The sequence below is a fragment of the Solanum dulcamara genome, chromosome 2 (assembly GCF_947179165.1).
Source record: "Solanum dulcamara chromosome 2, daSolDulc1.2, whole genome shotgun sequence".
Lineage (NCBI taxonomy): Eukaryota > Viridiplantae > Streptophyta > Magnoliopsida > Solanales > Solanaceae > Solanum > Solanum dulcamara.
Window position 1 is genome coordinate 64,635,713 of NC_077238.1, and position 72,089 is coordinate 64,707,801.

The window sequence follows — 72,089 nt, forward strand, 5'->3', positions numbered from 1 at the left end:
TAGGGGATGGATACGTGTCACCCCTAGGGGTTTCTATGTGTCACCTTCTAAGGAGGGATATATATATATAGGTGTAATATGCTGAATTTTCCTTTATTCTTTCATTTTTAGACTTGGAAAAGTTGAGAGAAAACTTGGGAGAAAGAAAAGAAAGACACGCCCAAGAGAGAAAAAGGTAAGCCCTCCAATTTCACTCCGTGAATTAATCATCAAAGGTGTCCATCGGTTGAATAAAATTATTTAACACCTTAAATTAATTGGTTGGGGAAGAAATATAGGGCAGCGAGCAGCCACCAAAGCTCAGCTACGTCAAGGAGCTCCGAAGTCAATTTTTGGCAAGTTTCGGAAGCCCGTTTGCTAAGGTATGGTTTGATTCCCTTTTTACATATTTGAGTAAGGGTTTATACATTTTATGGGATATAAATATGTACGGAGAACATGAAAGTATGCAGGTTACTGCTGAAGCGTATAGGGGCTGTTTTGAAGCGGTTCTAGTCGGCCTAAAGTTTGGCTAGTGTCGTTGTTATTGTGGTATTGTATTTGGAAGTTGTTTGTATATGTTGCAGGTCTGAAAACGTGTTGAAATAGGGGTATAATTTCTACTGGTTGAACACACATTATGCTCCGTTCCATATGGTTATGATATTACGAAATAAAGGTTGAAAACCATATTTTGGAGTCGTTCTAGTCGAATCGAAATCGCGTAGTGTTGTTATGATTATGGTGTTGTATATGGAAATGGTTTAATTGTGTGTTGCGGGGATGGAACGTGGGTCAAAATAGGTGTGGGTGATGCTGATTACAGCCATATAACCCTTCGTTCTGTATGGTTAAAAATTTTATGAATTAACGATTGAAAACCTTATTTTGGTATCGTAATTTTGGGCGAATTGTTTGGAGTTTGTATTGTGTATTATGGAAGTGGTTTAATTATACATAGATGCTTATTTTTGATTTTGGTTGGCTTCACTAATTAAATATGTATTTGGAAGTTCGGATAGGGCAGGTTATAGGGGCGATGCTGCCCAATTTCCGTTAACTTCCTAACTAGTAGACACACTAGTCAAGAAGGATAAATGAGGGGAATGATTCCTATGGAGGATTAATTGTACATATGGAAGCTATAAAGTCAAGGGTTATTGACATTAGTCTTACTTTCGTGTTAAATTGGTTCAGAGAACGACGAGACAAGCACGGTTAAGAAGAATCCATAAAAGGTATGTAAAGCCTATCTCTTCTTTCTTTTGGCATGTCGTAGTCTTAAGTGGATTGTATATGTAATGTGGGAATAATTCCATTCATAGAACCCCAAGTATGGTTCGTAAATCTTATTCACTTCTCAATGTTCGAACTCCTGCGATAGTTGAGTTATGGCCTTGTAAGTCGTCGATATGATGAAAAGTAGTACACATGAAGCCTATCCCTTCCCTCTCTTGAAATAGTTTAATTAAGTGAAGCAATATATGATATAAGTTAGAGGTAATTCCCTTTGTAGGTTCTAGGCATAACTCATGACTTGTACTCACTTTTGAATGGTAAGGGTCTTAAAGTAGTTGGACTACGACCCTCAAGCCTTCTATATACTGAATAGTGATTGAATGTGAAAGTTCCTATACCTAGAGGTTCTTGGACATACTTTATGATGATATTTGAGGGATGTTTGATATGTTACCAAGTTTTACATGCACATATGTGCATTATTATACGATATATGGATCGAGCCGTCATACCTCAGCATTATTATACGATCTATGGATCGGGCCATCGTACCTCCACATTATTATATGATATACGGATTAGGCCATCGTACCTTGGCATTATTATATGATATATGAATCGGTTCCTTATACCTCGGCATTATTATATGATATACGGATCGAGCTATTGTACCTTGGCATTATTATATGAGGCATGGATCGAGCCATCATTCCTCAATATTATTATATAATATATGGATCAGTTCATTGTTCCTCGGCGTGTACTTTCTATATACATGGATCAGGCTATATGTTCCACAACACTAATGGTACATATATGCTTATGATGACATAATGAGGTAGTTGTTACACCGAGTCCCTGAACGGGCTGGTTACAGTATGTGATGATAGTATATATGACTTTATTTTATAAGATGTAGGTACGATAGATGGCTAAATGTTATACTTGCCCCCAGCATCCCTATTTCAACTATAATTTCATTATAATGTTTTATGCTTACATACTTAGTACATATGTCGTACTAACCCCCTCCTTTTAAGGGGATGTGGGGCTGCATTCATGCTTGTAAGTATAGACACAGGTTTTGGAAGTCTTCCAGCTTAGGATTCTGCTCAGCTAATTTGGAAGAAGCTCTATTGTATCGGAGCCTAGTTTTTGGTACTGATCCTTGGTGTATATATTTTCTTTCATTTATTCAAAGAGGCGGCGGGGGCCTTGTCCCACTATATGTTACCGTTGATACTCTTAGAGGTATGTAGACATATGTATGTGGGTTGTTTGTAAGTTTATTTCAGTTGTGCATATACAGCGTGTTGTAGATGTTATTATGTTATGACAGCCTTGTCGACTTGCGTGACCTTTCATGATGTGATACGAATGAAAGAGGCTAAACGTATATGAAAGTGTTATCACCCACTAGGGTTTGTATGTATAGTTCTTATATCTGATAGTTATGTATACAGGATCCAGGTCGGACCCCAGTCACGACCTACGGGGTTGGGTCGTGACACTAACGGCTCTAAAATTATGCAAATCTATTACAATCACTAGTCTAGGCCTAGACTAAGGCCAAATATGTTTTATATATTAAACATAAGTCATAAAAATGCACACCACAAGGTATGAATGATGAAAAATAACAACCGACATTCTTCAACAACCTGAAACACATAAAATATAGACTAAGGCATGGATTCTAGAAATTTAACATGATGAACTACCCAACATCCTCAAATCCACATAATTCAAAATAAAAATACTTAGTCATGCTCAATCTAAGGAAAGGGAAGTTGTAGCCTACCTGTAGACCTACCGCGCATGCTCCAAATTACCTTGTAGGAGCTTTTCCTTTCCGTATGGCCTCAGAATGTTGTCATGCTCTCAAAAATAGAATCACAATATTAATATAGTCATTTTGATATTAAAATTACAAAAATCAGAGATGGACCAATTTCGGAGTCCAAAATGGGAATGTGGTACATGCTCCGATAATTCTAAAATTGGCACAATAAAAAGGTTCAATTTTGTAACATCCCTCAAAAAATTTCCCTAGATTCAGACCCTTCTCATATTTGGGTAGGGTCGAACTCCAGTATTGTGGAGCATTTGCACGAGTAAGACGAGTCATTGAGAAATTTAGCAATGTTAGAGGTGATGTGGGGTCATGAAGGACCCCTAGGACCAAATCAAATCCAAAAGAGCCGTCGTGGCTAAGTTTGAGGAGGAGTTCGCATAAGGGGTTGACTTCTAACAACCCTATCTTTTGAGAGACGACGATCTAGGTGGCCCATGGCCCATCAAATTAAAGTTCGTCGAGTCCTCTTTCCAACGCCACTAAGAATGTAAATTTTGGGGTTAGGAGTCGAAAGATATGACGATCCTAAGATGAACTAGCACAACATAGATTTTCAGGCCTGGGTTGCAATTGCTGGAAAACTGGGCTTGGCGCCGCAGTGGCGCGACGCACCACTATCGCGCCAGAAATATGCCTCAGTAGTTTGGGCTTTGGCGCGGTGCGCCACTATAAGATGTGCAGGGTTTTTCAAGCCAATTTCCAGAACCCAGAAAATATTAGCCTTGGCGCCGTAAGGGAGCGACGCGCCACTATCGCACCAAAAATGTACCTCAGTAGTTTGGTCCTTGGCGCGGCGCGCCACTATAAGGTGTGTAGGTTTTAGGCGTAATCAGCCTGACACTGCAACGGTGCGACGCGCCACTATTGCGCCAGGTGCATTTTTGCCTATTTTCAGAACTTTTGAGGAGGGGTAATTTGGGAACTTACCCAAGTTATATATGTATTCCCCTTGGTCATTTGGGAACACATTTTTTAGCCCCACTCTCTCTCTAGAAAAAAGCCCTAGGAGTTCCTCTCTCTCTCTTCTTCTTCTTCTCCATTTCCAACAAGAAATGTTCCAAGAGATTTAAGATTTGAGTCCTCCATTGAAGACCCAACACCAAGGTTTTCTTCAAGTCTTCCCTAAGGCATGTAAGTCTGTCTAAAACATGGATTGAGTCCACCCATGTGCCCTACACTTGCTTTGAGGTTAGATGTTCATGAAAATAGAGTTTCTTAGTATGGTTTATGCTTGAATGAGTTTTGTCCCCTATTTAGTTGATGCTATCCATGTGGATATTGTTAAGCTAATAAACTCCTAAAACCCAAAGGTTAGTATGAGTTGATGGAGATGACTTGTTATTATGTTTTGTTGATCTCTTTAGCCATATGATTATGTTGCTTAAGTCAATTTCCTTAAATGTGTTATTCCATTTGAGTTATTGAGCTAAAGTCATAGAGTTGTGATGAGTCTTGAGGAGATATCATAGATGCTTATCCAAATGAGGCTTGATTGAGTTGAAATGAGAACTGAGTTGATGAGGTGGCAATGTACCATATGAAACTAGCCGTGAGGGCTTGTTTGAGATGACTGGAGGAGTTTTATGAGCATGGATTCATGGGAGGAGTATTGAGAACCGAGGCAGGTAAGAGTACAGTCCATACTCGAACCCCAGAAACTGCACCGCCAACGTAGGTAGGGATGGAACCGTTAAAGTCGGATGCTTCCTGTGGGATTGAACCGTTAAAGTCGGATGTTTCCCATTTTATTGTCCTGATTAGGGAGGCGTTCATACCCTGGCAAGGTATGGACGGACGTGGCAACAACGTCTGATTGTTGTACTATCACGGGCTCATAAGTGATGGTTGTTGAATAGGAGAAACTCTCATTTAGGTCTTGATAGTGCTCTGAATAAGTTGAGTTGAGTGGCTTATGAGTTGTCCTGTCTAAACTACCTCTCGTTAGACTTAGGGCACTTGAGTGAGTTGTCATGTATGTATGAGTTGAGTCCCTGAGTTGATATTGATGTTTGTTTGATGTGTTTCATCCGGCTATCTTACATACTCGTACATTCTATGTACTGATGCCATTTGGCCTGCATCGTTTCATGATGCAGAGACAGGTACTAGAGATCATCAACTGGCGCTCCATTGAAGATCTACATACAGTTCCAGCTAGTTGGTGAGTCCTCCTAGTTCCCGGAGGATATTGAGCCTTCTTGTACAGTTTTGTTGTCATTTCCTTTAGTTTGATTGATGGTAGCTATGGACTTGTCATTGGAATCTTTTAGACTTGGATAGAGGCTTCATAGACTGGAGTGTGGGGAGGTTGAATGGTTAATTCGAGGAGTCTCATTATATTTGTTGTTGAGTTGATGAATGTTTGGCCTTCGGTCCTCATATTGTGAATAGTATTTCATTAATTAAGTTTCCGCTAAGAGAATGTGATTAAATGAATGTGTGACTGGACTAGGTGGTTCACTCGGATGTCAGAAATGGCCTTCGTGTGCCGGTTACGTCTAGGGTACCCTCCCGGGGCATGACAAACATGGTATCAGAGCCCAAAGTTCAAGTGTCCTAGGGAGTCTACGAAGCCGTGTCTAGTAGATTCTTGCTTATGGGTGTGTTGTGCACCACACTTATAAGCAGGAGGCTATAGGACATTAGGAATTGTTTCACTTCTTTCATACTCTGACTTCGTGCGATAGAGTTAAACTCTATAAAACTCCTTTCTAATTCGTGCGTTTGTACATTACTGATAAGGCCTCCTAAACACACTGCTAGCCAGAGAAACGTTGACAACACTGAGATGCCCCACTCGGAGGTACGCCCAGCAAGGGCTAGAGGCCGACCTGCGAGGTATGCGGAGGCAACCCAAGTGCCTGCTACTCCGCCTGCACCCACGTCAGAGGCAGAATTCAAAGGAGCGATTGCAATGCTCACGTAATTAATGGCTGCCAGAAATGGTAACCAGAGTTCGCTGACTCTTAGCTCTAGTTCCCAAGAGCCGTCTACTGTCGCCAGAATTCAAGACTTTCTGAGAATGAATGCCCCGGCATTCACGGGTTCTAAGGTTGATGAAGATCCCTAACATTTTATTGATGAGATGTGGAAAATTCTAAAAGCCATGCATGCTACAAAAATTGAGGGGGTTGAATTGGTATCTTATCAACTCAAAGATGTGGCAAACATCTGGTATAACCAATGGGAGCAAGGTAGAGGTGAAGATGTTGAACCTGCCAGGTGGGATGAATTTGAGGGAGCTTTTCTTGACCACTTCTTTCCTCAAGAGTTGAGGGAAGCGAAAGTGGAGGAATTTGTAAATCTGAAACAGGAGGGTATGACAGTTAAGGAGTATGGCCTGAAGTTCATCCAGCTGTCCAGGTATGCTCCATAAATAATTCCAGATGTGAGGTCAAAGATGAGGAAGTTCATCTCCGGATTAGGGAGGCACGTGAAGAAGGAGTGCAAGGCAGCATTATTGATCTCGAATATGAATCTTTCTAGATTAATAGTGTATGCTCAATAGGTAGAGGAGGAGAAAAGAAAAGACAGAGAAGAGCACCTGAGCAAGAAGTGAGGGAAGCGAAAGTGGAGGAATTTGTGAATCTGAAACAGGAGGGTATGACAGTTAAGGAGTATGGCCTGAAGTTCATCCAGCTGTCCAGGTATGCTCCAGAAATAATTGTGAGGTCAAAGATGAGGAAGTTCATCTCCGGATTAAGGAGGCACGTGAAGAAGGAGTGCAAGGCAGCATTGTTGATCTCGAATATGAATCTTTCTAGATTAATAGTGTATGCTCAATAGGTAGAGGAGGAGAATAGAAAAGACAGAGAAGAGCACCTGAGCAAGAAGGCAAAATCAGCAGGCCATGAGAATGAACAGAGGCAAAACAAGGGCAGCAGGTCCTTCTTCCAGAAGAGGCCTCCCAATTATGCCTCATCTACCGCCAGCGCACCTATGCCGCAGAATAGGTATGATCGGTAGGGACAGAGTTGTCAGAATTTCAGATTCTAGGGTGCTCAATCCCAGGCCAGTGTAAGTCAACGTTCGAGGGGGAAGCCACCATGCGGCAAGTGTGGTAGGCTCCACTTGGGAGAATGTAGAGCGGGAAGGGTTGGTTGCTATAAATACGGCCAAATGGACCATTTTCAGAGAGAGTGTCCAACAGGGGGGAATAGAGTCCAACATTCTACCACCACACCGCCGGCTAGAGGCAATCAGAGGGGCACTACTTCAGGCGCCAGCGGAGGTAAAAGTTGTTTATATGCCATGGGTAGTCGCCAAGATCAAGAGAACTCTCCAAACGTCGTAACGGGTATGATTTGAGTCTCTTCTCTTGATTGTTATGTTTTGATGGATCCGGGTGCCATACTATCTTTTGTGACTCCTTATGTGGCTAGTAAATTCAATAAATTTCCTGAATGTCTTCTTGAGCCTTTCAGTGTAGATACTCCTATCGGTGATTCTGTCTTAGCTGAGAGAGTCTATAGAGATTGCACTGTGTCAATCCATCACAGGGATACCTTGGCCGACCTAGTTGAGTTGGACATGGTTGATTTTGAGGTGATCATTGGCATGGACTGGCTTTATATCTGTTACGCCTCTATTGATTGTAGAACTCAGGTTGTCAAGTTCAAATTCCCGAACGAAGCTGTCATAAAGTGGAGGGGTAGTCTTGTTATGCCTAAGGGTGAGTTTATTTCTTACCTTAGGGCCAGGAAGATAATCTCAAAAGAGTGTATCTATCACCTTGTTTGAGTGAAAGACAGCAATGTTGAGTCTCCATCCCTTGAGTCGGTTCCAATTGTCAATGAGTTTTCCGATGTTTTTTTCGAGGACCTTCCTGGATTCCCTCCTTATAGGGAGATCGACTTCGGGATTGATGTTCTTCCTGAGACCCAGCCTATCTCAATCCCTCCATACAGAATGGCTCCGGCCGAGCTGAAGGAGTGGAAAAAACAATTGAAAGACTTGTTAGATAAGGGGTTTATTAGGCCAAGTGTCTCACTATGGGGTGCTCCGGTCCTATTTGTGCGAAAGAAGGATGGGTCCCTTAGGATGTGTATTGACTATAAGCAGCTGAATAAGGTCACCATAAAGAACAAATACCCTCTCCCCAGAATAGATGACTTATTTTATCAACTTTAGGGTGCCACATGTTTCTCAAAGATAGACTTGAGATCCGGCTACCATCAGTTGAAGGTGAGGGAATGTGATATTCCAAAGACCGCTTTTCGGACCCGTTATGGCCACTTTGAATTTTTGGTCATGTCCTTCGGGTAGACAAATGCCTCCGCAGCTTTTATGGATCTCATGAACCGAGTGTTTAAACCATATCTTGATATGTTTGTGATTGTATTCATAGATGATATTCTGGTCTACTCCAAGAATGAAGAGGAGCACGCCTATCATCTTAGAGTCGTTTTACAAACTTTGAGAGACCAGGTATTGTATCCAAAGTTCTCTAAATGTGAATTTTGTCTTGCATTAGTGGCCTTCCTAGGCCACATTATATCTGGAGGTGGTATACATGTTGACGCTCAAAAGATTGAAGTTGTGAAGGATTGGCCCAGACCCATATCCCCGACGGAGATAAGAAGCTTCTTAGGTCTGGCCGGCTAATATCGAAGGTTTGTAGAGGGATTCTCATCCATATCATCACCATTGACTAGGTTGAGTCAAAAGAAGGCTAAGTTCCAATGGTCCGATGTTTGTGAGGAGAGTTTCCAGAAATTGAAGGCTAATTCAACCACTGCTCCTGTTTTAGCATTGCCCGATGGAACAAAGGGCTTTGTGGTCTACTGTGATACATTCAGAATTGGCTTGGGTTGTGTTTTGATGCAGAGGGGGAAGGTGATAGCCTATGCTTCGAGACAGCTTAAGATTCATAAGAGAAATTACCCAACTCATGACCTTGAGCTGGCAGCTGTGGTGTTTGCGCTTAAAATCTAGCGCCACTACTTGTATGGAGTGTATGTTGACGTATTCACTGATCACAAGAGCTTATAATATGTCTTCAGCCAGAAGGAACTCAACCTGAGGAAAAAGCGATGGCTCGAGCTACTCAAGGACTACGACATGAGCATCCTCTACCATCCAGGTAAAGCTAATGTTGTTGCTGATGCTCTTAGCAGGTTGTCCATGGGTAGCACTGCCCATGTGGAAAAGGGGAGAAGGGAATTGGCGAAGGAGGTACATCGATTAGCCCAATTGGGTATTCGACTCGAAGAGAACAATGAAGGTGGAGTAAACTTTCGAGATGGGGCTATATCCTCACTTGTAGCGGAGGTAAAGGAGAAACAAGATCAGGATCCCATCCTTCTCCGGTTGAAGGAAGTTTTTCACAAACAAGGGGTGATGGTTTTCACCAAAGGGGGAGAAGGTGTGTTGAGGTACCAAAGTAGATTGTGTGTACCTGATATCAATGATGTTCGAGAGAGGATTATGGCTGAAACGCATAGTTACAGGTACTCTATCCATCCCGGCTCCACAAAAATGTATCATGACTTGAGGGAAATCTATTGGTGGAGTGGGATGAAGAGAGACATTGCAAAATTCATTTCCAAGTGCCCGAAATGCCAATAGGTGAAGGTTGAGCATCAAAGGCCATGTGGTTTAGCCCAAAACATAGAAATTCCGAAGTGGAAGTGGGAGATGATCAACATGGACTTTATCACAGGCTTGCCGAAGTCCCGAAAGCAACACGATTCCATTTGGGTAATTGTAGATAGAATGACGAAATTAGCTCACTTCTTGGCGGTTAAGACTACTGACACCGCAGAGGATTATGCAAAGTTGTACATTCAAGAGATCGTCAGACTGCATGGGGTCCCGTTGTCTATCATCTTAGACAGAGGAGCTCAATTCACTTCCCAATTTTGGAAATCCTTTCAGCAGGGATTAGGTTCGAAGGTGAACTTGAGTACAACCTTCCATCCCCAGACAGATGGCCAAGCAAAGCGTACCATCCAGACATTGGAAGATATGTTGAGGGCATGTGTGCTTGACTTCAAGGGAAATTGGAATGATCACTTACCTCTCATAGAGTTTGCATACAACAATAGCTATCATGCAAGCATTCGAATGGCTCCTTATGAAGCTTTGTATGGGAGGAGGTGTAGATATCCTATTGGGTGGTTTGAAGTTGGTGAAGCCGAGTTGATTGGGCCTGACCTTGTTCATCAAGCCATGGACAAAGTGAGAATTATTCAAGATAGGCTAAAGATAGCCCAAAGCCACCAAAAATCTTACACCAACGTGAGGAGGAGAGACTTAGCGTTCGAGGTGGACGATTGAGTGTATTTGAAAGTGTCGCCCATGAAGGGTGTCATGAGGTTTGGAAAGAAGGGGAAACTTATTCCTCGATATATTGGTCCTTACCCAATTTTGAGGCGGATTGGGAGTGTTGCCTATGAGTCGGAGTTACCCTCAGAGCTAGCCTCTATTCATCCGGTATTCCACGTCTCGATGTTGAAGAAGTTCTTGGGTGATCCCTCGTTGGTGGTCCCTATTGATAGCATTGGAATTAAGGATAGTTTGTCTTATGAAGAGGTTCCGGTCCAAATTCTTGATCGCCAAATTCGCAAATTGAGGAACAAAGAGGTCTCCTCAGTCAAGGTCCTATGGAGAAATCAATTAGTTGAGAAGGCCACATGGGAAGTGGAGGAAGCCATGAAATCGAAATACCCACATCTATTCGTGCCTACTGAGGAGAATGTTGAAGGTAATGTCCATTTCCTTGACATTGAATTCATTTGTGCATTTTGAGTATTGTTTGATAATTGATGGAGAATTGGATTGATTAGATGACTGAGTTTTGATTGTGATTCGCACCCCGAGTCTATTCTTAATTCTCGTCATTCAAGGACGAATGATCCTAAAGGGAGATAATGTAACGTCCCTCAAAATGTTTCCCTAGATTCAGACCCTTCTCGTATTCAGGTAGGGTCGAACTCGAGTATTGTGGAGCATTTGCATGAGTAAGATGAGTCATTGAGAAATTTAGCAACGTTAGAGGTGACGTGGGGTCATGAAGGACCCCTAGGACCAAATCAAATCCAAAAGAGTCGTCGTGACTAAGTTTGAGGAGGAGTTCGCATAAGGGGTTGACTTCTAACAACCCTATCTTTTGAGAGACGACGATCTGGGTGGCCCACGGCCCATCAAATTAAAGTTCATCAAGTTCTCTTTCCAATGCCACCAAGAATGTAAATTTTGGGGTTCGTAGTCGAGAGATATGATGATCCTAAGATGAACTAGCACAACAGAGATTTTCAGGCCTGGGTTGCAATTGCTAGAAACCTGGGCTTGGCGCCGCAGTGGCGCGACGCTCCACTATCATGCCAGAACCATGCCTCAGTAGTTTGGGCTCTGGCGCGGCGCGCCACTATAAGATGTGCAGGGTTTTTCAAGCCAATTTCCAGAACCCAGAAAATATTGGACTTGGCGCCGTAAGGGCGCGACGCGCTACTATCGTGCCAAGAATGTGCCGCAGTAGTTTGGTCCTTGGCGCGGCGCGCCACTATAAGGTGTGCAAGTTTTAGGCGTAATCAGCCTGGTGTTGCAATGGCGCGACGCCCCACTATCGCGCCAGGTGCATTTTTGCCTATTTTCAGAAATTTTGAGGAGGGGTAATTTGGGAACTTACCCAAGTTATATATGTATTCCCCTTGGTTATTTGGGAACACATTTTTCAGCCCCTCTCTCTCTAGAAAAAAGCCCTAGGAGTTCCTCTCTCTCTCTTCTTCTTCTTCTCCATTTCCAACAAGAAAAGTTCTAAGAGCTTCAAGATTTGAGTCCTCCATTGAAGACCCAACACAAAAGTTTTCTTCAAGTCGTCCCTAAGGTATGTAAGGCTATCTAAAACATGGGTTGAGTCCACCCATGTGGCCTACTCTTGCTTTGAGGTTAGATGTTCATGAAAATAGAGTTTCTTGGTATGGTTTATGCTTGAATGAGTTTTGTACCCTATTTAGTTGATGCTATCCATGTGGATATTATTGAGCTAAGAAACTCCTAAAACCCAAAGGTTAGTATGAGTTGATGGAGATGACTTGTTATTATATTTTGTTGATCTCTTTAGCCATATGATTATGTTGCTTAAGTCAATTTCCTTAAATATGTTATTCCATTTGAGTTGTTGAGCTAAAGTCATAGAGTTGTGATGAGTCTTGAGGAGATGTCATAGATGCTTATCCAAATGAGGTTTGATTGAGTTGAAATGAGAATTGAGTTGATGAGGTGGCAATGTACCACATGAAACTAGCTGTGAGGGCTTGTTTGAGATGACTGGAGGAGTTTTATGAGCATGGAGTCATGGGAGGAGTATCGAGCACCGAGGCGGGTAAGAGTACAGTCCATACTCGAACCCCAGAAACTGCACCGCCAATGTAGGTAGGGATGGAACCATTAAAGTTGGATGCTTCCTGTGGGATTGAACCGTTAAAGTTGGATGTTTCCCATTTTATTATCCTGAAATGATAGGACTTGACTAATCGATGGTATCCATGATTAGGGAGGAGTTCATGCCCTGGCAAGGTATGGACGGACGTGGCAACGACGTCTGATTATTGTACTATCATGGGCTCATAAGTGATGGTTGTCGGATAAGAGAAACTCCCATTTAGGTCTTGATAGTGCTCCGAGTCAGTTGAGTTGAGTGGCTTATGAGTTGTCCTGTCTAAACTACCTCTCGTTAGACTTAGGGCACTTGAGTGAGTTGTCATGTATGTATGAGTTGAGTCACTGAGTTGATATTGATGTTTGTTTGATGTGTTTCATCAGGCCATTTTACATACTCGTACATTCTATGTACTGACGCCATTTGGCCTGCATTGTTTCATGATGCAGAGACAGGAACTAGAGATCATCAACCGGCGCTCCGCTGAAGATCCACATACAGTTCCAGCTAGTTGGTGAGTCCTCCTAGTTCCCGGAGGATATTGAGCCTTCTTGTACAGTTTTGTTGTCATTTCCTTTAGTTTGATTGATGGTAGCCATGGACTTGTCATTGGCACCTTTTAGACTTGGATAGAGGCTTCATAGACTGGAGTGTGAGGAGATTGAACGGTTAATGTGAGGAGTCTCATTATATTTGTTGTTGAGTTGATGAATGTTTGGCCTTCGGCCCTCATATTGTGAATAGTATTCTATTAATTGAGTTTCCGCTAAGAGAATATGATTGAATGAATGTGTGACTGTTCCAGGTGGTTCGCTCGGAGGTCAGAAATGGCCTTTGTGTGCCGGTTACGCCTAGGGTACCCTCTCGGGGCATAACAAATTTACCTCCTCAAACTTGTGTTCCATAATGGAGCACAATTTGGGGCTCGAAATAGATGAAACAAGGACATGTATGAATTGATAATTAAAGCTCAAAAATCAATAATGGTAGTATGTTGTAGCATGATTTTACCTCAAATGAAGCCTTCTTGCTAACTCGCGGAACACTCCTATGCGAACTCCCAACAATTACCAACACTTTAGTCGCTAAATCAACTAATTTTACCAAGAAACAAGAGAGAAATTCGAGTTTAGAGTTGGGGAAATTTATCTGAAAATAGGACTTAAATTAAATCCTTAGTTGTCGCAAAAGAAACCCCGAAGGAAACTTAAATGACCACCTGAAGGAGGCGAGCCTCGATAAATATAGGACCATATCGATTTAGAGACACCCACCAATGGGTGCTCCTCTTATTAACGACACCTTGGCCTTTTTAACGAGGGCCGATTTGCAACCAAGGGTGACTTTAGCGACGGTACTAGACACAGCTATATCAGCTGTGTTTTAGGAAATGGCGAAGACTTCTATGGGGTGCTTGGGATTCATTCTAAACACTGTGAGTGGAAACAAGATATGATACCAAACTAAATTTGATGTTCCACACATAGTAGGGCAGTCAAAATTCCCATATGAGGTAATATTAAATAAAAAGTGAGTCACACACCCAAGTGCCATTCTTAGCTAAATTCCATAATAGGGCTATGAAATTAGACCAAAAGCCTTGAGAAATGCATAAAGGGTCATTCTAGACCAAACTCCTATTCCATAACTCATCGCGCTAATGAAATTTTCATTCGAGCATATTTTTCATGAATATTGGTCAAAGTAAAACTTAGGCCAAATGTCAAAGGTAAAACGGCCTAATGGTCAAAACTAGCATCAAAAACCTTGAGATTAATATAGACCATGCTACTAACCTAATTTGCCAATTCCAAAGTTGTAGGAACTACTAGAGTTCCAATCTGAGTGAGTTTTCCTGATTTTTTAATCGGAATCAACTTTTCAAGTTCTAATAGCTCGAAAATAGGGAAACAGGTGTAAAATCCAAATGAATGATTGGTCAACCAAATATTTTGTGACAACAACTCATAAATCACTTGGACTCACTACAGAAATGCTTTAAACAATGAAATAAATACATTAACTCAAAAATAACCTAGAGGGTCATTATAGTTGACCTTTGTCAATCTTTAGTGTTCGGATGTCTGGATTGGATTTCTGAAAATTTTGTTGGATTCAAGAGGTGATTTTAGGCCCAGGTAGAACATTTGTTAATTTTTGGAGGTTCCAAAGGCATTTTGGCCTTTTTTTCGTGGAAGTTAGTTTATTTAGGCTTTCACATGTGTCAGGTCATCAACGAGACCTTGAACCTATGCTTTGATGGTTCCAATGAGTTTAGAACGTCAGACTTAGTAAGGTAACATATTTGGTTTTTGTGCATGGGGTTCCAATCGAATCTCGTAGGTCCATTCAAAGAATTTTGACTCTTTGGCATTGGCTAATGTCTGATCATCTCTTTTGCATTCCCGGAGCTTTAGCCGCATTTATGAAGCTTCTCATATCTTGGACTCTACATATGATAGCCATTGACCACAATTGCGAAGAGTATATGATTTGGACTTCAAATTCACAGGGAACTCACCGAGATCATGAAGGAAAGGAAAGGTTGGCCTCTGAGTTCGCGGAGCCTTGACCGCGATCCCGGAGAGTAAATGACATAGTAGTTCATTAATTCCCAAAATTAGGGTATCTTCCCTATTTCACCATTTTTGGACCTTAGGAGCTTTGGAGGGGTTATTTTAGAGAGATTTTTCAAGATAAAACTCATGGGTACATCATTTTAACCCTACCTGTCATGAACCGATTTCTCAGGTCATGAGGGCACCTAATATAACCCACCAGTATATAAGCCAACCCGTAAATTCGAAATGACAAGTAATGGGTTTGAGGTCAGAAACTAAACAAGAATGGAAAATGCTAAAATAAAAAGAATAGATAAGCGGAAGCAAACCAAAACATGATATATATATGATCAAAGATTCCTCCTACAACCTGGAGGTCACAAGTATAGAGCTACTATAAAATAAAAGATGAGTACAAGTAAAGTGGACCAAAAATATATATTGAAAAACTGGCTGGTCTCAAAAGGCAAAAGACGGGCAATTCATGCAGAAGGAGATGAAATAATCCCAAAACGTTAAGTGATCACCCTAGTCTCCGAAGTTGTCTGCAATAGGATCGATCTATCCATGACGGTAGATGGTGCTCGGTCCTACATCACAAAAGTAGATACATAGTGTAGTATGAGTACCAAGACAACAAGTACTCAATAGGCATCATAGGAAAAATAAGCAAGAAAGGTAAAAACACTATGAAAAAGAGGAATAAGCCTAAATAGGAACCATAATAAGAATTTAAGGCAAAAAAGGTACTATCTAAGAGAACTACAACTAACTATACCCAACTGGGCCCCATAAGACCATCTGAGACACTCGAGCCCAAGTTTAAGTAAAAATCTAGATGAACCCCCATAAGCCCATTGAGTACACAGAATAGATACAACTACCAAGGCTAGGAACTAAGAATTTGCGATGCCAAGAACAAGAGAAACATGTCATTTTTGAACCAAAATCTCTAAGAAGATAGTCCTTTATATTTCTAGAATTGGACCCAAGTGAATGATCTCAAATGAATGTTCTCATATATGATTGTCCAAACATCTCTTAAATAAATGATTGGGAATGATTGAGAAATTGATTGGCTGAAAGGATTGATTTGTTAGAATTGATAAACCGATAAGAGTCCATTTGAGACTCATTGATTTAGTTGATTAGATTGATTATCATATGATCTTTGAGTCTTGGAAGGAATATCGAGAACCAAATTGGGTAAGAGTAAGTAATAACTCAAACATAATAACTACGTCGCCAAGCATTGGAAAGGATTGAACCGTTAAGTCAAATATTTCCTAATTTATTGTCCTGACGTGATAGGACTTCATTGGTTTTGGATCTATGATTGGTTGATTCGTTCTTACCCTAGCAAGGTATTAAACGGACATGGCAACAACATCATCTTTGTGTATTGTCACTGGCTCATAAGTGGTGGTTGTCAGATAAGAGAAACTCCCATATAGGTCGTGATAATAATTTGATTAGATTAGATTGTATATGATTGGTCTTTGTTTAAATCTTATTCTTGTTTAGACTTAGGACACTTAATTGAGTTGTTCACCTTCCTGATTTAAGATCCTTGAACTTAGTTGATTCAAGCTTGATATATGTTCCATTCTTCTATATTACATACTCGTACATTCAATATACTAATGTCTATTTGGACATGCATCATTTCATGATGCAGTGATAAGTTTTAGATATCACCAACAAGCACACCGTTAAAGATCTATTTTCATTTCAATTGATTGGTGAGTCCTCCCCAACATCCGGAGGATACCATTTATTTCATTCTTTTATTTGAGTTGAGGTAGCCATGAACATGTCATTGACACCACCTAGACAGTTGATAGAGGCTTCATAGACTAGATTGTTAAAGTTGTTGATTGATATTGTCTTTGACTAGTTTCATTCTTACTAGTCTTATTGAATTGATTTAACTAGATTGTTGGCCTTTGGCCTTATCTAGAGTTATTTTCTGAATGATTTAAGTCTTCCGCTAATAGAATGTTGATTGAATGAATATGTGAACAGCCCAAGTGGTTCAATTAGGAACTAGCAATAGTCTATAAGTGTTGGCCACACCTCGGGTACCATCCCAAGGCATGACATGTGGAATAATGGATGTACAATAGATAGACTAGGTGGCAAGGCAAGTTTGTAGGCCACCTCTCCCACTCGATCTAGGATCTCAAAAGGACTAATAAACCTAGGGCTGAGCTTTCCCTTCTTCCCGAACTTCATGATACCCTTCAAGGGCAAGACCCTTAACTATACCTGATCACCAACCATGAGTACCAAAGGTTGAACCCGTCTATCATAATAGCTCTTCTAGAGAACTCGCTCTGTGGCATATCAGAGAAAATTAGTGTCTAGGGTATCTAGCGCCATAGAATCAAACCATCAAATGGGAGACTTACATCTCCAGCCATACAAGGACTCAAAAGGAGCCATCTCGATGTTGGAATAGTAATAGTTGTTGTAAGCAAACTTTGCCAAATATAAGTATTGATCTCAGTGATCACCAAAATCAATCACACATACTCGTAGCATATCCTCAAGCACCTGAATATCCCTCTGAGACTATCCCCCCATCTGAAGGTGGATTGCGATAATCATATCCGATCGACTACTCAACCCATGCTGCAGGGCCTCCTAGAATAGAGATGTGAACAATGAACCCCAGTCGAATATAATGGAAATAGGAACTCCATGATGTCTAACAATCTGACTAATATAAAGCTGAACCAACCTCTCCCCACCGAACTAAACCTTAATCGGAATGAAATGAGCAGCTTTGGCCAATCGGTCAACCACAACCCAAATAGAATCATATCTTCCCACAGTAGTGGGCAAACCTACGACAAAATCCATAGTGATCCTCTCCCACTTTTAAGTAGGAATGGGCATCCTATGAAAATCACCCTCGACCGTCTAGTGCTCACACTCAACCTGCTAGCCTGTCAAACACTTGGACAAAAACTCGGTGATGTCCTTCTTTATACCATACCATTAATAGTGTTGACTCAAGTCGTGATACATCTTTGTTGCCCAGGGTGAATAGAATATCGAGTGCAATGGGCCTCTTCAAGCATCAATCTGATCAAATCACCCACTTAGGCACACAAATGCGACTCCCAGACCTCAAAACACCCTCAGAATCAAGTACTACTTCCTTAGCTTCACCTCTCATCACCTTGTCTAGAATAAGGCATAATTTCTCATCCTCAAACTATCTCTCACTGATATGATCTATTAAAGAAGAGCGGGCCTATATGAAAGAAATCACTCATCCTTCGTCAAAAAGTCTTAATCTCAACAACCCATTGACAAATCTTTAAACATCTTTAGCCAAGGGTCACTCCTCAGCTCAAATAGCTGCAAGACTTCCCATGCTAGAAGTATTCCTACTCGATGTATTAGCTACCACGTTGTCCTTCCCTGGATGAAATAGAATAATCAAGTCATATCCTTCAGCAGCTCAATCCACCTTTTTTCCCTCAAATTCAAGTCTCACTGGCTAAAGATATATTGTAGACTCCTATGATATGTGAATATCTCACAATGGACTCCATACAAATAATATCTCCATAACTTCAAAACAAAGATAACCATTGCCAACTCTAAGCCATAGGTGGGATAATTCTTTTCATGCATTTTCAACGACCTCAAAGCATAGGCAATCACCTTCCTCTTTAGAATCAAAACTCCACCAAAACCCACCCCTGATGCATCACAATACACGGTGAAGTCTATACCCTCATTAGGAAAGTTCAATACAGGCACAGTAATCAATAATACCTTGAGCTTTTGGAAGCTCTCCTCACACTCATCCAACTAATGAAATGCCATATTTTTTATGAGTGACCATAGTCAATAGAGTTGCTATCATAGAGAACCCCTGAACAAAAGGTGATAATATCAAGCCAAACCCATAAAACTATGAATCTTTATAGCTAGGGTGGATCTAATCCATCTTCGGACCGTCTCAATCTTAAACAAATTGACTCTAATGCCCTTCTTGGACATCACATGCCGTAAGAAGGCCATGGAACTCAACCAAAACTCACACTTGGAGAACTTTCCATAAAGATTCTTCTCCCTAAGCCTTTTGACCACAATCCTCAAGTGTTGCACATGATCTACCTCAGTCTTGGAGTAAACCAAGATAGCATCAATGAACACAATCATAAATGAATCTAGATAAGGAAAAAAAAACCCATTCATCAACTCCATAAAAGTTGTTGGGGCGTTAGTCTGCCTAAAGGACATAACAAAAACCTCATAGTGGAAATATCTGGTCCATAAGGCAATCTTAGGAATATCTAAAGGTCGGATCCTCAATTGGTGATACCCGAACCTCAAATTGATCATAGAGAATAAGGTCGCTCCCTAGAGCTGATAAAAAAAATCATCAATATGGGGAAGAAGGCATTTGTTCTTGATAGTCACCTTATTCAACTGTCTATAGTCGATACACATCCTCATGGACCTATCCTTCTTTTTCAAAAATAAGACTAGGCACCAGAGGTTAAACACTAGGGCAAATAAACCCTTTGCTCAACAAATCCTAAAGCTGCTCCTTCAACTCAGTTGCATCCATATGATAAGGAGAAATTAAAATAAGTTTGGCGCCAGGCTCAAGGCCAATAGAAAAATCAATATCCCTATCATATGGAACCCTTAGAAGATTGATAGGAAACACATCCATAAACTCTCGAACAACAAGAATAGACTCCACAGAAGGCAGATCAACAGCAGTATCATGAATAAATGCCAAATATGCCAAAAAAAACCTATCAATCAATCATTGGCCTCAAATATAAGAAATAACCTTACTAGGATAAGAGCCACTCAAACCCTTCCACTCTATCCATGACCTCCTAGGCATAAATAAGGTCACAGTATTGGCATACCAATTAAGAATATCATGATATAGAGATAACCAATCCATACCCAAAATAAAATCAAAGTCTACCATATCAAGAATAATCATATCCACCTATGTCTCATAACCCGCCAAGGTTATAAGACAATATCGGTACACCCGATGCACTACTAAAGACTCTCCTATTAGGGTAAAAACATGAATGGGCATGAGGATACAATTACATGGAAAGTCAAACACAAAGGAGAAATATGCAAACATAAATGAATAAGTCAAGCCAGGATAAAATAACACAGATGCAGTACAATGACAGATTGAAACAATACTTGTGATAACTGCATCAGAGACCTCAGCCTCGGGTCTACCTAGAAAGGAATAACAAGGAGTTCCCTATCTGCCACATGTCTATATAACTCCTCTAATATCCTGTTGTGCTGGGGAATCACTCACTCCCTACCTCTGGTATGACATCCTCTATCAAACTAACCCCTCCCATGATCTTGAGTTTGTAGGGATGAACCTCTAACTGGTGGTGCCGAACCCATAGTTGGTGCTACTGTGTGAGAATGGTGTAGACCAGAATGAGTCTTCATAGGGCATTTTTGGACCAAATAATCCAGGGATCCACACCCAAAAACATAATTTTGAAGAGGACGGCTGTTGCGAAGAGATATGAGGAATATTCTAACCACCTCTGCCCACAGGCCTCTTCTGTTAACTAGATGAACTTTGACCCTAATTATATGAACTACAATGATATTTTCCACCCTCAAATGTCGGTAAGGATGCATGAACCCCACAATGCTTGAAAGAACCACCACCACGTGCAATACCTCTATCTCCAGATGAGGCACCAGAGTACTGACCAAATGAATGATCCCTCTTAGGTTCCCTAAACTCCTCCCTCTCCATAAACTCTACCTCATTGGCGGCACTACCACATATTAAAAAGGGGCTCCATCTCTAAATACCTAAAATACAGACTGCCTAATAGAATAAGTCAAACCTCTCATGAAATAGTGAACCTTCTTAGTCTCAATAGGGATAATAGTGGTGGCATGTCTGGTTAGCTGACAAACGCGGACCTCATACTCAGAAATGGATATTCCATCCTTCCTCAAGCTTTCAAACCTTATGCGACTCTTCTCTCTTACACTCTAAGGGATGAAACGGTCATAAAAGACACTGGTGAACATCTCCTAAGTCACTAGATGAGACCCAATTGATAGAGACCTAGAATATGTCCTCTACCACTCTATAGCTGGTCCACAAAGCTGAAGAGTAACATAAAAAACACCATAAAACTCAGCCAATTCGATTATCTCCAGTAACTTCCTACAAGTAGTCAAAAACTCATATGCACCCTTGGTCTTTCAACCCTGAAACTAAGGTGGGTCCATCTTTGTAAACTTCTCATACCTGCACTGCTCATCCTCATTCAATGTAGCTACTGCTGCATCCTGACCCTCACCTGCCAGTGTTGGAGGAATCTTAACTATAGGGTCTACCAGCGGCTATCCTGCCTGTCTCTGAGACTTGGGAGCGTGCTGCTAGCCTAAAACCTGGACCCTTACTCAGTTTTGTGTTGTACTTAGTGTACCTTCTGGGCTTCTAGTCTGGGCTATAGTCTCGAGCATGCCCAAAACCCTCAATAGAGTATCCTATAGTAATGGAGAAACTTGTTCTCCTCTAGCCTCTATCATAGGCTCGAGGGAAATACCCTTCTTATGATCCCTGGCTGGTGCTGCTCTTTGGCCCCAGCCTCTATCTCAACCTCTGGCTCTATCTCTACCTCTACCCCGAGCTGGGGCCTTAGTAGCAATCTCGAGAGTTGGATCATTTATCTAGTAAAAGATGATGCTCTAGTCCTAGCCATCTGTCAAAAGAACATATAATAATTTAGTACTTATAAAATAACCCATGTACTACAGAATTGAAAGAAGTAAAAGAGGATTTCCTAACAGCCTTCATAACCCCTCGTAGATAAGTAACAAACTTCTCCGCACAGATCCTCAAGGCTCTACTAAATTGAGCTTGTACACATATGAGACATATGAACCTGACTTTGATACCAATTTGTCACGACCCGAGATCGGGTGTGATGGCACTTGCCTAACCCACCAAAGGCATGTCATCCTAAGAGTCTGAACAAGTCAATAAATCAAAATAAAAGTAGGAGAATATAGTCTAAATATATATATATATATATATATATATATATGAATAAGCGGAAGATAAGTCTAAACTACCCAAGACTTGGTGTTACATGTACAAGCCACTAGTTTTGACAAAAATGACAAGGTACAAGTCCAATTATCACAGTCCTCAAATAGAACAAAACATAAGACAAATATACATATGCACAAGTAATGAGTGAATACAGAGTGAATATTCATAATATAGCACCACATAGTCTGCAATCACACAACAGTCAACAACCCGAGAATTTACAACACTTAGACCATTATCTATACCCAAATTCCACAATCAAAGTATCATAATAGATGAATCATTCTCAATTTACCATCCCAAAAATACCCTAACTCCCACACATAGGAAAATACAAGGTTCAACATATTTAACAAAAAGTTAGAAGTCCACTTGCCTTAGTCAAGGTCACGGTCAACTCAAATCTGAAGCTTTTCCTATTTAAAGATACTCCAAATCACCACAATCTAAGCAAATATACTCTCACAATCAAATTTTGAATCCAATGACAGTGAAATCAAGTAATTTAAGTGAAAAGGGTAAAATGGTCAAAAATATTATGTCGGAAAACGAACTTGGAATTTGAATATTTTTGGATGAAAATATTCATCAAGTAGTCAAGACTCTAACGGTGAAAACCATTTCAAAAATGGGTTTAAATTGACTTCACAATCCCACTTTTGATAAAATTTTGAATTAGGCAAAAACACCCAAAATCTCCAATTCAAATCACCAAATTAGAGGTTAATATCATCATTTAATCAATGGAAGTCAAAGATATGAGTTGCAAATGAATTACCCAATTGTTTTCCATGAAAAATCTCTTTTAAAATTACCTAACCCAGCTTGAAAATTCCAAAAATGGTGAAAATACCTTAAACCTTGCCTAAACCCTCTCAAATGCCACTTAAGCGACTGAATTTCGCTTCTGGGAACATCGCTTTTGCAACCTGGGGTTCCCTTACTTAATTTGTTTGTCTTGCTAAAGCGATAGAGTCACGCTTAAGAGAACGTCGCTAAAGCGACACTCACTTCGCTAAAGCAAGGGAACCCGATATCAACAGTCCAAGGAAAATCACTAAGCCAATAAGTCTCAAAACAACCCTGGGGATTCGTTCAAAATCCTGTATACATAAACCATATATGCTAGCATACTAATTTCAATGTTCTGCACTCAGTGGAATCGTCGGAATTCAAATTCGAGGTCTCATTGACCCAATATCTGATAAGTTGCAACTAAACTAGTTTTGACACTTGAAATATCTAAAATACTCTTGGTACCTCTAGAAATTACAACGAAGTCATTTATACTGTTATAATCATCTCCTGAAATCATTGGAACCATCAGAAATACAATCCGTGCAACCAAACCCCAAATGTCGATCAAAGTCAAACTTAAATCAAACTTTAACTCAATTTTTAATTTCGGACCTAAAATCTACGTTTCAACTCCAAATCTGGTTCTGACAACTCTCCTAGATCAATTTCCATATTTTGGAATTGATGGAATTTGATTCCAAGAAACAAAACTCCAAATGACTCCAAAACTCAAAACTTGACAACTTAATCCTTTAAAACTCATTTCTTTAGCAAAACCTCAACTTTTCACAAGATTTTCAAAAATTAACTTTCAAACACAATCTAAAGTGGCTCAAGAAAACTAACAAAAGGTATAAAATAATCATTTTGTCTAAAATATTGAAAATAACCTTCTGTGTCATTATAGTGTCCTTCGATAATTTGATAAAGTGACATCGTTCGGAGGTGGCCCGGAAAGGAAAAGCTCTAGTTTAGCGATTCTGTGCAGTTTTAGTCTTTAGGTAGGCTATGGTTTCTTCTTGTTAGACTTGGTTCGGATAGAATTTCTATATTATGAGTAGTAATGTATGATTAGGTTGGTTCGAGATGTTGTTAGTCTTTTTGAGTAAATTAGAAAGTGATGGCCATCGTTGGTAGCTAGTTGAATTTTTAGTTGATTGGAGCCTTAGATTAGATGTCTTCTTAAAATGTTTTCATTGCTTAAAATCCTTAGAACTTGCTTCTAGGTGACTTGAACTTAAGATGCCGCTTATTTGACTTACTTGGTTTCGGTCCCCGTTTTTTGTGTCTTCATCTTATGCTTGTCTCTTGCTTGCTTATGACATTGAATGTTGGGCCCAAGGTTGTGCTTTTGGTACACTAGAGTCTCATATTAGTATTTTGATGCCTTTGGCGGGATTTTCCCCAACTTGAGTGAGATATGATTGTTGACTTGCTACTTGTCTTGTTTAGCCCATCGATGTTGAAAAATCTTTAAAGGAAGAATAAATGGTGAGACTAAGATTTTTGGTTGACAAACAAGTATAAGGAATTTAAGGAAATACTAGTGATATCTTGTTTATGGCATTTCATGAATTGATGAGCTCTAGGTATGATTCCGGGCATCCCTTTCATTGACTTTGGGCTACACTCTTATATTCACCATTGATAAGATCGAGCTGTGAATTTTGGGCAGTCCGTTGATATATATTCCAGGTTATTACTTTGATATTGATGAGCTCGAGGGTTGTTCTAGGCGCTCTATGATTCTTTTGGGAATTTTTTTATATAGATTTGCTTTGTTGTATATATATATTTTCCCAGTATTCTGCGAGTTAAGGAAATTTTTGTGATTACCTATTGTAGTTGGGATTATTTGGCCTTTTTTGTTCTTTCCATACTCTGATACACCCGTAGTTGAAGTTTATGACTCATTTATGTTATCATTAGTATCATCGTGCTGCTTATATGTATATTATTCTTTCTAAGCTCGGTCGGCCAATGATGCCTACTAGACACCTCGTGTTTGGTATTCATACTACATTTCTGCATCTTTTTGATGCAGCTCCCAGTTCGAGCCACCCCAACGCACGCTTGATCATTCATAGTTGTGCTAGATACGGATTGTGGTGAGCTCCCGGCGTTCAGAGATTTGCTACTCTCTCTCTCTTTTGTACTGACTTACACTTGTACTTTTGGATAGTCAGCTCTGTATAGTATATGTATTGTCAATTTTTGTACTTAGTAGCTCCTGTATAAGTGAAATCAGGTCCGGGGTTTGGTCTAGGCGTCAGCTTATCATTTTTGGTCACTTTTGGGCCTTTTGTATAATTTGTATCGTATTTACATATCTATACCTTGGTCCGATATCTTTTGTTACTTTCTTCTTGCCTCCTCTCTCTTATGTTACTATTTATTTATTTAAATTGAGGTTGACTTCTGCTTGAGTAAGGTTTGGCTTGCCTACTCGGGGGTTATAGTCGGCGTCATCATGGCCCGAATTCGAGTCTTGACAATCTGCTGGGTATTGGAATCCCTGAATTTGTCGTGTGGTCTCAATGGCTTCTTCAGTACTTCTTCAACCTTTAATTGTCCAGAGTCATTATCACTGCATTTCCAGCACCAAGAAAAATAATCATAGTTCAAAATTTGTAGCACTAGTATGATAGTAGTCCAGGGTCGGCAACGTTGAAGGTTCGGGAAGGCAACCTGTTAGATTGAATATGTCACCGACAATCCAACCATGAAGAAAAAGAAGTGAAATACCATGGCTAGATTTGGTTTGAAAGTTTGTGATAATTTGTTGGATTTCAGCAACAGCCCAACAAATGAGGATTACAAGACCAAAAATGAAAGAGAATTCATCGCTGACATTGCAAAGACAATTTTTGAAATACAAATTCACCCAACCAACAACACATGGTTTATTCTCTTTGACACAATACACTATTCAATTCTGATGCTGTTGTAACAACATAAGCACCTTCATTTTAATTTATTTAGTTTTTTTTCTACAGATGAAGAATCGAAGTGTAGTAAACTGAGGGATACGTACATATATATTGCTATAGCATTAACCCCTCCGAGGTAGAACAATAAGTTCTCAAGACTAAGAAGACAAATGGGAGTAATATTAAAATCTCCTTAAAATTATTGGTGTAACATACCACAAATACAATAGATTACAGTTAAAAATAAAATGATAAAAATGAATAAAAATATATATTCAGGCTGAGGCACAGATATTTTGTTATATTTAAGGATATTCATGTTTCATTACAGTTTCAAAAGGTGCAGATATCAAGATAGGAGATCTGAACATCATTCTGCTCAACGTCACTCTCTTCAAGATGGAAGAGAAGAGATGTATAAGTTTTTTTTTTACTTTCTCAATTCAAGTGGAGAAAAGGTAAAGAAAAAAAATTTACCTAATATTTTTCATGAATATAGTGATACTACTTTTCATGGGGAAAAAATAATATTTAAATTTTTAAATTAGTGGGCTTCATGAAATGAGAAAAAAATCATTGTGAAATTGTGATTTTTTGCATATTTGAGAAATGTTCTAAAAAGAGTATTACAAGTACCTTTATTAGTCTTGAAAAAATTACATGTTATTGTTGGATATGAGTTGATGAATTTTGGCTCTAACTTGTTATCAAAGAAATGATAAAAAAAAATGTTGAGTAGCCCTTTTTGCAGAAAATATTTAGGTGAGATAAATTTCATATATGGTGAAAAAAATAATTAAAATATGTGATGAAACTATTCTTGACAAGTCACGTTGTATTGAAAAATAAAATATAATTTTGTTGATTGTATGAGTCTTGCAACTCCTTTTTATTCAATTGTGTGAAAATGGTGTGACAAAGAATAAAAAGAGTTTGCTAGTCTAATAAAAAGCATGAGATATGTGATTGACAACTTGACTTGATATTGTGTTTGCAGTAAAAGTACTTAGTAGGTACAAGTAAACCAGATGAGAAAACTTGGTGTCATTTGATAGAAATGAGAAAAGCAAATTATTATTTGTTAGATCTATAATGGAGGTTGAAGAAAAAAAAAATTAAGCTTCAACTAGTGAAAAAGTGAATTAATTTAGAGATTTATTTATATCAATCACTTTATTTTGAGAAAAATAACTTCTCTAATTTTGATTAATTGTGATATCGTTAATATTATTGGTAAAGTAGAAAATCATTATTGTAACAATAAATTCAGACTCATGAGGAGAAAACACAATATTGTGAAGTTTCAACTAGTGAAAAAATGAATTAATTTAGAGATTTATTTATATCAATCACCTTATTTTGAGAAAAATAATTTCTCTAATTTTGATTAATTGTGATAGCATTAATATTATTGGTAAAGTAGAAAATCATTATTGTAACAATAAATTCAGACTCATGAGGAGAAAACACAATATTGTGAGATCATGTTGATCATTGGTATACCATCAATTTAATTGTGTTAAAACTAGTGATAATCTTGCAGATTCATAAACTAAGGTCTTGGCAAGATAAAGGATCTAAAGAAAATTGAGGGAGATGAAATTGAAGCTCATAAAATTCTAAGTCATATATGAGGAAACCCAATCTGGGGACTAAAGATCCTATAACCAGGTTCAATAGGAAAAATGAATCTTATGATGACTTGTTGTGAAATGCACTAATATTTATTTTATTTTATCCCTGTGATGTGAGTGCATTTGTCTTGTAATGTGTGGAGGTTGATTTTAATAACTCTTAATGAAAGTTTGTATCTCGTATGAGTGGGTGTCGAATTATAGGAGCACTCTTCACAAATTTCGCCTATATGTGTGAAAGTAGGCCGCTTTCTATGAGAATGGACTTCTTCACAAAAACACTCATGAACATCGGGATAGCACAAGGTCGTCATGTGCTGACTATGAAAGGTTATGTCAACACCTTGATTACTGTATGTAAGCAATGAGATGTTATTTCCCTAAGCATTCATAGTTCAAGTCTGAGACAACTACTGACTTTGGAGTAAAGACTATTGTTTTACTAAGTGAAGGTTCAATGTAGAGTACACCTTCATTATGCATAATAGTCTCCCTTCAACTAAATTAGTGAACTCTATTATTTTAATATTAAAATGAGTGGGGAAAACTTTTGTGTATATGTATTTTTATTATTAAAATAAAAATATTACATGCATTTGTTAGTAAGTATAAATCGTGGTAAAAGATAACTATTAGTTCTTGTAACTTGTATGATCATTATTTCTTGTAACTCTCATGGTCATTAGTTTCTTGTAACACATATGACCATTAGTTTCTTATAACTTATGTAGTATCTATCACATTTATCTACCCACATTAACATCCCTCATTCTACCCATTGATTACATGGAAGACTTCTTCACTTATAAATAATGGTGTTTCTTCCTTTGTGAAGTTTATGAAAATAAGATAAAATGAAATATGCTAAGTGTGGAATAATATTATAGTGTGTAGTAGTGAAATAGAGAGTTGAGTTAAGAAAATATTCTAAGTCTTCAACTATATTCACTATACAAAAAAAGAGTATTAATATGTTGAAGGAAGGTGTTCTTATGTGGAGCTTTGGACTCTTCAACTGATCTAAAGTTGTTTGAGTCACACGACGTTGTTGGGTTGTTGTACCCTAGAGGGGACAAGTCAAGAGTATTACTGTTGGATCGGTGTAGATTATGCTGCAGAGTGCTTGAATCTCTTTAAAGAGAGCGAGATATCCGTGCCTCAACCTGAATATATACTTTTATTCATTTTTATCATTTTATTTTCAACTGTAATTTATTATATTTGTGATATATTACACCAAAAGTTCCAATGAGTTCAGATCGTCAAACTTAGTAAGGTAATATATTTGGTTTATGTGCACGTGGTTCCAAACGAATCTCGAGGGTCCATTTAGAGAGCCTGACTTTTGGGGTTTGGCTGATGGTTGACCATCTCCTTCGCGTTCCCAGAGCTTTAGCCGCATTTGTGAAGGGTTTCGTGGCTTGACCTCTACATTTGCGACGCCATGGTCGCAATCGCGGAGAGTATGTGGGTTGGCCTCTGCATAGGCATGGAGCTGGTTGCGATCATGGAGGTAAGGAAAGGTTGGCCTCCAGATTCGCGTAATCTTGACGGTGATCGCGGAGAGTAAATGTCCTAGGAGTTCATTAATTTCCAAAAATGGGGTATCTTCCTTATTCACCTTTTTTGGACCTTAGGAGCTTGATGGGGGAAATTTTCAGAGAGATTGTTTGAGATAAAACTCGTGGGTAAGTTATTTTTGTCCCTGTCGTTCATTATCCATTGATTATATCATGATTTTTAACATCAAATCATTATTTTTTAATTCAAAAATTGGGGGTTTTCTATGAACTTTGAACTTGGTATTTTGGGCAATTTGGGATGATTTTTAACTCATTTTGATAAAATTTCACGTGTGAGTGCCTAAATCTTTGTGTACTGTGTTTTTCTATAAATATTTCAGATACACCTTTGGCACCCGGGTTTGACTTTTTCGGTCAATTTGAACATGGTTTTCAAAAATAACAAAATAAGTATCGTTGTTTATGTTTTCTTATGGTGATTCTTTATTTGAATAGATTTTATGGATTCGAAGGTTCGACATAATGGAAAAGCCCAAGTTTTGAGATGATTTCTTCACTTTAAGGCAAGTGAACCTCTTTGATCTTTTGCTATGTGTATTGAACCTTGTCTGCCCTGTTGAGTTTTTTGGAGTAATAGGGAATGGTGAAGGTTCTTGTATTTTATGGTTGCTATCTATTGTCGTCCAAAATCTTTGAAATGAATATTGGGGTTAAAAGAATGAATTATTTGGTTAAACGGTGTGTGATGTGCCACAAGTTATTCGGATGGTGGTAGTGACTCATTTTTTATGTTGTGCCATGAATGTGTGTTGGTTATTTATGTGGAATCCATCATTTTTCATTGTGCATATGAACATGTCTATTTGCATTGGTTTTGAGATGCTATTATGATATTTGTATCCTTGAGGCTCTGATGTGAAATGGTTCTGGCGAATGAGCTATGCCAATGGGAAATGATTTTGACGAGTGAGTTATGCCGAAGGAAAATGGTCCCGACGAGTGAATTATGCCAATGGAAAATGGTTCTATCAGATGCATGAACTGATATGTCCCCCATAGATCCCCTGTCGCTAGGCAGCGGATGTGTATCGATAGTACAAACATGCATCACTCTAAATGATATTTGCATTATAGCATTGCACTTCATCCTCATTCCTTGAACTTCATGAGTGAGTTGCTATATTTCGTGGTTACCTGAATCTGAGAGGTTGTGGTAATGCTATGTAGAATTTGATGTGCGAATTATGAAGTGCATTATGAAACAAGTCGTAATGTTAGATAGATGATGTTGTTAAAAGTAAATGTGAATTATGGAGTGCATTATGGAACAAGTCTCAAAGTTAGATAGATGATGTTGCGAGAAGTAAGTGCATACAATCTTCACAATTTACACACTATTTGAATGGTCATTAAGTATTGTTTCATAATATATCGAACATATCAAATATCAGGTGGTTAGCTAGAAAAAGACAAATTTTGTTTTATCATTTTAAAATTTTATAATAAATTATAAAGTATACAAGAATATTCTAAAGCGGTGTATACATATTAAATTGCGTTAGGTTTTAGGAGTTTCTGTACTCTTTTCACTTGTCATAAGTTACATGCATATTTTAAGAGTTTTCAAACGTTGTATAACACACACAAATAACTTAAAATTAAAATTAAAGGGATTAAACTTTTTTATAATTAATATGGGTTCGACAATAAATATTTTCATATTGTGAAAGCTAATAGTGGAAGGTCTTTTATTAAGCACGACTACTTTAGGAAATATACATAGTTGAACAAGATAAAATTTAGAAAATATATAAATACAATCAAAAAAATAATAAAGAAACCTCAGAATTTATCATCATTCTACATATTAACTTACTAAAACATATTTCACAAAAGAATGACAATAAAAATGCTTCCAATAATTCAATAACAATATTTCATTTCTAATTACTATCTTTACGGATTGACAATGATACAACGAAACCAAAATGGAATTTAACTAAAATTATGATTTTGGTTCAAATCCTGCCTAATAAGAAATCAACATAAGTATTTTTACTTTTTTTGTCATATGAGTTCATTTTCCTCAAACAATATGACGATTCTATCGCTATAATTACATGTTATAACAGAGAACCAACATTACTGTTTGCAATAAATTTTAAAGTGATGAAAAATAAATTACAATCACAAATAAAATACAAAAAAATATAATTTTATTGATAAATAATGTGCAGGTACAATCTGTTTATCCCTTGATTATTTACTCCTTAGATTTCTCCATGATTCGAGGGTCGTTAGTGGTTTATTTCTCAAACTAGGATGATTTGGATTTGATATTCATCGTGATACGAGGGCCGTTAGTGGCGTATTTTTTGAACTAATCAGGATGATTTGAACTTGATCTCCAGGATTTGTGGATCTTCTTGAAGTATATGATTATCAAGAAGAGTTAAACATATTTTGATCTCTTTATGAATACTCCATGATGTGGAATTTTTGAGATTACTTCTTTGAGGAAGACAATATATAATGTCTTCATGATCTCTTTATTCATACACACACATTTATAGGATATTCCAGGTGCTTTTTCAAGGGAAGATAATACCATTTATATCGGCATGAATTAGGGTTTAGGGTAGAGTGACCTCCAAGAAACCCTAACTAAAATAGGACTCGTGTTGTAGAGTCCTACAAAATTTCAATATCTACAATTACATTTTTCCTACATTCTCAAATTAGAAATTTAGCCATTAGAAGACGTAATGGTCGTAGAAGAATTGAAATTGCGGGGATGCAAAATTCAAGCATTAGACAAGTAACATTCTCAGAACGACGTAAAGGCCTCTTTAAAAAAGCAATTGAGCTATGTACATTGTGTGGTGCAAATGTTGTTTTTGTGATTTTTGATTCTGGAAACAAAGTATATTCATGTGGGCACTCTTCCGTCGAGTTAATTGTGGATAGATTTCTTGGAGAGAATCCTCCACCCGACACTGATGCTCCTAACTCCATTATTGTAACTCATCTAAATGTCAATATTAATGAGACCAACAGGGAGCTAAAAAAGCTGCAGAGTTCACTCGAATGAAAAAAAACATGGAGAAACTCTACAAGCGTTAAGGACGAACCCTTCAATTGAAAAACTCAGCTTTCTTGACCTTAAAAAGTTCTGCGAGGCCTTGGAAGCCGCAGATGAAGAAGTTGAAAGAGTAGCGAGCCAAAATACAGAGTGTGGTGTTGAATTTTCATATCAAACCATTGGAAGTGCCTTTTCTCCTTTAAGAGTTGGCGAAAGTAGTTCTTCTGATTTCGATGAAGGGTCATCTAGATCCAGTGGATAGATTTTTTTTGCTTTATTTAAAATTTAATGACTTAATTTTATACTTATAAAGTTACGTTTGTTATATCTATGATTATTGTTGTTCTATGTATGATTTTAATTTTCATCTTTCAATACGTTTACAATGGGATGGATTGGGCTTTTATTTAGTACTTCCTTCATTTCAATTTTTTTGTCTTAAGTTTTTATTCAATTTAAAAAATAATGTATTTTTTCCTTTTCGCTAATCTAATTTTCACATTACATGTTTAAAACACAAAAATAAAAAGCATTTTGTACATTTCACATATGTTCAATTAAAACACAAGATTTAAAAGTCTTCTTTTATTTCCTTTAATTACATATCAAGTTAAAATCAGATAAATAAAGAGAAACAAAGGGGGTATGTGGTTATTTGTCCTTTGTTTCATTGAAGTTGATGAAAGGTGTTGAAAGAACAATTAGTAAAATATTATTGAATAAGACAATGAAACTCATGCCAAATAGCTTGAAGCGATCCTTTGTAACAACTTAGCCCGTCATTAATAAAATTATCTGCGGTAAAGGTATACGAATCTCATTCGTCATAAGCTTAGGATCTATTCATTGGTATTAAAGTACATTAGTGGTGAATTAAGGTCATACAATGTCCCTATCTAAAAGTCAAGTTGAAAGTGTCTTTTCGATTTAGTTTCGGACTTGAGTTTAAACTAAGATCAACTTCAAATGACCTTATATCTCAGCCTATAAGGAATTAGGTGGACTATGAGATATCAAATTAAAGGTCTATGAGTCTTGTTTCCAAAGCCACCAAGTTTCCCCCATTTGAAGTTTGGAGTAAAAAGTTATACCCATTTTACTGAGCATTATCCGTGTTGAGCCGCAAGAGCGCAATTTGGCCACAAGAGTGAGATCTGACAGACCAGAAGTTAAAAATGACGTATTTCTATTATCTCATACTTCCCCTAAGTACCAAAATACATGAGGGTTACCCTAAAAAAAGCCCAAGAAACTTTTCTAGTCTTGGAGAGAAGGGAAGAAGAGATTACCAGTGTAAGGAAGGCTACAACCCAATGATTTCAGGCCTGTCTCTATAGTTTCTCCCTCCGGAATTTATGGATTGTGCTATAATTCTTGTACAACTATTTGGTGCAAAGGTAGGCTAGGTTTTCTCAATTGAGTAGTTATAATTTTGTTCCTATTGCTTAATATAATGTAGATTGATGGGAGATTTCATTCCAAGGCCTTTAAAGAGACTAGATGGTTTAATGATTGTAAATTATTATTTAGAGTGGGAATGTGTAATGACCTCTAAGGTCATTTCCATGCTTTTGCATGTTTATATAGTTTTACCTCATTCTGGTAGCTTCTTTATTGCTCTTATTTGATGTTGGGATGAGTGACACGCTTCCCAAGGTATTTGATTGAGTTTTGAGGCGGTTTGGCCATATTTGAGGCTTAAGACTTGAAAGAGTTGACTTTAGTCAACATCTAGAGATTCGGGTGCAGTATGGAAATTTCGACGGTTCCATTAGCTTCGGAAGGTCTATTCTGATCTAGAAGCAAGGTTGGTTTGGGTTTTGGACTCTTCGTTCTGAGTTTGTGTGGTTTTGCCATTTTAATTTTATGTTTTGGCCAAATTTGACTTCGGTCAACATTTTGAGTAAACGCACTTGGATGAAAATTCCCTCAGTGCGGTTAGATCCAGAACGTCAATTTTGATCTAGAATGTCCTTTTATTTGATTTTCTGGGTGCTCGGATTGAGTTTTAGGCGGGTTGTGCAATTTATGCGTTTTCCTTTAAAAATCATTCACTTTAATCAATATTTTATCGAAATGACTTCGGTTAGTAAATCTATCAATTCCATTGAGTCTAGAATGTTGTTTTCAATCAAATTTCATATATGATTTGCATTCATGGGACTACGGATGAGTCTGGAGCATCAAATCAAATTTTGGCATGTGCTTTGAATAGTAACCCGAACAACCAATTTATCAAAGTTTGTGACTTCAGTTTTTGCCCATTTTTTGTCTAAATTCAGTGATCCAAAGGTCTATTATGTGAGTTTCCCCAAGAAGAACGTTATGGTGTCATTGGAATTCACAATTAAGGCTCTGATTGAGGTAAAATTTGGCTTTTAGCTGTTGCAATGGGTGCATGTTTTGGGTGAGTTTTTGAAGAAATTTAGGACTTGATTCTTGGGTGTTCTAGATCCGAATTTAGATATTAAAGATGTATCTTGTATGGGTTTTTGAGGAGAACGCTTGGTGAGTTTAGAAACTGATTAGAAAGCTTCGTTGGAGGTAAGATTGATGCTTTAGCTGCTGCCTCAACCAGGTTTTAATTTATTTTTTGTTAAACTTTAGAAGATGATTCATTGGCCATATTAGGTCTAAATTTAGTTATTCAAAAGTCAAAATTGTGGGATTTATCATGAGAATTGTCGTGGTGTAGCTGGTCTCGGTTGATGGGACCTCATTTCTGGTAATTTCCAAAAATAATTCGTTGCTGCCATAGTTGTCGCTTTTACCTTAGTTTCGAGATTGTTTCTTTTACCTTCAAACCCTGAATTGTGTTCCAATTTGGGATATGAGTTTGGGGGCTGATTAGGACCTATTTTTGGGGTTCGTTCCAAAACTTTTGATGTGGCTCCCACATTCTTATTTTTTACCTCAAAATTTAGTGTGTCTCCAAATATTATGATTTTAGTGTCAAAAAGATCGTAATGGCGTTGAGATTCTATTTTTGATAGGTGTGGTAGCTTTCAAAGTCCATTCAGAAGGGAAAAGCTCCGGTTTAGCAGTTCTTGTGTGGTTTTATCCTAGAGGTAAGTTATGACTTCCTCTTGTTATACTTTGCTTGGTTAGAATTGGTGTATTTTGAGTAGTAATGTCTGATTTGGTTGGTGATTTAGGTTTTGATATCCTATTGAGTAACTTGGAATCGATGATCATCGTTAGTAACTTGTTTGGGTTTTAGCCATTGGAGCCTTAGTCTAGGTGCTATAATGACTTGTTTGCATTGCTTAGAATCGTTAGAATTTACTTCTATGTAATTTGAACTAATATGCTGCTTGTTTGTATTGTTTGGTTTCGGTTGCCTACTTTTTGTGATCTCGGCTTATACTTATGTCTTGTTTGCTTATGATATTGAATTATTGAGCCCGAGGTCGTGCTTTTTATACACCGGAGTCTCAAGTTAGTGATTTAGTGCCTTTGACATGATTTTTACTCGGCTTGAGTAATATATGATTTTTGGCATGCTACTTGTCTTGATTTACCTCATCGGTGTTAAAAACCTTTTTTTAAGAAAGAATAAATGGTGAGGTTAAGACTTTTTGTTGATGAATAAGTATGAGAAATTTAAGGAAATACCGGTGATATCTTATTATGGCATTTTATGATTTGATGAGATCGAGGTATAATTCTGAGTGGCCCTTTTATTGACTATGGGCTACACTTTTATATTCACCGTTGATATGCTCGAGGTATCAATTTTGGGAGGCCCATTGATACATATTCAGGGTTATGTCTTCGATATTGATGGGATCAAGGTATAATTTTGGGTGACCCTTTTATTGACTTTGGGCTACACTTTTATATTTGCTATTGAAAAACTTAAGGTGTGAATTTCGGGAGGCCCATTGATACATATTTTGGGTTATTTCTTCGATATTGATAAGCTCGAAGGTTGTTCCGGGCGCTCCATGATACTTTTAGGGAATATTGATCATATCTACTAGTTTGCATGTATGCATTCTTCCAATATTTGTGAGTTGAGATTGTTAATGTGACTACCTAATTAGTTGAATTTACTTGACTATTGCATGTTCCTCCCATACCCTATTTCCCAATAATCATAGTTTTATGCTTCTCCCATATTATTATTAGTATAATCGTGCTTTTTATTATGTATTTGTTCTTCCTAATCTCGGTCGGCTTTGGTACTCATAGTTCGAGCCACCCTCAGCACGTGCCTAATCATCCATAGTTGTGCTAGATCCTGATTTTAGTGACCTCCCTGCGTTGAGAGACTTGCTACTTTCCTTTCTTTGTACTGGCTTGTATTTTAGGATAGTCACTTATATATTGTATATACATATTTTCAACTTTTGTGCTTAGTAGCTCCTGTATAGGTGACACTAGGTCTGAAGTTGGTCTAGCATCAGCTCGTCTTTTGGTCACTTTTGAGGCCTTTTTGTATATTTTGTATAATATTTACATATATATACCTTGGACCGACCTTTATTTTGTTATATTCTTCTTGCTTCAGCCTTTTTATGTTTTAAATTATTTATTTAAGTTGAGGTTTGACGTCCGCTTGATTTGAGTTTAGCTTGCGTACTCAAAGGTTATAATAGGTGTCATTATGGCTCGAATTTGGATTGTGACATAGTAGTATCAAAGTTTAGGTTCATTAGTCTCACCATAATAGGAGCGAGTGTCTAGTAAATTCCCGCGGATAGGTACGATGACGTCAGTACCTAATCTTAGGAGACTATAGGATATTGTTAGAAATTGATTCACTATTATTGTTTCTGATCATGCGCTAATTATAATTAACACCTCTAGATCTTGTTTGTTTCACTATTTCTCAAATGGTGAGGAAGAAAACCACTTAGGGTGGACGAGCACCCCCCTTGTGCCTACAAATAAAGCCCCAGCTCGAGGTAAAGGTCAAGGTTGATACAAAGACCGGGTAGCGCCAGGCTGCAGCACCAGCTGGTGAAGGTAGGCCTAGCCCAGCCCCCACCCGTATTCTTGGTCACAACAGTGTTACAAGATACTCTAGCCTAGATCCTCAGCTTCATTAGGTATGTCTCGAGTAGAGACACTATCTAGCACTTCAACCAGACCTTAGGTCCGAGAAGAGGCTCAGACCTCAGGACAGGCAGGGGAACAGTATGATTAGAACCTAGTCCTATAGCCTACTACTACAACTCTCCGTTTGATGATTCAGTCTAATCCTATAGTTATTCAGTATATGGCAGCTAGACCAGATATGACAGCGGAGGAGCAGAAGCTGTTGGGAAGGTTTATAAGATTGGCCTCGCAGGCGAGGATGACCATGAGTTTTTGGATAGTTCCTAGGAGAGGTTGCATAACCTCGAATTAGAAGAGTACCACGGGGTTGATTACACTGCTTTTCAGCTGGATGGACTAGCAAAGCAGTGGTGGAGATCTTATCTTAGCTGCAAACTCATGGGATTACCGCTGATGTCATGGACTCAATGCTCCGAGGCTTTCTTGGAAAAGTATGTACCCTATAGTTTGAGAGAGAGGTTGATAGATGAGTTCACAGAGCTGGTATAGGGATCGATGACAGTCATAGAGTATGAATCTCAATTTCATAAGCTATCCAAGTATGCCACCATGATCATGCTAATAGAGGAAGAAAGGGTGCATCGGTTTGTCATAGGGTTATCTTCTCCTTTAAGGTTGGCTATAGAGCAGATTATTACATCGGGCTACTCATTCTTTCAGATAGTACATCATGCCTATACTATTGAGTCTATACATCATGAGTCCTACGGAGGCAGCGATAAGAGGCCTCACCGCTAGGGCAGTTTTAGTGGACGCCGATTACATGGTAGTGGTTCATTTGGTAAAGATCATCCACAACAGTATCCATCTAGTAGACCAGTTCAGGCAGCCTTACAACTTACAAATAGTAGATCAGCGGGTACCGATAGTAAAGCAGTCAAACTTCAGGCCAGTGTTCTCAGGGTTAGACTTTTGTTATTTAAGTTGTATTGGACATTCAGGTTCAGTTGGGACAACACAGGGTCAGCAGGTTCAGGCCCCCAAGGCCCTAGTTCAGTCACCCAGGAAAGGTATACAGGGTGGCAGAGGTGATTCTCAGAGTATTAGGGGTGGTTCCCAGACAGGTTGGACAGGTGGTAGAGATGGACGAAGTCAAATGTATGCATTTTTGGGTAGGACGGAGGCAGAGGCATCAGATGCCATCATTATAGGTATAATCTTCATCTCTCATCAGCTTGTTTATGCTTCATTTGAACTGGGTCTACTTACTCGTATATGCCTACTTGTTATGCTACTCGATAGGATATTTTATGTGACCCATTACGTATGCCTATATGTGTAAAAACCCCTATAGGTAATTCCTTAATAGTGGATCGAGTGTATTGATCCTTTGTGGTAACCATCTTAGGGTATGATACTAGAGTAGACTTGATCATGCAAGATATGGTAAATTTTGACTTGATTCTAGGCATGGATTGGTCATCTACCCATCATGCGGTTTTAGATTGCTTCTCCAAAACCGTTACCTTGTGTACACCCAATATTTCTCCGATTGTGTGGGCATGTACAACTAGTCATATACCGTGTTGTATAATCTTCTTTCTCAGGGCTCAACAGTTAGTGGGAAAGGTGTGTATACCCTATCTTGTTTATGTTTTCTACACCAGTGTTGACACTCTTTCTGTTGATTGAGTTTTGATGGTTAGAGAGTTCCCTGTTGTTTTTACCATTGATCTACCTGGTCTTCCTCTTGAGCATGATATTGATTTTTGCATTGAGGTTCAGCCGGTTACACAATCAGTCTCTATTCCACCATATCGGATGGCTCTAGTTGAGTTGAGGAAGCTTAAGGTACAACTCTAGGACCTCTTAATTAAGGGGTTTATCAGGCCCAATGTGTATCCCTGGGTGCTCCTATTCTGTTCGTGAAGAAGAAGGATGGTACCTTGCATATGTGTATTGATTACAGACAGCTGAATAAGGTAACCATCAAGAATAGGTACCCGATGCCAAGTATTGATGACTTATTTGACTAGCTTCAGGGTGTAGTAGTGTCTCTAAGATAGACTTGAGATCAGGGCATCACCAGTTGAGGATTAGGGAGGAATACATCCCTAAGACTACTTTTAGGACTCAATACGGCCATTATGAGTTCTTAGTCATGTCTTTTGGGTTGACTAATTCTCCCACAAAATTCATGGACTTGATGAATCATATGTTCATACCCTACTTAATATCCTTCATCATTGTGCTTATTGATGACATCCTAGTCTACTCCGAGAGCAGAGAGCAGCATGAGCAATATTTGAGAATAGTACTTCAGACCTTGCGAGATCAACAAATGTATGCCAAATTCACTAAGTGTGAGTTTTGGCTTGAGTTTTTGGCATTCTTTGAGCACGTGGTATCCAAGAATGGGATTATGGTAGATCCGGTGAAGATAGCAACGGTTTTTGATTGGTCTAGGCCCACTTCTCCTACTGAGGTTTGTAGTTTTATCGGATTGGCAGGATAGTATAGATGGTTTGTGAAGGGGTTTTCCTCTATTGTAGCACCTCTGACTAGATTGACTCAGAAGAATGTTCCTTTCCATTGGTATGATAAGTGTGAGCCGAGCTTCCTGAAGCTCATAGCCTTGTTAACTTCAGCTCCGATTCTTACTCTTCCTGTTGAGGGCCAGGGATTTATAATGTATTGTGATGCTTCAGGTGTTCACTTAGGTTGCATTTTAATGTTGCAGGGTAGAGTTATTGCTTATGCTTCTAGGGCTAAAGGTACATGAGCAGAACTAGCCCACACATGATTTAGAGTTGACAGCGGTACTCTTTGCATTGAAGATTTTGAGGTATTACTTATATGGTGCCCATTGTGAGATTTACACATATCACCATAGTCTTAGTACATCTTCCGGTGGAAAGACCTTAATTTAACGCAGAACAGATAGTTGGAGTTGCTGAAAGACTATGATGTCACTATTCTCTATCTCCCCGAGCAAACAAAATATAGTAGTAGATGTTTTGAGCCAGAAGAGGGTGAGTATAGGGAGTTTGGCATTCTTATTAGTTGAGGAGCGACCTTTAGCTTCAGACATTTAGTCCTTAGCTAACTAGATGGTCTGTATTGATATTTCTAAGCCAGGTTGGGTACTTGCAAGTGTAGAAGCTAGGTCTTCCTTGATGGAGCAGATTCATTGTCGGTAAGAGGTAAGGCATTGTATGGTAGGAGATGTCATTCCCCAATGGGCTAGGTTGATGCTTTTGAGGTTAGGCATTGGGGCACTAGTTTAATGCATGATTCGATGGATAGAGTTCGTATGATCCTAAAGAGGCTCTGTACTGCCTAGAGTAGGCAAAAAGGTTATACTAATAGGATGGTTCAGCCTTAGGAGTTTATGGTTGGAGATCAGGTATTCCTGTGAGTGTCTTCTATGAAGGGCATGATGAGATTCGGGAGGAGGGGTAAGCTTAGCCCCAAGTTCATCGGCCCTTTTGAGTTCCTGAGAAGAGTAGGGGACGTAGCACTTTTAGGTGTTCACCCTGTATTCCATATTTCCAATGCTGCGGTAATAATTCCAAGTTGAGTCTCACATGCTTTAGTGGTATTCGATTCATCTTGATAAGTCCTTAGCTTTGAGGAGGATCCAGCGGCTATTTTGGACAGGTAGTTAGAAAGTTGAGGTCTAAGGAGATTTCATCGGCAAAGGTCCAGTGGAGGCATGATTAGGTCGAGGAGGGTACTTAGGAGACCAAGAAGGACATGTGAACCCAATATCCTCATCTTTCTAATCCATCAAGTATCGTTCTTCCTTGACTTTCAAGAACGAAAGTCCTTTTAGTAGTGGATGTTGTAATGACCTCAAAGGTTATTTCTGTGCTTTTGCATATTTTTATAGTTTTAACCCTTTCCTGTAGCTTCTTTATTTCTCTTATGTGATGTTGGGAAGGGTAACACACTCCCCAAGGTATTTGGTTGATTTTTGAGGTAGTTTGGCCATTTATGAGGCTTAAGGCTTGAAAGAATTGACTTTAGTCAACATCTAGAGATTCATTGTCGTATGGAAATTCCAACAGTTTCATTAGCTTCAAAAGATCCATTTTGGTCTAGAAGGGAGGTTGGTTTGGGCTTTGGAGTCTTTTTTTTGAGTTTGTGTGGTATTTGTCATTTTAACTTTAAGTTTTGGCCAAGTTTGTCTTGCATCAATATTTTGTGTAAATGCGCTCGGATGAAAAATTCCTTCATTGTAGTTAGATTCGGAACATTGGGTTTGGTCTAGAATGATCTTTGGTTCAGTTCCCAAGGTGCTCGTAATGAGTTTTAGGCTATTTGTATGATTTATGTGTTTTCATTTAAAAATCATTTGCTTAGATCAATATTTTGTGGAAATAACCTCCGTTGGAAATTTTTTTGATTCCATTTAGTCCAGAATGTTCTTTCCAATTAAATTTCATATATCGTTTGCGTTCATGGGACTTTGGATGAGGACGGAGCATCAAAATTCAATTTTGGCCTATGTTGTGACTAGTAACCTGAGCAACCTATTTATCAAAGTTTAGGACATGAGTTCTTGCTTGTTTCTTATCCAAATGCAGTGATCCAAAGGTCTATTCTGTGAGTTTTCATGAGAAGAATGTTGTGATGTCATTGGAATTTGCCATTGAGACTCCGGTTTAGGTAAAATTCCACTTTTAGCTGCTGTAATGGGTGTATGTTTTGGGTGAGTTTTTGAAGAAATTTAGGACTTGATTCTTGGGTGTTCTAGGTCCAAATTTAGCGATTCAAGAAGCTTTCAAGTGTGGTTTTTCGAGGAGAACACGCTGGTGAGTTTGGAAACTGATTTGGAAGCTTGTTGGAGGTAAAATTGATGCTTTAGCTGCTGCCTCGACCATTTTCGAATTCAATTTTTTTAAAATTTTGGAAGATGATTTCTTGGTCATTTTAGGTCTGAATTTAGTGATTCAAGAGTCAAAATTATGGGGTTTCTCTTGAGGATCATCGTGGTGTGGCTGGTTTCAATATTGGGACCTTGTTTCTAGGAATTTCAACAAAATATTGGTTGTTACCATAGTTGTCTCTTTTAGCTTAGCTTTGGAATTGTTGTTGCTTATTGATTTTGTGGTGGTTCCAAACCCTAATTTTGTTCCAATTTGGGATATGAGTTTGAGGGAGCTGATTGGGACCTATTTTTGCTTATGATATTGAATTGTTGAGCCCGAGGTCGTTCTTTAGATACATCAGAGTCTCAAGTTAGTAATTTGGTTCATTTGATGGGATATTTATCCGGCTTGAGTAATATATAATTTTTGACATGCTACTTGTCTTGATTTACCTCACCGGTGTTAAAAATCTTTTTTTAAGAAAGAATAGATGGTGAGGTTAAGTCTTTTGGTTGATGAATAAGTATAAGGAATTTGAGGAAAAACTGGTGATATCTTATACATGGAATTTTATGGTTTCATGAGATCGAGGTATAATTTCGAGATAGCCCTTTTATTGACTTTGGGCTACACTTTAATATTCACTTTTAATAAGCTTGAGGTGTTAATTACGAGCAGCCCGTTGATACATATTCTGGGTTGTTTCTTCGATACTGATGAGCTCGAGGTATAATTCTAGACGACCCTTTTATTGACTTTGGACTACAGTTTTATATTCACCATTGATAACCTCAAGGTGTGAATTTCGGATAGCCCATTGATACATATTCTCGGTTATTTGTAAGACCCCAAAAATGTGAAATATCCAAAACCAAGGAACAAAGGATGAAATTTCATAAAGTTGTAGAAATTGGCACCAAGTGCTGAACACGGAGGACATCACGAGTCGTGGTATGTATCACGAACCATGGTAGAGGTTCAGAGACTTAGACAGTAGAGGACAAACCACAAAGGATGACCAAGGACCATGGTGAGCACCAGGGCTATGAAGCCTTCCGTTGTGACCCCTCCCCAAGACCCTCATAAATTTTCCAAAGGCAAGGTCCACGGATGAACACCACAGATCATGGAACCCTCCACATACCATGGTGTTTCCTCGTGATGGACACCCTGCAAATCTACCTGCGGAACCTGTACCACGACAAACTTTCATGGCCCATCGTACCTTTCATGGCCTGTCATGCCTTTCACGGCCCATAGTGCCTTGCACGGACCATGAAGAGGTCCTGTGGTGAAATTTTAGAGACCCTTTTCTAAGATATTTTGAATTCCCTTGCGACAGGACCCCACCACGGACCGTGGGGAGAACCACAGACCGTGAGGGATCCCCTTGAAGTCCTTTTTGTCCATTTTTTTAGAGGGATAATTTGGTCTTTTCTACATTTTAATTCAAAGTTATGTCATTTTGAAGGTAGAATTCACCCATCTAAAGACCCTAAATCCTTTCAATACCTCATTCTTCACACCTAAAATCAAAACCCTCAAATCCTCTTCTCTCAAACTCATCTAAGAACTTCAAGGAAAAGCTAGGATTTTCATCTAAAGGCATTTCAAGTCTTCTTTCTTCTTCAAGATTCCATAGGGATTTTGTATTCTCAAGGTATATGGATTTTTTCATGTATAAGTAATTCCATCCATGGAGCCCAAATGTTTTCTCGCAAACTAGCACTTCAATTCTAAATGATGAATTCTCATGGGCTTTTACATAATTATTCTAAATCCATAGATTATGATGTATTTGAAGTTTAGTTATATATATATATTGATGTATATTGACTTTATTTCATCAAATGAATGATTTACAAAAGTCTATATGAAGGCTTGAAAAGGGTTTTAAGGCATATATGGTGGGTTGTTTTAAGATGTGTATTTTGATGCATTTTCATCACTCTCATGCATGCAAGTATTGTTTAGATGCACTTGAAGGTTTTCATGAAATGAACCCACCGAATTTTCTTATGTTAAAGTAAAGTTGAAATGAAAGATTGACTCCAAATGAATGATATGAAGCAAATGCTTGTGTAATGGGAGTCTTATGAAATGACTAATTTACGAAAGGGCTTCTTAGCCAAAGTAAGATTTCATTTTGAAAGGACAATTCTCGCATTGAATCAAATGAAAGGTTTTAATGAGTTATTCCACTAAATGATTATTTTATGTTAAAGTTATATAAATACTTATACCATTATGATATTTATATGTTATTCTGTGGGGTTGACCTGGCACCAAATGTAGCATGTTGATGGGGACTCAACCTAAAGAGTCCTTAAGTAAATTCTTATGATGCATTAACTATGCGCCAACATAGGGGCCCTTGTCAGCTATTCTAGGCTAGTGGATCCACGATTAGCCATTAAAGATAAATTTAAAGAAATGTTAAAGTTGGTGGAGTTATACCTAGCTAGTAGTCTCCCTGTGCCAATGTAGGAGGTTATGTTGGATTTGATGTAATAGTTCGCATGGTCTTAAATGTCGGTTATGGTCATTTTCCCACAAAATGAATATTTTAAGGTTCTATATGATATTTCTCATGCATGCATTCATTATTTCATATTGTGAATATATATGATTTGATGTTCTTCATTTTAGCATTCTCTCATACTTAGTACATTCAAAGTACTAATGCATATATTTTCCTACATGATATCACCATGTAGGAACCGGCATTGTTCCACACTCTCCTCCCTATGGCTAAGTTGATCATTAAAGTCTACCACTTTGGTGAGTTCCCATGTTCTGGAAACACCCTCCTAACCTATCTAGCTTATGTTATGTTTAGACATTTGAATTATATTTTGGTATTTGACCTAATCTTGAGGGTGAGCTAGGGACATGTCTTAGCCTCCACCAAATCTTAATGTAGAAGGTATTAGTGGACATAGTAAAAGATGATATGTTGACTTTGACTCCTACTGAACGCGAAATCCCTTAGTCTTAACTACCACTTATGTTTCCACTTATTGTTGTTTATCATTACCAAAGAAATTTTCAATGAATGCTAAGAAGCTTGGGTGAGGTACCTCTGAGTGCTTCATTCATCATGTCACGTGTAGGCCCTAGGCTTGGATCGTGACAAACTTGATATCAGAGCCCAAGATTTTGAAATGGTCCTCAGAGTCCAACATACCATGTCAAATTGGGTCTTGTACATAGTTGTGAAGCGTGCCACAACTATGAATAGGAGACTATGGGATGTTTAGGAAAGTATTTACATCTTTCAAATTCATGTCGTGACTTTGAGTGTCCAAATATTTCCTCTAACTAATGACTCATTTTGTGTTCTCTAGATAATGCCTCGAGGAAGAGCACCTCCATGAGCAAGGGTTGATGATGAGGATTAAGGTCATCTGATTCTTGATGTCCCATATCATGAGGAAAGGGTAACCAATGCCTAGTTTCACAATACCATTACATTGTTGGATCAAGCCATAGCCAACCAAGGGCATCAAGGTGTACCTCCTCCTCAAGTGCAAAATCCGGCCTCTAGGATTTGAAATTTCCAAAGGATGAATCCACCTTAGTTTAATGGTTCTAAATACGATGAGGATCATATGGAGTTCATCAATGAGGTATACCGAATTATGGGTATCATGGGTGTGCCACCAAATAAGAAGGCCGAGCTAGTGGCCTAGCAACTCAAAGGTGTGGTCTGAGTGTGTTATCAGAAATAGGTTGTTATGAGCAATAGGTTGTTGAGTGGCCTATCAACTCAAAGGTGTGGCCTGATAGAATGGGAAGAGTTCAAGGGTGCCTTCCTAGACCAATTCTTCCCATTGGAGTTAAGGGAGGCCAAAATCAATGAATTCATCAACCTCCATCAAGAGAGTGTGAGTGTGAGGGAATACGCCCTCAAATTCACGAAATTGTCAAAGTATGCTTCCTTCATGGTCTTCGACCCCTGTGCTAGAATGAGCAAGTTTATTTTTAGTGTCTCGAGCTTGGTATCTAAGGAGTTCAAAATGACCATGTTGGTCGAGGAAATGGACATCTCTCGTTTAATGACTTATGTTGAACAAATCAAAGAAGAGAAATTGAGGGAAAGGTCTAAAGGGTTTAAAAAGGCTAGAGTGGATAGTCGAGGGTTCAACCCTCAAAGGTTCGATTATGCCAACAACGAAAAAGGTCAAGGTGGGCAATGATTTGTAGGACAAGTTTCTGCCAATACTCCTCCTCCCAAGTTCAACAAGGATAAGGGTCCTAATCCAATGTTAGAAAAAGGGTTCATAAGGCCAAGCATTTCATCATGGGGTTCTCCCATGTTATTTATGAGGAAGAAGGATGGGTTGCTTCAAATGTGCATGGACTACTGGAAATTGAATAGGTTGACCATTAAGAACAAGTACCCAATCCCTAGAATAGATGAATTATTTGACCAATTGCAAGGGGCGAGCCAATTCTCCAAGATCAACCATCAATCTGGTTACCATCAACTAAGGGTGAGGGAGTGTGACATTCTCAAAATAGCTTTCCGAACAAGGTATGGTCACTTTGAGTTGTAGTGATGAGTTTTGGTTAGTGAATGCGTCGATGGTATTTATGGACCTAATGAATAGGGTGTTAAAACCCTAGCTTGATACTTTTGTTATGGTCTTTATTGATGATATTTCAATCTACTTTTGGGGTGAGAAAGAACATAAGAATCACTTGAGGGTTGTGCTCCAAACGTTGAGGGATAGGAAATTGTTTGCAAAATTTAGTAAGTACAAATTTTGGTTGAAGAAGGTGGCATTTCTTCATCACATAGTGTCTGATGATAGAATCAAGGTTGATCCTAAGAAAATAGAGGTGGTCAAGAATTGGCCTAGACCATTATCTCCTTTTGATATTTGGAGCTTCTTGGGTCTCACGAGGTACTATAGAAGGTTCATCAAAGAGTTTTCTTCCATCTTATCTCCTATGATAAAATTAACCCAAAAGAAGGAAAATTTCATATGGATGGATGAGTGTCAGAAGAGATTACAAACTTTGAAGGATCGACTTATGTCTACTCCTATTTTAAATCTACCAGAAGGATTAGAAGGGATTGTGGTTTATTGTGATGCTTCGAAGATTGGTTTGGATTTTGTATTGATGCAAAATCGTAAGATCATAGCCTATGCTTCTAGGCAATTGAAAGTGCATGAGCATAACTATCCTACCCATGATCTTGAGTAGGCAGCCATTATTTTTGCTTTAAAAATTTAGCGGCATTACCTCTATGGGGTACATGTGGATGTGTACACCAATCATAAAAGTCTCCAATACATTTTCAATAAAAAGGACCTCAATCTAAGGAAAAGAAGGTGGCTAGAGCTCCTCAAGGACTTTGATGTAAGTTTGCATTATCATTTGGGTAAAGCCAATGTGGTTGCCGATGCCCTTCGTAGAGTGTTTATGGGAAGTGTGGCCCATGTTGATAAAAGGAAGAGGGATTTGGTAAAAGGTGTTCACCGATTGGCTAGATTGGGGGTGAAGTTATGTAGTACCAATGACAATGGCATGGATGTCCAAAAGGGGTCAGAATCCTCCTTAGTGGTGGATGTCAAGTCAAAGAAAGACCTTAACCCGAAAATTATTGAGTTAAATAAGTTGGTGAAGGAAAATAAGGTAGAGGTCTTTTCAGAAAGGGGAGATGGGGTGCAATACTACCAAGGTCGGTTATGTGTTCTGAATGTTGACGGATTAAAGAGCTTGATTTTGATGGAGGCTCATAATTCTTCACAGTCCATTCATCCCGGTTCGATGAATATGTATTGATACTTAAAAGATTTTTATTGGTGGGGTGGTATGAAAAAGGACATAGCAAGATTTGTGTCTGAATGTTCGAATTGCCAATAAGTAAAGGCCGACCATCAAAGGCCGTTTGGCCAAGCCTAAGACATTGAAATCCCTACTTGGAAGTGGGAAGATGTGAATATAGATTTTGTAGTAGGATTGCCTCATACCAGGAAGCGCCATCATTCGATATGGGAAATTATTGATAAAATGACTAAGTCAGCTCACTTCCTACCGGTTAGGACTTCCTATAGTGCCGAAGACTATGCCAAGTTGTATATTCGAGAGTTATGAGGTTGCATGGTATGTTGTTGTCCATTATTGTGGATTGTAGTACCCAATTCAGCTCTTACTTTTGGCGGTCGTTTCAAAAGGGCCTCGGAACTAAGGTTAACGTAATCACCGCATTTCATCCTCAAATCGATGGGTAAGCCAAAAGGACAATCCAAACTCTAGAGGATATCATAAAGGCATCCGTGTTAGTATTCAAGGGGCGTTGGGATGATCAACTTCTGCTCATTGAGTTTGCCTATAATAATAGTTACCACTCAAGTATCGAGATGGCGCCGTTTGAGGCTTTGTATGAGAGAAGATGTAGATATCTAGTTGGGTGGTTTTAAGTGGGTGAGAAGACCTTATTGGGTCTTGACTTGGTTCTTGATGCTTTAGAGAAGGTAAATTTCATTAGACAAAGGTTGAAGGCATCTCAAAGTTGTCAAAAGTTCTATTCAGATATTAGAAGAAGGGATCTTGAGTTCCATGTGGATGATTGGGTGTATTTGAAGGTTTCACCCATGAAGTGTGTGGTTTGATTTTGTAAGAAAGGGAAATTGAGCCCTAGGTATGTAGGGCCTTATAAAATCTTAAAGCGTGTTGGCAAGGTTGCCTATGACTTGGAATTGCCTTCGGAAATGTCCATGGTCCATCTTGTGTTCCATGTGTCTATGTTGAGGAAACGTGTAGGAGATCTAATTACCATAGTGCCCTTAGAGATATTGCATGTTGAAGAGAATTTGACCTATGAAGAGGTTCTGGTTGAAATTTTAGACTGACAAATCAAGAGATTGAGGAACAATGAAGTTGTATCCGTTAAAGTCCTTTGGAGAAATCAACAAGTTAAAAGTGCTACATGGGAAGCGAAAGCGGATATGATGAAACGTTACCCTCATCTCTTTCATTCTACTCAATACCAAGGTACTAAGTCATTCATGCTCAAGTATTTAAGTCTCTTATGTTTCAGTTTTCCCAAGTCTTCATACGCATCCATATTCATGAAGTTGAATTTTAAAGTTATAATTTATGCTAAAGTTTAAAGATTTCATATTTGATGCATTTCCAGTGTCATTGTATATATGTTGGGTTGCTAGTTCTCATTCCATGTTCCCATCTATACTAATTATTCCTATTTGAGGATGACGGTTCCCAAGAGGGAGATATTATAAGGCCTCAGAAATATGGAAGGTCAAAAATCAAGGAATAAAGGATGAAATTTCAGAAAGTTGCAAAAACTGGTACCAGGGGCTGACCAAGGAAGGCATCACGGGCAATGGTATGTATCACAGACCATGGTGAGCAACCTTGTGAATCATCAAGATTATAGTCGATGCAAATGCTAGCATCATCATGAACACAGAAACAATCAAGAAAGTAAATCCCAGAATTAATTTCTGAGGAAGTGACCGCCTGAATTCGTGCACCTGAAATAAAGAGGTAAGAATTGAGAGAAAAGTGATCATAGAGGTCATAGAAAAGGTAATGGAAAGCACATCCCCAATAGTGAAAACCACAAAGAAGGGTTGGTCCAAGAGGACGGGATAACCCGTGCTTTGACTTGGACCACCTGGGATAGTATAGGTTGCAGCAAAAGCCACTGTTGCAATGAGCACAACAACTATTGTACAGTTCTCAGCAGTTCGTTTAAGCCAATCTTTCGTTTCTGAATGAAGTGTAGCATTTGCTTTAGTGAATAACTCTTCTGCCGTCTTGCCTTCTTCATTAATAATTTCGAAATAATCAGCTGAGCAGACGTTTTTCACACACTGCAGGGATGTCAAAATTACTTAGTCATATTCCATGCTAAGACATAATCAATGAAATAGAAGTGTCTTTATTCGAATAAAAATGAGGTAGTTCATGCGCGCAGTTCAATATGTCCTAAATGTTACTCTCAGTTTCATTAGAAGATTTGGCCTATACAAAAAAAAAATCTAACTCCACATGAAAGGCAACAAAAAACAACAACAACAAACCCTTTGTAATCCCACAAGTAGGGTCTGGAGTGGATAGAATGTACGTAGACATTATCCCTATCTCATGGAGGTAGACAGATTGTTTCCAAAAAACTCTCGGCTCAAGTGCAGCAAATTGATGGATTTTCATAAAGGAATATTAACAACAACGAAATAATGCGGTAAGTGATTCACGTAAGACAACATATTGTAGCATCTATCAAAAGCAAGAAACTACATGTATATGGCTAATACTATGGCATATAGTGTGCTTTCAGACTCCCACCAAGCCAAAGCCCGCCAAAAAGCCAGACAACTTAAGTAATCAAATGAGATGATTTATAGAATTTCAGATGCCAATAATGTTGGGTTTAATTGATAGTTTGAATGGAAAATTGAGGGGAAAAGAAGTGGAGGAAAAAAATGATATGTTCTCTCTTGCTTTATTAAATAAGCTTTGGTCCCACATAGGTGGTGGAAAGGAAAAGTCTCCTACTTAAAAGTAGAAGCACTCCTTTATGTTGTTACTGTTTAATATTTTCCAATACAGTTTCATATACTGTTATTATTTTCAGATTCATTCCAGATTCTGTCTTTTATTACTTTCAGAAGTTATTGTTACTGTTTAATATTTTCTAATACAGCTTAATAACAATATTAAGGAAATTATTGTTATTATTGTTTTCTGATTAAACTGTATTTTATTTTTGGAGACTAAAATCTGTGTGATTTTCTACTCCGTATGAAATAAATATTCTGACTTGAAGAGTATAAAAACTTCATTGGAATATTGAAGTTCATACTTGTACAACGATTTGAAGAGTATAAAAACTTCATCGTTGTTTTTGTAAAAGGTCTGATATTCTGAAATATTAAGACAGTTTGTCTATTTTGACAGTGAAAAAAAATGAGAAGTGATACTGCTACTACTTCTGCGACTGTTGCTGCAACAAGCCGCACTTCTGCGCCACCGGCAGAAAAACCAGAAAAAGTTTCTGGAGACAACTTCAAAGGATGGAAGCAAAGGGTGTTCTTTTGGCTTACCACTCTTGGTATACAGAAGTTCACCAACGAAGACCCTCCTGTGCCCGCTGCTGATATGCCGGCCAATGAAAAATTTATGATTACTGAGGCATGGACACAGACAAATTTTCTATTCAAGGGCTACATCCTAAGTGCTTTGGATGATGATTTGTACAATGTCTACAGTGCTGTAAAAACTTCTAAAGAATTATGGGATGCACTTGAGAAGAAGTACAAAACTGAAGACGCATGTTTGAAAAAAATTGTGGTTGCTAAGTTCCTAGATTATAAAATGATAGATAGCAGAACTGTTGGAACCCAAGTTCAAGAACTACAACTTATTTTTCATGACCTTATTGCTAAAGGTATAGTAGTTAATGAAGCATTTCAAGTGGCTGCGATGATAGAAAAATTGCCTCCTTCGTGGAGAGATTTCAAAAATTATCTAAAGAACAAGCGTAAGGAAATGAAGTTGGAAGATCTTGTGATTCATCTCAAGATTGAGGAAGATAACAAAATAGCAGAAAAGAAGTCGCGTGGAAATTCAACAATTATGGGAGCGAACATCGTTAAAGATACTACTCCAAAGAATAAGAAAAGGAAGCAACCTTTTGGAAAGAATCAGGAGCAGAACAAGAAAAAGTTCAAGGGCAATTGTTATAATTGTGAGAAAGTTGGCCACAAAGCTCCAGATTGTCGTCTTCCAAAAAAGGACAAGAGAAAGCGACAAGCCAATATGGTTGAAAATAAAGAAGGTATCGATGATCTATGTGCAATGCTATCAGAATGCAACCTAGTAGGTAATCCCAAAGAATGGTGGCTTGATTCGGGAGCTACTTCGCATGTGTGTGCAGTCCGAGAAGCCTTCTCTACTTATTCCCCTGCAGCACCTGATACGACGATCTATATGGGAAATTTTGCAACTGCTAAGGTTGAAGAATATGGAAGAGTATTTCTGAAAATGACATCCGGCAAGGTGGTGACGCTGAACAAAGTTTATCATGTTCTATAAATGTGAAAGAATTTGGTGTCTGCCGGTCTTCTTATCAAGAATGGATTCAAGTGTGTTCTAATTTCAGACAAAGTAGTTGTCAGTAAGAATGAAATGTATCTAGGAAAAGGCTACCTCACTGAGGGTCTTTTCAAACTAAATGTAATGGTTGTTGATGATAATAAAGTTTAAGCTTCTCCTTACTTACTTGAGTCAAATAATTTATGGCATTCACGTTTAGGACATGTCAATCATAAAACCTTGCGAAAACTGATTAACTTAAATATATTGCCTAACTTTGATTGCAATAAATCAAAATATCAAGTATGTGTTGAATCTAAGTATGCTAAGCATCCTTATAAATCTATTGAAAGGAATTCTAGTCCCTTAGAATTGATTGACACAGACATTTGTGATATGAAGTCTACACCAACTCGTGGTGGGAAGAAGTATTTTATAACTTTTATTGACGATTGCACTAGATATTGTTATATGTATTTGCTTAATAGTAAGGATAAAGCAATTGATGCATTTAAGCAATACAAGAATGAAGTGGAAAATCAATTGAATAAAAAGATAAATATGATTAGAAGTGATAGGGGTGGAGAATACGAATCTCCTTTTGAAGAGATATGTTTAGAATATGGAATTATTCATCAAACTACTGCCCCTTACACACCACAATCAAATGGAATTGCGGAAAGGAAAAATCGAACATTAAAAGAAATAATGAATGCTTTATTAATAAGTTCCAATTTATCGCAAAACTTGTGGGGGGAAGCTATCCTTACAGCTAATTGAATACTCAACAGAGTACCCCACAGCAAAACACAAACTATTCCATATGAACTATGGAAAGGAATAAAATCCAACTTGAAATATTTCAAAGTGTGGGGGTATTTAGCAAAGGTCCAAGTTCCTTTTCCCAAAAGGGTAAAAATCGGACCAAAGACCGTGGATTGTGTTTTTATTGGCTATGCTACAAACAACAAAGCTTATCGATTTTTGGTTCACAAATTGGACAATTCTGAAATTAATGTTAATACGGTAATTGAATCAGATAATGCTGAAGTTTTTAAAAATATTTATCCATATAAAACTAAATGTGAGTCCTCAAGTGAAAGATCTAAACGACCAGAGTAGAACCAAAGAAAAGTAAACCAACCAAAGAGGATCCAAGGCGTAGCAAACGTCAAAGGATATCTACTTCCTTTGGACCAGATTTTGTGACATTCTTGCTTGAAAATGAGCCTCAAACATTTAAAGCTGCAATGTCTTCTTCTGATTCAGCATTTTGGAAAGAGGCAATCAATAGTGAGATTCAATCAATTTTAAATAACCATACATGAGAATTGGTTGATCTTCCTCTTGGAAATAAACCTTTATGATCAAAATGGATATTTAAAAGGAAAATAAAACTTGATGGCACTATTGATAAATATAAGGCAAGACTTGTGGTCAAAGGTTATAGACAAAAAAAAGGCCTTGATTACTTTGACACATACTCGTCGGTAACAAGGATAACATCTATTCGGGTGTTAGTGGCATTTGCAGCTGTATATGGTCTTGAAATCCATCAAATGGATGTTAAAACGGCTTTCTTAAATGGAGAATTGGAGGAAGAAATTTACATGGAACAACCTGAGGGTTTCATAGTTCCAGGTAAATAAAGGAAAGTGTGCAAACTTGTTAAGTCACTTTATAGACTTAAACAAGCACCTAAACAATGGCATGCGAAATTTGACCAAATAATGTTGGCAAATGGATTTAAGATTAATGAGTGTGAAAAATGTGTTTACATTAAAAATACTCCAAATCATGAATTCATTATTTGTTTATATGTTGATGACATGTTGATAATGAGTAAAGACATTGCCGATGTAAATGCTACAAAGCGTATGCTTGCTAGCAAATTTGACATGAAAAACTTAGGGGTTGCTGACTTGATCTTAGGAATTAGGATCCATAAAACTCCACAAGGTCTAGCATTATCACAGTCACATTATATTGAAAACATAATTGATAAGTTCGAGTATTTAAATTTCAATGTTGTAAAAACTCCAATTGATGTAAGTTGTGCACTTCAAAAGAATGAAGGTAAAAGTGACTCATAATTGGACTATGCATGAGTTTTGGGAAGTTTGATGTATATAATGAATTATACACGACCAGATATAGCATGTGCTATCAGCAAGTTGAGTCGATTCACGAATAATCCCAATAAAACTCATTGGATGGCAATGAAATGAGTCTTGAGGTATTTGAAACACACCCAAAAGAATGCTTTACATTATAATAAATATCCCACAGTAATTGAGGGATATAGTGATGCAAACTGGATCACCAGATCATCTGAAGTTAAATCCACAAGTGGATATGTTTTCACCGTTGGTGGAGGAGCAGTGTCTTGGAAATCATCAAAACAGATATGCATCGCCCGCTCTACAATGGAGTCTGAATTTATAGCTTTAGACAAGGCTGGTGAAAAAGCTGAATGGCTACGAAATTTTTTGGAAGATATTTCATTTTGGCCCAAACCTTTGGCACCCATATATATACATTGTGATAGCCAAGCGGCAATAGGGAGGGCAGGAAGCATTATGTATAACGAAAAATCGTGTCACATTCGACGGCAACACAATACTGTTAGACAACTACTCTCTAGTGGTGTTATCACTATTGACTACGTAAAGTCAAGAGACAACGTATCGGATCCACTAACAAAAGGCCTATCTAGAGAGGCTGTTGAAAGATCATCGAGAGGAATGGGGTTAAGGCCTAGGACAAGTCATCATGGCGGTAACTCTACCTAGTAGACTGGAGATCCCAAGAACTAGGTTCAAAGAGATCAAACAAAGTTATGATTGGCGGTTCAACATTGTCAAATAACTCAACCCATTCTCGTGATGATGACAATGTTCAGAAACAAAGGATAAAACCTTAAGGCTTTTTAATGAGTTAATAAATCATTAAAAGTTTTTTAATGATTATCTAAGTCTGGCGGAAAATGACTAGATAGTGTGTCTATAGGACTACACGTTTAGAAATCACCTATGTGAATGTGAATTATAAGCCGCTTCAAGGGGAATGACGGTAAAGGCCCATTCTCTATGCATTCACGAAACTAGGCGGTGTTCATGGCTGAAACGAACACAACCATGAGAACCATAGATGGTTGATGATTAATTGTGTGACTTATGTTGTCTAGTTATACAAAAAAGTTCGACGGTTCAAAGATATCGTATCTACCGATTGATCGAGTATATCCTATATAAGTTCACTATGGAAAGTTCAAAGGGAAACCTACTTATCCAGATGCAATTAATCTTCGCTTGTATATCACACACTTATTCGTGCATTCATTTATCTTGTAGACATTCCCCATTCATGTGGGGGATTGTTGGGTTTATTTAATAGTTTGAATGGGAAATTGAGGGGGAAAGAAGTGGAGGGAAAAATGATATGTTCTCTCTTGCTTTATTAAATAAGCTTTGGTCCACATAGGTGGTGGAAACGAAAAATCTCCTACTTAAAAGTAGAAGCACTCCTTTATGTTGCTAAAGGATCAAGAATAGGGTCTCCCCTCGCGCCGTCATCGTCGCTTGCTCGGCTCGGCTACGACTACGACTACGACTACGGCTTTGGCTTCGGCTTCGAATTTGGATTTGGATTTGGTCAATTGATATGATTGATAATCTTTTTGGACCAAATTTCCTTTAAATTTTAATTAATTAATATTATTTATTTATTTAATTAATTAAGTAAAAAAAATTCTGACTCGTGACCCGCGACCCATTTCTTTCTCGGATTAATTTAAAAATATTTCCCTCCGTTTTTCCAACGGATTTTTGAAAGGTTGCAACCTTGTCCGAAAAGTTGCAAACCTTTTCTCAACAGACAAATCTTTTTCCAACATATGCCTTTTCTTCAAAGGTGTAAACAGTCTATATATATCTGTTAATCCTCAGAATGTTCAATACGAAATTTCTGAAATAACATCTTCTTCTTCTTTCTGCACTTCCTAAAACTCGTGTGATATACAACCTTCAAGTGGTTCGCAGTCACCAAAGATTTCCAGTACCTCTACTTTTGTGAGTAAATCGTTCTATCCTGGGAGGAAAGATTTCAAAACCTCGGGTACTTTGAGGGGAATAATTTCCTTAAGGACACACTGTGTCTTCAGTGGGCTCGATTTTGTTCTTACAATAATTTTTCATACACTGTTATTATTTTCAGATTCATTCCAGATTCTGTCTTTTATTACTTTCAGAAGTTATTGTTCCTGTTTAATATTTTTCAATACAGTTTAATAACAAATAAACATAACTTAAATGACTTAAAAAGATTGTTGGCAGTGTACATCATCTTATAAGGTTGAATCAATTATTGAGTTTTACCTCAAACAAGAGCAAATTCTCTTGCAATAGCAAAGCAGGGCTTCTCATATCTGCAATTTCATTGTCCTGATGTTTTACACCAACCATATGAAGTATGGTATTTCCCTGATGAGTGACTTTTCTCTTGAGTCTCCTCATTGGCATTGCCATTTTCTCAACTATGTTGAAAATTTGCATCTGGCGGTACTTGATCGCAACGTGCAAAACATTACGACCTTTACTGTCAACATACTCCACAGCTTGGGGATATGTTTTCAGTATCTGATCTACAATGTCTGTGCAACCTGATTTAGTTGCCAAGATCAATGGTGACTCAGCTATTTTTGTAACAGGTTGTCCTGCTTGTGCAACACCATCTTGTTCCTCTTTTTCTTGGCTTTTTAAAACATCTAACATTAGTCTATATTTGTGGGATCGAGGGTTGATCTGATTTACTGCAGATTGCGAATACTCCCAAGAAGTATCCTTTGCTATCAAGAACTTGGCAAGTTTCAAAACTGATTCATACCTCTGTTTTTTCTTACGCATACGCTCCACCAAAGGCACTCTATAACATTTTTCAGCTTCTCAAGGAAAAGAAAAAAGAAAAAAAGAAAAACAAAATTGATGAGTGAAGTTGATTGGATTGCTTCTTGCAGAGGTGAAATAGATTGAAAAAAGTACAATGCAATTGGGTTTTTATGTTGCTGATCAGTGAGCATGGTCTTACTACATGTAACGTTTTAATTTATTTATTTTTAATTTTTTTTGCATATGTATAAACAGTTTTAGCTAAAAGAAAGGGGAACATTTGAACCTACAGATCTGCCTTTGAAGTGATGAATATCTTGTAAGCTACCCAAAAAATAGAAGGCGATGTTCCAACTTTTTTATGTAGGGTATATGGAGTTTTATCTGCTTACACCCTATCCTCTCCAAACCTCACTTGTGGGATTACAATGATTTGGTGGTGTGGAGCCTTACCGGCAGCCTTATGTTCAGTTGAGAGATCTGCAAACATCCGACACAATTTTTCAAGTAATTAACAATATTTTCACTAATATCAAGAAAAAGAAATGATACTTATGATTAACATTATATTCGTTTATAAAATTTTAGATAAATTGTAGAACAAGCAACGATGTCTCTGAAAATTCAACTAGGTGGAGTTCAAATATTCCATCAGTACAAAACCTGTTGGAAATTATATATCAACACCACAAATTTATATGAAAAACATCAAGATGAAGGTTTGATAATATGAACAAAGAACACAGAATTGAAGGCTTGAAACATGCGCAAAACGCTTTTCTAAAAATGATATTTGTTCCCTCTCCTCTACGAGATTTCTATGGGATTGTATGCCAAATAATTTTAGTGGATATGACAAACTTGTGACTTTTTGCACAAAGCAAATAGTGAAAAAAATCCTATTGGAAAGCAATAGCTTGAACTTGGTCATTTGGAATAGAAAATTATTATTTGGAGAATGTTGTAAAGAAAAATATTTTGTAAAGTTATGTAAGAATCTGCAGAATTTAGACTTGAAAAGAATTGATGGTAACCAAAGAATGAAAGGACATACCTTCATTTAAAAACACATCCTTTCATTTAGCTGTGTAGAAAAAAAAATCAGATCATACAGAGCGGAGCAGCTGGAGTATCTTACGAGTGTAAATGGATCTCTGGATATAACCATTCTTCTCTCCACTTTCAAATGCTTGTCGGTTGCATGCAAGAAGTTGAAGAGCAGTCATTCCATCTGCATCTCGTCCATTTACCAAATATTCGTACTTTTTAGCAATCGACAGGCCCAAACCTGTATGATGAAAAACAGAAAAAAGAGGAAGAAAATAGAAAACAATGAAAAAGAACTCAGTTAGGGAATAAAAAGAAGCAAGGTTAAGGCATGACCTACAAAATAGAAAAAGCAATGGAGACACCAATGGTAAAGTTAATTTCCCTGATGTCAATGGAACTTATTGTAATATTTTTGGAGGAAGTTGAAATTAAATCCCTTTCAGATATAGGACGACAAAATAAGTTTGAGGACTCATTGATCAAAGAAAAGGGAAGGTCCTGCTTCAAAGACAGAGACCCTATGAGATTTTAAAACTCACCAAAGTGCTTAGCGCGTACAGCAGCATGAAGAATTGTGGCTCCACCAAGTTTATAATAACAAGCCTCGCGTTGATTAACATCAAAATATCGATTCACTTGTTCATCAAGAAAATCAAACATCTCTGTTTTCCCATAACGAACAGCACGGCATAGAGCAGTCTCTCCACTCTTCTTGCGCATACCAAGTAATTCAGGTTCTCTATCCAATATTATCTTCGCAGTTGAATCAACTCTGTCAAAAGTGGCTATTCATGAAGAATGGTATTACCCAAACCATTACGATGCTTTAGTCCATCTACAGGAAACTCAGGGAATCGCATTTCCAACTCTTTCAGTAAACAGAGAACCAAAGCTGTTTGTTTAGAGTAGGCAGCCACTTGGAGGACTGTGTCATCGTGCACGGTTAATATATGCAATGGCCCCGCTTCCAGTTCGCGACAGAGTTGTAAAACTTTATCGTTCTCTTGTTTCATCAATGCATCGTAAAGCTTCTTATTCATGTCATGCTTTCTTTCATCTTCAGATAAGAATTCCATGAGTAATAGCAGAGAGCTCAAAGAACAGAAGATATATGTTTTGGTCATCCAAATTTCCTACCACAAATATGTAACAAGGGTTGAGTTATTATTTCATAAAGTCAACTAATTTATTCTTCATTCTAATTTCCTTCAATAAGAAAAAGTGATTTTCTAGAATAATAACTATTATATAACAGAGATGCTGTATAGAATGATGCATATTGATTGTGACAGAATTGGCATCCCAAAAGGTTTTGGGTGGGAATCCAGGTTCAACTTTTTTAAGACATTATGAATAGAATATATTATGCAAATCATTCAAGTCATTCTAAATTATCATTCAAGTGATACCAACATGTGAAGAACACCGGTGCAATGAGAACAAATCTCACTCGTAGGCCTAAACACTTTAATATGATAGGGACCTTTGAGAGATTATAGTGGCATCACAGCCATATATATCTTGAAACGTCTATGCAAAGGGAAGCATAAATTAAAAAAAAGTTGAATCTTTTCTAAACAGGAAGCACCAAAATTTGCAGATAGATAAGCAAACAATCATAAAAAGTGTGAAAGACTAACAATTATGAAAAAGGGATTGCATTAAACTTAAAAAAATAAATTTCTATTAATATTTGTGTCATCCAAATGCATATGCAAGTGCACGCGGTTGTGCATGTAATATAAGTTTTTGAGTCTAGATATCATATTCATAGAGATTTGACAATTAACAATTTACAAAATTAAACTAATGTTAATTACTAATTCAAGCAATAAATCCCAAAGTTATTATTTTGAATTAACTAAACTAAAAAGAAAAAAAGAACTAACTAACAATTATCTAACGAAGAGCATACTTTTTACGTAATCAATGAGATGAAATCATTCTAGGTCTATGCATTCACTAGCAATCATGTTGAATAATCACTAGAACTGACTATGATTTTCTATCGGGTTACTAATTGTAGGTTGATTTCACTTATTTAGCATCATGTGGATTACTCTAAGATTACTTGACTATTCCTACGGCTCATATTCCTATGGTCGAAGTGCATGTATATTTCATCTGTATCAACTAAGCAAGGATAACAGTTATATTCCTACCCATGTTAGCGAATCGATCCCCCCTCCCTATGAAGTTCACGACCAAGCTCTACTTCCTCTTATTATCCTCGCAAATTCCCTCTTTCGAGTCCAATTTACGAGCCACGGATAGTGTTAAACTATTTTGGGAAATAATCAAATAATTAAGATCAAGAAGAAGTGAGTAACCACACGAGTGAAAAATCTGAGAGGTGGCTGCAATGAGCACAAATTTCACTCGTGGCCCTAAACTACGACGAAACACTTAAATACGACAGGGACCTTTGAGAGATCATGGTGGCATCAGATCCATATATGCCTTGAAACGTCTATGCAAAGGAAAGCATAAATTCAATTAAAAGAAAAAAAAGTTGAAGCTTCTAAAAAGGAAGCACCAAAACTTGCAGATAGATAACTAAACAGTCATAAAAAAGTGTAAAATACTAACAATAATGAAGAAGGGATTGCATCAAACTTAAAACAATAAATTTCTATTAATTTCCACAATTTTGATCTGAGAGACGAAAACATGAGGCATCCTTCAAAAAAATTTAATAGGCCTTAGGACACGTTTTGTGGATACAACTAAACTCATTGCTTTCAGCTCCAACATGTTTGGTAGATAAAGTCCGTTTTGTAGATGCTAATAATAATGCGTATAAAGAATCTATCTGAAACCCAATAAAGAGATAAAAATTGTGATTCAGAACCCATAAATTATTGTGGCTCCACTGAGAACCCGTAAATTATTGTGGCTCCTCTGAGCCTGCTCTACGGGCTACACATGATAATCATTGGAGTCAAGGTTTGTATTAAACTGGGGGGTCGTTTGTTGTGAGGATAAAAATAAATAGTTTTGGGATAAAAAAATAGTAGGGATAAAAATTTTGTGTTAGAGATAACTATTGAGTTTAAGTGAAGTGTGAATGAAAAAGAAGAATTGGAAAATGCGGGGAACCAAATAAAGGGAAAATGAAAAGTTATTTCTCCCTCATTGGTAGAAGAAAGGAAAAGTCTTGTCCTTTTATTAGGAAAGACTTTCGTTAAATCATAAAGGGTTAAGTAGGGGTGCCCCCTTGCGCGCCGTCTTCGCCCCTCGCTCGGCTTTGAATTGATTGATAATTTTTTAGACAAATTTATTTATTAATCTCATTAATTGATTTTCTTTTTCTTAATATTAATTTAGTATTAATTCGAAATTATTGATTAAATAATTAATTATTTAATTTACGGATTAATTAAATCAGTTAAATTCACGAAATTAATATTATAGAATTAACTAACAATCGGAATTTGAAATTTGCGAATTCGGAAGGGACATGTTCCTTCCGAATAGATATTTCCCTTCGCAAATTCAAAAAGGACACGTTCCTTCCTAACAAACACTATTTTTCCTAAGAGATACCTTGTTGGCTATAAATAGAGAGACCTCCTCTCAGTTTTGATCATCGAAAATCTCTCCTTCTTCTGCATATATTTTCTTACAAATAAAGTTGTGTCTTTGTGTGATTACGTTGCTGTTTTTGAGTTCGCTGGAATTAAAAAAGTTTGAGCTACCTCTACTTTTTTAATGTTCTATCCACTTTATCCTGGGAGAAAATAATTCATAACCTCGGGTACAGTGAGTGAATTAAATTCCTTAAGGACACACAGTGAATTCTGTGGACTCGAATATTGTCTCTGTCTATTCATCTTAATTATTTCTGATTTACTAACTTTAATGTAGGAATTAACGGGATTAAGGAATTTAAATATTTTTTTCCTGTATCTGACGGTTCTGGAGATTAAGACCTTTATGGTTTTCTACTTTGTCTGAATGTAATACTGATTCGAAGAATATAAAAACTTTATCAGTATTTAAGATTCATTCGGTTAACAAGTGGAAGAATATAAAAACTTCATCATTAAACTAGAAATAAGTTATATATTTCTGCTTCATCTTATATTTTGTTTGGGGGATGGAGACTAAAATCGAAGACTTTCTACTCTAGTGATTAACTTAAAACAACAACAACAACAACAACCTAGTGAAATCCCATATCGTGGGGTCTGGGGAGGGTAAAGTGTACGCAGACCTGACTCCTACCAAAGTAGGACGGCTATTTCCGAAAGACCCTCGGCTTAATAGAAGCATAGAAAAAGGTCAGACAAGAATATTAAAAGTAGATAACGAAATAATCAAAGCACAAAAAACAGTAGGTATTATTAGATAATAACATAAATACCATAAATCAGAGTATAAGAAATCATAGTGCATTAATATGCCTACGGATAAGGGGGAATAATGCCACTATGTACTAGCCTTCTACCCTAATATGTGTCCTCCACACCCTCCTATCTAAGGTCATGTCCTCGGTAAGTCGTAAATGCGCCATGTCCTTTCTGATCACCTCTTCCCAATATTTCTTCGGCCTACCCCTACCTCTTCTGAAACCATCCATGGCCAACCTCTCACATCTCCGCACTGGTGCATCTAGGACTCTCCTCTTCACATGTCCAAACCATCTCAGTCGCATCTCCCGCAACTTATCTTCCACCGAGGCCACTCCTACCTTGTCTCGAATAGCATCATTTCTAATCCTGTCGCTCCTAGTATGCCCACACATCCATCTCAACATTCTCATCTTGGCAACTTTTATCTTTTGCACGTGGGAGACCTTAACTGGACAACACTCCGCCCCATATAACATAGCTGTTCTAACCACCACTTTGTAGAACTTGCCCTTAAGTTGTGGTGGCACCTTCTTGTCATACAACACACCGGAGGCAAGCCTCCATTTCATCCATCCTACCCTAATACGATGTGTGACATCCTCGTCGATCTCCCCGCTGTCTTGCATTATAGGACCAAGGTACTTAAAACTACTTTTCTTTTGGATGGCTTGGTCCCCGAGCCTAAATTCAGCGCCAACCTCCTGAGGTGTCTCACTGAACTGGCACTCTAGGTACTCTGTCTTGGTCCTACTCAGCTTAAACCCTTTAAACGCCAAGGTGCATCTCCAATCCTCCAGCTTAGCGTTAACTCTGCTACGAGTCTCATCGATGAGGACTATATCGTCCGCAAAAAGCATACACCATGGCACCTCACCTTGAATTTGTCGCGTCAATACATCCATCACCAAGGCAAATAGAAACGGACTAAGAGCTGATCCTTGATGCAACCCCATCACAACTGGGAAGTGTTCTGAGTCCCCTCCTACTGTCCTTACCCTGGTTTTGGCACCCTCATACATGTCCTTGATCACCCTTATGTACGCTACCGATACACCTTTAGCCTCCAAACATCTCCATAGTATCTCTCGTGGGACTTTATCGTAAGCCTTTTCTAAGTCGATGAATACCATATGCAAGTCTCTCTTCCTTTCCCTATATTGCTCCATTAGTCTCCTCATAAGATGGATGGCTTCCGTAGTTGAGTGCCCCGACATAAATCCGAACTGGTTCTCTGAAATAGACACACCCGTCCTCACCCTCATCTCCACCACTCTTTCCTACACTTTCATAGTATGGCTTAGAAGCTTGATACCTCTATAGTTGTCCCAACTCTGGCTATCCCCCTTGTTTTTGTATAGAGGGATCATGATGCTCAACCTCTATTCTATGGGCATCGTTGCAGTCGTAAAGATGACATTAAATAACCTAGTCAGCCATTCCAAACCTACCGAGCCCGCACTCTTCCAAAATTCTCCAGGGATCTCATCAGGTCCGATCGCTCTTCCCCAGCGCATCCTACGAACAGCACCTTTAACCTCATTGACCGTAATACTCCTACAACCCCTAATATCGTGACTCCTTCCTGTATGTTCCAAATCTCCCAACACAATTTCTCTGTCCCCCCTGTTATTCAAAAGTTTATGGAAGTATGACTTCCATCTTTGTTTGATAAGGGTCTCCTCTACCAATATTTTTCCGTGCTCGTCTTTAATGCACTTCACTTGATCCACATCGCATACCCTTCTCTCCCGGGCCTTGGCTAGCCTGAATAATTTCCTGTCCCCGCCTTTCTCTTCTAGTTCAGCATAAAGGTGTTCAAAAGCTGCCATTGTTGTCATTGCAACCGCTGACTTTGCCTCCTTCCTCGCTATCTTATACAGTTCCCCATTCGTCCACTTTTCCACCTAATCCTTGCTCTCCATCAACTTAGCATACGCCACCTTCTTTGCTTCCACTTTCCCTTGCACTTCTCCTGTCATGCCCCGGGAGGGTACACTAGATGTAACCAGCACTCAGAAACCATTTCTAGCTCCCAAGCGAATCACATAGCCTGATCACACCTCCGTTCATTCATTCATTCAGCGGAAAGTTTAAAAATAAAGAATAATTTAGCGGACAACTCAAATCACCCATCCAACTCGAAGAATAAAGGCCATGGGCAACAGATCAACTAAAATATTTGTCATTAAAATAGTTTGACAAGAATAACTCAAAGATAGAAGTACTCAATCGACCCATCACTATCTAGTCTATGAAGCCTCTATCATTACTATCTAATTGGTGCCAATGACAGGTTCATGGCTACCTCAACTCAAAATGAAAAGGCTAACTCAATGCAAGATTACATGAGCGGTGTCCTCCGAATGTATGAGAGGACTCACCAATACGCTGAGTGCGAATAGATCCCCAATGATGCTCCTATTGGCGATCTCTTAAACCTACCTCTGCATCATGAAACGATGCAGGTCCAAATGGACGTCAGTACGTGGAATGTACGTGTATGTAATATGGCAGAATAAAACATACCTCAAGGAAGAATAGCAGCGGTCCAAATATCTCAAATCAGAAAGATAAGAGAGACTCAACAAGGCGTCATAAGTCTAAAGTAATAATACATTTTTAGACAAAGACCAATCATATGCCATACAGTTCAATCAAATTATTCAATCCAATTCAATCATATACTGTTAGCTCGAAGTCAATCACATATCATCTAACCCAATCCGACCTTATACAATCAACTCAATATTCAACTCAACAATCAGCTCAAAGGACTCAACTCAGTAAATATGTAAATTAAATTATGCAACTTTTTACAATTCAACTCAAAGGACTCAACTCAATAAATATGTAACAACTCACTCAAGTGTCCTAAGTCTAACAAGAAATAGTTTAGACAGGACCAACTCATAAACCACTCAACTCAACTGACTCAGAGTACTATCAAGACCTATTTGGGAGTTTTTCTTATCCGACAACCATCACTTATGAGCCAGTGACAGTACAACAAGCCGACGTTGTTGCCGTATCCGTTCATACTTTGCTAGGGCATGAACGAGTCAACCAATCATGGATCCAATCCAACCAAGTCCTATAATGTTAGGACAAACCTCTCGGGGAAGCATCCGACTTTAACGGTTCAATCCCCCCTATGTTTGGCAACACAGGTATTGGGTACGAGTATGGACTATACTCTTGCCCAATTCGGTGCTCAATACTCCTCCTATGACTCCATGCTCATAAGACTCCATCCAATCATCTCAAACAAGCCCTCACGGCTAGTTTCATTTAGAACCTTGCCAAATCATCAACTCTCTCCTCAATTCAACTCAATCGAGTCATAATGACAAGTCTCATTGGACTCTTTTCAAAACTCAACTCAAATCATCAAACTCTTCTCTTTAAAACTTGTACAATCTCAACTCGATGAATGCAGAAAATATTATGTACATTAAAACATAATTTCAATCCCTCGACTCAAACTCAAAATAGATACTTTAATATAAAAATACTCAACTCATTTAAAGGCTCCTCATACTCAACTCATACTTAAACTCCTTTCTAAATCAAAGATGAAACTAATGATTCCTTAGACTCAAAATAGCGTGTACATGGTTTATGCAAAAAGGTTCACAAATAATTTATTTAAAGCTCCTCCTCAAAAGATAATTTATTCTCAAAATATTCCTAAGACTCCAATCAACTCAAATTATACACATCACATACCACAAAATCACATTAGACTCCAATCCACTTCATCACACAACATCCTCCTCAATATACCTCTTCATCAATCATTCTACACATATTTAAGAAACACCATTCACGTCATCACTCACATCGTCATCAAAACATCATCGTCACATCATCATCATATATTATCATTTACATCATCATCAAACATTATCATCACATCATTGTCAAGTATCATCACCACATCAATCATCAAACATCTACCCCAAAATCCTTATTTTTGTCCTATGTTTATTTTATAGAAGCAAAGGGATATTCTTGACTAACCAATTCATTCTTTTCATTCCAATTAATACATATATACACACAACTATCCATCTCATCCTCAAGGCATTTATGATAAGAAATCTCATCTTGGGTTCATGTGAATGAAACATGAACCCATACCCTCAACAAAACTCAACTCAAGAATATCGTCAATACCTATAAATCTATATACAATGATACATTCGTAGTTAATAATATGAAAAATAACTATTTAGTAACTCAAGTCATTAAAATCATCATTCAACCATTTGTATCTAAAAACATTCCATAGTTTAGGGAAAACTTCCAAGAAAACCTTTCTAGAAGGTGCAACTCTTTCACAACCCCTAACCAACACATCTATGGGCATATGGAAGAACTCAATCCATATTTTAGTTTAGCCTTACATACCTTGTTTGAAGACTTTGAAGAAACCTTGATGTTAGGTCTTCAATGGAAGACTTGAATTCTTGAAGCTCTTGAAGGCAAACTTTGTTGGAGAAGGATTTGGAGAAGAAGAAGAAGAAGAAGAGAAGGAAAATTTTAGGGCTTTTTAGAGAGAGAGAGAGGCTGCAATAATATGAACCCAAAATGGTCTAGGGTGATACATATATAATTTAGGTAAGTTCCCAAATTACCCCTCCTCAAAAGTTCTGAAAATAGGCTAAAAATGCACCTGGCACGATAGTGGCGCATCGCGCCCTTGCAGCGCCAGGATGATTACGTCTAAAACCTGCACACCTCATAGTGGCGCGCCGCGCCAAGGACCAAACTACTGAGGCACATTCTTGGCGCGATAGTGGCGCATCGCGCCCTTACAGCGCCAAGGCCAATATTTTCTGGGTTCTGGAAATTGGCTTGAAAAACCCTGCATACCTTTTAGTGGCACGCCGCGCCAGAGCCCAAACTACTGAGGCATGTTTCTGGCGCGATAGTGACGCATCACGCCACTGCGGCGCCAAGCCCAATTTTCCAGCAATTGCAACCCAAGACTGAAAATCTCTACTGTGCTAGTTCATCTTAGGATCGTCATATTTCAAAAGATAGGGTCGTTAGAAGCCAACCCCTCATGCGAACTCCTCCTTAAACTTAGCCATGACGAATCTTTTGGCTTGATTTGGTCCTAGGGGTCCTTCATGACCCCATATCACCTCTAATGCTCTTTAATTACTTAGGAACTCATCCTAACTCATGTGAAAAATTTCAAGTCCTCTGGTCCGAGTCTACACTCACATGAAGAAATGTTCGAATCTTAGCGAAAAAAATTTCGGGGTGTCACATTTCCATTCCACCACCAGTCCCCTCGATGTCGTCTACGACTACCTGTCGAGACTCCTAAAACTTCCCTTGCTATAGCCCTAATACAACTGGCTGTCCTATCCCACATACCGTTCGCATCCCCACTACTATCCCAGGCCCCCATATCCTTCAATTTGTCTCCCATCTCTAAGGCACTAACCGTTGTCAATCTCCCCCATCTAATCCTAGGTCGTTCTTCCCTGGACCTCCTCGTCTTTGTCATCTTAATCCCTAAATCCATCACTAAGAGCTTATGTCGGGTTGTAAGGTTGTCGATCGAGATGACCTTACAGTCTTTGCACAAACCTTTATCATCCTTCCTAAGGAGTAAAAAATATATCTGAGTTTTAGCCACTAAGCTACGGAAGGTTACCAAGTGGTCCTCCTTCTTTGGGAAACTCGAGTTGGCTATCACTAACCCGAAAGCTCTTGCGAAATCCAAAAGTGAGATTCTTCCTCCATTTCTGTCCCCGAAGCCAAAGCCCCCATTCACATTATCATACCCTCCTGAAATGGACCCGATGTGCCCATTGAAATCCCCACCCATGAAAAATTTCTTAGTAGGTGGTATGCCTCCTACTAACTCGTCCAAATCCTCCCAAAAGCGCCTCTTATCCTCCTCGTGTAAGCCCACTTGCGGCGCATAAGCACTAATAACATTCAACGTGATCCCTTCAATGACCATTTTAATCGACATCATCCTATCATTGACTCTCCTAACCTCCACCATCTGATCCCTTAAATCACTGTCTATTAAAATGCCTACCCCATTCCTATACTTCAATTTACCAAAAAACCAAAGCTTATACCCGTCTACCTCCTTAGATTTAGAGCCTACCCATTTTGTCTCCTGGATTTACCCGTATACTTTAATTTCCTCTTCTTTAGAATCTTAACCAGTTCTATGGATTTACCCGTTAACGTCCCAATGTTCTAAGAACCTATTCTCAGTCTAGACGCTCCTTTAACCCACTTTCCCCTCCTTACCCTCGTCCCCATCCATGAGAGAGAACATGACCCTAGTCTACCATCATTATCCAAAGCCATGAAAATACGTATAAACTAATAAATTATTCGGGGGTCTAAAGTCGGCAAAATATAACGACAAGTATATGAACAAAGAATAGATATATAAAGATATAAAAACTGAAGGTACTAACTCCGATAGAAATGAACCTAAATGCCGCCGGAAAATAGTTTGAAGAAATAAAATATTCATCAAGTTAATTAAGTTTTTGTTTTTCTCAGTTTGAAGAATATAAAAACCTCATCGAGTTGAACAAAAATTCCTATTTGATTATTTTGTTGCTTAACACTATTTTTGTTTTGTCAAACAGAATGGGAGATACAAACATATCAAGTTTTAAAGCAAACACAATGCCGTCAACCAGTAGAATACCAGTTTGTACAACAATAGCTACTGTAGAAAAGCCTGAAAAGTTCACTGGTATTGACTTCAAACGTTGGCAGCAAAAGATATTCTTCTATCTGACTACACTTAGTCTACAACACTTTATCAATGAAGATGTTCCTGTGGTAGAGGAAGGAACTCTTGAAAATGAAAAGTTTATTATGACTGAGGCATAGACACATTCTAATTTTTTTTGCAAAAACTACATACTCAATGGATTAGAAGATGGCTTGTGTAACGTCTTTGTTGTTTGTAAAACCTTTAAAGAACTCTGGTAAGAAATACAAAACTGAAGATGCAGGCTTAAAAAGTGTATGACTATAAATTTTTAGACTATAAGATGGTTGATAGAAAGATTTTCATGTCTCAAGTCCAAGAACTACAAGTCATTATTCATGATCTTCTGGCAGAAGGTATGATCAAATGCAATAGTTTTATTGTTAAAATTATTGAATATGTTACTGATTTTAAATTATCCATTGTAGGTATGATCATAAACGGAACATTTCAAGTAGCGATATTAATCGAGAAATTGTCTCCTTCATGAAAAGACTTTTAAAAATTATTAAAAGAACAAGCGAAAGGAGATGAATCTTGAAGACTTGATTGTTCATCTCAATATCGAGAAAGACAACAAGGCTACCGAGAAGAAGGCTAGAGGAAACTCAACAATTATGGGAGAAAATATTGTTAAGGATGGTCCAAATAAATCAAAAAAGAGGAAAAAACCTTCTGGATCAAAGAACTATCCTAATAAAAAGATGTTCAAAGGAGACTACCATAACTTTCAAAAACTGGACATAAGGCTGTGGAATGTCGTGCTCCCAAGAAGGAAAAGAAGAAAGGTCAAGCCAACATGGTTGATATAAATGCGGATGTTGAAAACTTATGTGCAATGCTGACCAAATGCAACCTGGTAAGAAATTCCAAAATGGTGACTTGATTGAAGAGCCACATCACATGTCTATGCGGTTCGAGAAGCCTTCGCTACTTATTCCTCTGTTGCACCTGATGAGACTATCTATATGGGAAATTCTGCAATGTCTAAGGTTGAAGGATATGGTAGAGTATTTCTGAAAATGACATCCGACAAGGTGGTGACGGTGAACAAAGTTTATCATATTTCATAAATGTGAAAAAACTTGATTTCTGCCGGTCTTTTTATCAAAATGAATTCAAGTGCGTTCTAGTTTCAGCCAAAGTAATAGTTTGTAAGAATGAAATGTAAGGTGCATAAAATTTTAGTGTAAGGACTAATATAGGTTTTCTCTTTTGATACGTGCTTGGCCGAAATCATGGGAAAAGGCTACCTCACTGAGGGCCTTTTCAAACTGAATGTGATGGTTGTTGATAATAATAAATTTCAAGCTTCTTCTTACTTACTTAAGTCAAAAAATTTATGGAATTCACATTTAGGACATGTCAATTATAAAACATTATGAAAACTGATCAACTTAAATGTATTGCCTAACTTTGAGTGCAATAAATCAAAATGTCAAGTATGTGTTGAATCTACATATGTTAAGCATCCTTATAAATCTGTTAAAAGGAATTCTAGTCCATTAGAATTGATTCACACAGATATTTATGATATGAAATCAATACTACTCGTAGTAGGAAAAAGTATTTTATAACTTTTATTGACGATTGCATTAGATATTGTTATGTCTGTTTGTTACATAGTAAGGATGAAGAATAGAAGAATTTATACAATATAAAACTAAAGTTAAAAATCAGTTGGATAAAAAGATAAAAATGATAAGAAGTGATAAAGGTGGAGAGTATGAATCTCCTTTTGCAGAAATATGTTTGGAAAATGGAATCATCGATCAAACAACTGCCCCTTACTCGCCTCAATCAAATAGAATTGAAGAAAGGAAAAATCAAACTTTAAAGGAAATGATGAATGCCTTACTTATAAGTTCAGGCTTACCACAAAACTTGTATGGGGAAGCCATCCTTACAACAAATTGAATACTCAGTAGAGTTCTCCACAACAAAACACAGCATATTCCATATGAGAAATAGAAAGGAAGAAAACCAAACTTGAAATATTTTAAAGTATGGGTGTCTAGCCAAAGTCCAAGTTCCGAAACCTAAAAGGGTAATAATAGGACCTAAGATTGTGGACTGTGTTTTCATTGGATATGCTACAAAATAAGAAAGCATGTCGATTTTTGGTTCACAAGTCCGAACATCTAAATATTCATCATAATAAGGTAATAGAATCAGATAACACCGAGTTCTTTCAACATATCTATCCGTATAAAACTAGACTTGAATTGTCTAGTGAAGGGTCTAAAAAACCTCGAGAAGAACCAAAGGAGAATGTACCTAATAATGAGAATCCAAGACGTAGTAAATGTCCAAAGACATCTACTTCATTTGGATCTAATTTTGTAATATTTCTTCTTGAACAAGAACCTCAAACATTCAAAGAAGCTATGTCCATTGCAGACTCATCCTTTTGAAAAGAGGTTGTCAACAATGAGATTGATTCAATCTTGAGTAACTATACTTGGTAATTGGTTGATCTTCCTCCAGGAAATAAACCTTTGGGTTTAAAATGGATTTTCAAAAGAAAAATAAAAGTTGATGGAACTATTGACAAGTACAAGGCAAGACTTGTCGTCAAAGAATTTAGGCAAAAAAATGGCCTTGATTATTTTGATACATACTCACCTATAACTAGGATTATATCCCTTCGGATGTTAATTGTACTAGCTGCAGTATATGATCTTTTAAATCCATCAAATAGATGTAAAATAAACTTTCTTAAATGGAGAATTGGAGGAAGAAATTTACATAAAACAACCCGAGGGTTTTGTCGTTCCTAGTAAAGAAAAGAAAGTGTGCAAACTTGTTAAGTCACTATATGGACTAAAACAAGCACCCAAATAATGGCATGCAAAATTTGACCAAACCATGTTGGGAAATGGATTTAAGATTAATGAGTGTGATAAATGTGTTTACATTAAAGATACTCCAAAAAAGTTTTCATTGTTTGTTTATATATGGATGATATGCTAATAATGAGTAACAA

The 72,089-nt window shown here is 37.9% G+C and overlaps 1 protein-coding gene across 3 annotated transcripts; it reads right to left on the reverse strand.

Annotated features, from left to right (window-relative positions):
* Positions 1–56,311: 56,311 nt before the first annotated feature.
* On the reverse strand, positions 56,312–59,162 carry LOC129876373 (ankyrin repeat-containing protein ITN1-like). 3 transcript variants are annotated; one of them, XM_055951794.1, is made up of 3 exons: positions 58,522–59,162; positions 58,071–58,220; positions 56,312–57,412 (listed from the first exon to the last, which is right to left on the reverse strand). In XM_055951794.1, exon 3 carries the CDS (start codon positions 56,948–56,950, stop codon positions 56,405–56,407), a length of 546 nt encoding a protein of 181 aa, XP_055807769.1. In that variant the 5' UTR covers positions 56,951–57,412; positions 58,071–58,220; positions 58,522–59,162; the 3' UTR covers positions 56,312–56,404. The 3 variants fall into 2 exon arrangements, 2 of the variants coding, with proteins under 2 accessions (XP_055807769.1, XP_055807777.1); XR_008763370.1 differs by having other exon boundaries at positions 57,987–58,220.
* Positions 59,163–72,089: the final 12,927 nt, after the last annotated feature.

Coding starts and splice junctions, on each gene's coding strand:
- LOC129876373 (XM_055951794.1), bottom strand. CDS start 56,950: ATGCGTAAGAAAAAACAGAGGTATGAATCAGTTTTGAAACTTGCCAAG.